The following is a 72,089-nucleotide window of genomic DNA, read 5'->3' as shown; positions in this document are numbered from 1 at the left end:
TTCCCCATCTGTGCTATGATATGGGTCTAACCTTATTAACCAGCTAGGCTGAAAGTTTCAGTAATTTGCAAGTGACACAGGCAAAAGCCCAGCATGCCAAGCCAGCTCTTATTAACAGTTGGCCATTGGATATTCAATGATATATCAAAGAAAACTTGGTAAGCAATGGATAATGTTTTTGCATTTTACAGAAGAACACACTTTTTGTTCCTGCTGGTTTATTCAGATTGAAGTTTAGCTTCTGGGGAGGGCACAACGTCTGTGATGTGTTTCAGAAGAGACACTTGAATTTCTTCTGCAATTCCTCATATTGAATAAGGTATGCTGAACACCTTCTTTGAAATCCACTTATTGTCTCCTTCAGTAAAGAGCTGGTAATAAGAGATGCCACACTTCCCTTTCATACTACATCTGAAAGTGTTACTACTAGCGCTGCACAAAGAGAAATGAATAAATATTGATGGAAGGCTTTTTTCTCTCTTTAATGAGACTTACAACCTTTTGTCCCTTGCTTTATGAAAACAAATTCAGTATGCCGACTACAGGGCAAAATGAGAGAATCCTCTCATTGGGAAAGGTGAAAAGCAACATCTTTTCTGGTGTGATGATAATGGGCAGCACAAAACAAATGTGTTTCCTTCAGCTTTAACTGTTCAGTTACTCAATTAATCATGTTAACAGCTTCAGTGGATGAGTTTTGAGCAAAATGCAACTTTATTACATTCAGAAAATATCTGATCAAATTCCAATTCTGTTTTATATTGCTCTGCAAAATAAATCTGAATTTATTAAGCTTGCATGATTCTGGAACTTAAATACAGGGACAGGAATACACCCAGCTTGGCTGATAGATTTTCCTATACCCAGATGCTATCACCTAAGCAGTGCGGAGACACTACAGATTTTGTGTGTATTCTTCTGAAGAACAATGGGCCTGAACAGGTTCGATAGAACTTGATGTACTGAAGACTATCAAGGGAGCCCATTCACTGTGAGCAAAGCAGAGCAGAAGACAGATGCTACTTTTTCCTTTGTGAGATTCACAGAAAATACTGCAAAGCATACAGCAAAACCGGGCAAAGTATAAAGTGCTAGTTCAGGACTAGCTACTTGTTCTATTACAAGGTCATTTCCCCTCTGTCTTCTCCTTTTAAAATGAGTTAAAAAAAATCATTTGGGAAAGAACACAGACATTTTTGTGACTTCAGGTGCTCTAGAAATGCAAACATAGCAACTTTGAAAAGTCATTGCTGTATTTAAACTGTGACAAAGTGATGAGGTTAGTCCTACAGGGGATAGAGTCACATGAACATGAAGCTGAAGAGCTTCACAAAATTCCAAGAGAGAATGATTAAAAAATATATCTATTTACAACACAAACCCTGTATAAGAAACTTGAGTAAAATAGGAGAATTCAAATGAATATCAGGAATGCAAACATGAAAACAAACTTTATTTCAGAATATATTTACTTAATATCAAGTAGAAGGCTAAACAGTTGGGTTAAAAAAAATAAAAATGCTGTTTTATAGATTAAGGAGTCAAAGTAGCAGTCTCATAGATAGGAGTAAAAGCAGACAAAATTTTTAAGTGACATGGCATAATGTCATAACAAAGGTGAATGTCATCCTGAAGTCCAGAGCAAGGCATTGTATCAAGAGGTACAGAAAAAGTACAAAGTAGGAACAGCAAATTGTAAATTGAGGCAATTCAAGTATACTAATGGCAGGAGGGGCAAAAAGCAAGAAAATAACATAAAAAAAAATCTGCAATAAACAAGACAAATGAATATGAACAAAACAGAATGTAGGCTGCACAGAGAAAACCAAGGTGGGGGAAGGGTGCAGGGAGGGAGTGTGTGTGGAAGGAATAAAAATAAACTAAAACAACAACAACAACAAAAAATCAACAAAACACAAGATAAGGTGATCATGACAATTAGGTAAAAAAATGACAGGATGATGTTTCTACTGTCAATGAAATAAGCACTTTATGCTCATCACTATTATTTTTAAAATAATCTACCACCTTCCTCCACTTCCTTCTTTCCAACTTTTGTAGTACTAAGTTACACCTGAATAATTTTTATTTTTGAGATAGTAAAATTTTGTCCCTCTGACACTGGTCTAAGATTTTAAATGCAAAATATATTGCCCATATTCTCTTCTGTTTAGTCCTCTCTTGAGAAACAGTCTGCAAAGGCACCATGTGGTAGACCTAGATTGAGTAAACTGCTGCAGAATTATGGAGTCAGAAGCTTTGCTCAATGACTTATTCTCTTGCTCTCTGTTCTAAAATATTTCACTGCCCACAGATGCTTCCTTCTAACAGATGTATCTGAGGGGAATGAAACTGCAAGTGGAAAAAAATAGTTTAAAATGTACTTTGCATCTGTGATTATAATTAGATTTGCACATGTAGAGATCTAAATATGATGCATATGTCTTTGCATCTCTACTCCCACGTAGGTGCCCATGATAGTAGTCAACCTTCACAGAATGTGTGTGTGATGAGCATGTGTAGCATTTGTCAAATGCTCTGGAGTTTAGCTAAATGAGACTTCCTAAGAACAGGCCCAAGAAGAAAGAATCTCTAAAATGTTTTAAGGATGCTTGCCCGATGTACCAAGTTCTTCTCGTCTAACATGGTTTGTTTTTCAGTTGTCTGTTGACTGAACAGAAGAAAAAATATTCATGAAGGATTGGCCATTCTTCAGTGCAAAACAAAGCAGCTAAGAGCTTAAAGTCCTAGTAGTGAAAGTTCAGATATGAAAATGACAAGTTCATTGCTTTAATCCCTTTAATTTCTCTGCTAGAGAGGGTGACAAAAAGGTTATAGTCAGGCCTTTCCAGCTTCCATCATCCATCTGTTTTGCTGTCTTTTTTTTTTCCCCTCCCATTTCAACTTATAAATTACGTAACAAGCATATATTTTTAAGCCAGAGACCCACAAAAAGTGGCACTACAAAGATGGATTAAAAAAAAAAAAAACAACCCAACTTTCATCTAAGTACAATATCATGAATTTATCTCCAAAGTGGGCTGTTCTTAAAGTCAACAATAATATTTCCATATGAACATCCCCCATTGAAGACACCTGGATGATGTTCTTATGTCCAGAATCAGTTTTATGTGCATAGATGTGGTTCCTATATATTTCTAGCCAAACTGAAGCCAGGATCAAATACTTGAGGAAGTTTTTTCCTCCTCCCTTGTTACATTTTTTTTCCTAAGGCTTAGTCACACTGCTATAGGTAAGAACTCATATTGAAGAGTTCATCTGAGTGTGTGTGCTCATGTGAAAGCAGACAACAGCACAACTGGATCTCAACACAAATGCTAAACCTTCTAAATCCAGCTGATTCTAAAATGGCACCACTTGGGCATCCCACTGTTCTCATCACAGGAATTCCAATATGTACCTAAAAACCTGTGCATAACTATTTCTTGCATCTGATCCAAACAGTAATGCTGTGACATTCAGCAGACAGGAAGTGAAATAAATTAATAATGCTTCAGACACTTATATATAGTGCACAAATAGTGGTATTTACACAATTTTGGTGTTAAGCTTTCTCTCTCTTTTTTTTCTTTTTTTTTTTCATTTTTTTTCATTTTTTTTCCTTTTTCTTTTTCTTTTTTTTTTTTAATGTACATTTCATAACCTAACTGTGCAAATTCACACAACCTAGAAATGTACCCTTGCAAATACAGTTAAGTACTGGCATTCATACTGTACTTTCATGGGAGCAAGTACTACACCAACTAGACAGTGGTCTGCATAATAAAATCCCATCACATTTAGTTGAGCCACAGTAGACATGAAAAAGATTTTGCTGAAGGTTATGTACTAGCATAAAGGTCTGAAAATTTTGATAACATTTCTCACTTGAATAGGATAATATAGGTCTTAAGGGAATGCAAAATTCAATTACATTCACATTGGAATACATTTCTGATGGGAAGGGTTGGAGAACCAAATAAATGTAGCCTCTCCATCCCCTACTTGTTACTTTATCAGTCATCATAGTCAAAATGCATCATTTTTCTCTTTCATTGAACTGCATTCATTGACTGATCCAATATTAATATACACAGAAGAAAACCTTCCCTCCTCTTCCTCATGTCTACGTCAACAAAAATATCAAAAAGTTCATTAACCACTTAATAAAATGGCAAAAATATTGTCTGAAAGTGACTAATAAGGACTTTGTACAGACATCTTTCTGTGAAGCTCAAGTGTCACAGTGATTTCAATACATCTAAAATACTCTACAGATGTCTTACTGGTTGTGTAGGCAGACAAGTATATAAAGTAATATTCTTTCCAGTCTTTCTGTCCAGCAACTTTTTTGAGTTTAAAACCAAGTATATTTCCCAACTAAAAAGACTTCAAAACTGCAAGGGCACCCAGTAAATAACAATAGGATAACATGGACTAAAATTTACTAGATAAGACAGATTTTTTTTCTTTATTGCTTATTGGCAAAAATTCAAATACTGTTAAATCCAGATTCTATACTGCTACATTGCAGAGAGGTTTTGTATGGATACGATACACAGGCTGTCCTTTATTGCTCCCCTTTTTATTTTTGACTGTAGCAAATGGCCTTATTTTTGTTCTTTGGTCTTACTTCAGAGAACTGAATATTATATCGAAGGCTTTTTTTTTTTCTGATTAATGAACATTAGCTACTATCCTGAATAGGGAAGAGGGAGTGAGAAGGATGAGTCACAAGATAACAAGAATGCTGTAACCCAAAGATGAACACTAGATAAATAAGAATATTCAGCTAACTGGAGTGGAAAAATTAGGAGTTTCCACTAGCATCAGAAATGCTCTAGGATGCTAAATAGCAGATTACTGAAATCCAAACAGAATATAGGGACACATACAAGTCCTTCTTTCATGGTTTAAGAGTTTATTTGAGCATCTAATTGTACTTCGGGTAAAAAGGATTTGTTGTTTAAAGAAAAAAGGGTGGGAGGGAAGACACATAGACCAGTCATTTCATCAGACCAGAACACAGAACTCTCAAAAGACTTCTTGCCTAATGCATAAAGAAATATTTTAGTCAGAGGCTAACCGTGTCTATCACCGGGACTTGATTTAATGCAAACACGTTTTAAATTTTGAGGAATTTCCTTTTTGTTTCTTACTATCTCAGAGTTATTAAAGTAGATGAGGACAGCCTAGTATCTCAGTTAATGGGAAGCAGGGAAAAAGCTGAAATGGCATACAGAACCCATCCTACCTCACAAGCCAGTCTTGTCCAATAAAAGGTTATTTTAACATCACCCATACTATTTATGGGTGAATGAAAGCTTTATCTACGGACCAAGACATTGCTATGCAATGCACTGGACAACACACAATGATTAAGTTCCTGTTACAAAGTGCTTTACATCTTTATATAACAGATGAAAAGGTAAGCACTAGAATATGGACCTTTCTTTTGTCCTGTAAGGTATAACAATTATTCCTAAAAGTTAATCAGATTATCCTCCTCAAATCACAAAATCCTTTGTCTGCTCTGCCAACTCCACCTTCCCAACAACAACCAACAATAAAAACAAACAAATAAAAAAAACACCACACACACTTCACCTCTACACACTCTCTTGGAAGTAAACAGAGTTCTACCTCGTCTGCTAGAGTTCAAAAAAGTAAAAAATGCAGAAATTGTACCGTGGATGGTTTTTAATCAGAACAAAGGAACAATTCAGCATGAAGATCTCATGGAGAGGGAGATAATAGGTCTACCTAATCAGAATTGCGAAAGTAACCAAATAGCAACAAATCAATAAATGTTAGCAGGGAGGGGTAAGAAGCAGTTAATCCAATTGTTTGGGGGCAAATTATTTCCTTTCTACTTCAAGTATAAAATATTCTTTTGACCCAAAGAGCTGTGGAAGACTTGCACTTTGGTCAGCAAGAGTACAGGTCTCAAATCCACCTTGCACAAGTACCTCCTCAAATTCAAAACTATGCTGAAATAGCTGGCAAAGCATTTTCATGTTGTGTGCAGATAGTGGCACATGTGCACTATAACTTTCTCGAAATTTCAGCAAAGAAACATGCACTTCATCTTAGACCATGTCAGTTATATTACCAGGAGCCCTCAGTCCCATTGATAATAACAAAAAAAGCATTACAATCATATACCAGACTAAAGTGGTTCTCTCCTATACTTAATCTTAATAAAAATTAAATTTTCTTGTTTCATTATTATGAATACAAAATGTTTTAGACAATTAACTTGCTTGGAGTGCCCAGTGAGCAGTCTCAGTAACACCACTGAGCTGCTGGATGAAGTCAGAGCAGCAAGGGCATTCTTCTGTTTTCATATCTTGTAGAGATAGGACACTGGGAGCAATTACATCAAAAGTTGTGACACCTGCAATTGATTTCTTTGTCAGTATACCACCATTCTTAGTGTTGCTCAGACTTGTATCATAAAGTCATGATCATTCTTCTGGGCAGTTAAAACTAACACTGAAATACTTTTCAGAAAAATTACAATATTTATAAAGCAGGAAAGCTGTATAAAGGCTGTTTTTCTCTATTGCTATATGAAATAAACAGTAGAATATCAGTGGTATGTGTCTGTATTGCTGAGTTCAGAGGTTAGGTTTCTACAGCTTGTGCTTAATACTATACTCAACAAAATAAAAAAAAAATCAGCAATTAGATAAAGAAGATTATCACATCTCTCTAGTTGTGTGATAACGTTTACGAGCAAAGGCAAACTAAGATCTTTAGGTTCTTTTAACATCAGTCAGAAGAAGCCCATATGATCCACAGTTTCCACTGGCACAGGGACCAGTGCAGGAAACAAAGAGGGAAATTGTTGAATGTGTTAATTGTGGCACTGCTTGCCCAAATCTTTTAGAAGTTCTGTTAAATAAGTATCTGTTTTGACAGAGGGTTATACTATCACTTCTCTTGGAGCTGAAAGAGTTGTATCTAAATTCTTAAATGGAGGTAACGAAACAGGCAGGTATTGCGGAGACAGCCTCTGAGCAGCTTATGCCTCTAAAGTGCTACAAATTCAAAGGAAAATGAAAAAAAAAACAGACAATCTGGTTTGGAATCAAACTCTCAACATGAGAGCAAAAAAAAAATCAAGCCACAATTCAGCATAATAAGCCTTATGCTAAATAGGAATATTAAATTAGGAATAAAGGAATTGTCACCAGCTATCACACCAATTCCCTCATACTTCTACCACATCTTAGTTGGTTTGGCCTTATATCTAAGAAAGACACAAAATACTACCTTCTACTTTTACTTTCATTTCTCTAGTTATTCTTTCCTCATTCCCTAGTACCCCCTGTACTGTCACAGGCCTTAAACAAAGATATTAAAGCTAACTCTTATATAAAACTTCTCCCACTTCAAAAACATCTCCCAATTCATAGCAAGTGGAGGCAAAAACATTCCTTCTGCTGTTGCTCCATTAAGTCTTACTAATTCCCTTAGCTAGTATTAGAAGTATGAAGGATGCTTATATTTTCAGGAGTTCCTTTCCTGAGAGAATCATTTTATTCAACTGCGAAATGATGTGGAGCATCCTTATTCCTCAGAAAAAAATGAATCCAGGACCTCACTGATCCTAAAGATGTGCTTAAAGCAGCAGTGTTCATCTTGTTGTAAAAAGACAAAGCATTACATATTGGAGACTCTTTAGTGTCTAGGGTTAGAGCTTCAACTGTGGTCAGAGAAAGAAAAATATAGATAGTCTAGCCCACATACTCAAAAAAAACCCACACACCATCATGCTTCCCAAAAATATAATCTCACCTTCTTTTAAAGTCCTTGTTGATATCTTTCTATGAAAAAAAAAAAAAATAAATGGGGTAGTAGTGTTTGAGACCACAGCTTCTGTCTGAGTGTAATTATGTCATTTTACTCTTAGGGAGCTGTATTTGCTGGCAATTTTTTCCTGATAGTGTAGATGACAAGAAAGTCTAAAGAGCTTTTCCATAAGATTTTGTGATCTTGCAAAGTGAATTCATGTCAAGACTAGTCTTCCATACTGTAACTTATATGCAATATCTAAGTTATCCATAAAATACCTACCATCAAAAAAATAAAATATATGCAGATAATTGATGACAGCACATCATGATGACTACATTATGCATATTTACTTTATTGGTGCTGTGGGTTGTACTCAGGCTATGATAAAGATTGTCTTATATCTTTCTCACCCAAGCAAACATTTAAGTTCTCTCTAATGGTTTACTTGGCTCCAGAGCTCATAGAAATAATTCATTACAATATAGTATATGAAATGCATTTTGGCAAAACTCTTTAAAATATATCAATTATAAGAGCACTGTTAGATAAGGAAGGGAAGAAAAAAATCCTTTCAGTAATCTCTAACGTTTTACAGTTCTGCTCAGAAGCAGGTAAAGAATTTCTAGAGGACATAATGCAGCTGTTTTTCCCTGTAAATCTTTAGGATCACCCACCATATTAAGGAATTACTTCTCAGAAATCAGCACTACTGTTTTAATGTTACGATAGCCTTTGAGCTTTCTACTACCAGGCAAAGCATTTTAAATTGTTGTCTTGCCTTTCTAAAGCCAGATACCTTAGTTTCTAAGACCTGTTTTAAAAGTGACTTTTTTTTTTTTTTTTTTTCCCTGTGAGTAACTTTCTAGCAAAAGCTTTGTGCTGTCTTAAGAGCTTCAAAGACTACATCAAAAAGCCATTTTTCAGTCAAAAATTGTCAGCAAAGAGCTTTATATCTAACAATAATAGTTTCTTAGGTCTACTTATTTGTTGTTTTGAATTATGTCTATAAGTATTCCATAAGTCAAAAAATGCAGAATGCTCTAGTCACTACTGCCATGTAGCAAAAGACATCCCCAACTATCCCAGCATGTAGTTGAACTTACTTTGCCTTGAGTTCCAAAACAAACTAAAGATCTAGAAAGTTAACCCAAAATAGCCATAAGTTTGCAAAAGAAAAACAGGTGTTTTTTCAGATTTGTACCATTAAGAAAAAAAGTCTACTCATGTAAGGGCAGGAGAAAGCTGAGAAACTAAAATGTATCTCACTTGACCTTGCTATTTCAGAATGAGAAGTTGTTTACATTTAACTGTAAATGCATCACACAAATATTTCCCACTTGTAGTACAGTCCCCATTCACTCATTTTAAAATACAAAACCAGGCGGGCAGGCAGACAAGAGACAAAAAAGTCATTTTGGATTTTTTTTTCATGTTTAAACTACAATTCGCTCAAGTAGTAAGACTAAGTTTTCTGAGACCCCCTCTCCTGATAAAAACTTAGTTTTAGGTAAGAGGACTTTGTGCAGCTACAATAAATTCATATATGCAGATAAACTAGGTCCCTGTCAAATTAATTGAGATAGAAATTTTATGAGAATAACCTCTTAGGTAATACAACCCAAGATTACCATCTCATTTGCTCTACTTTTTCTTAGAAATATATGTGAGGAAAAATTATTTCTGTAGTCTATTACTATTTATTATGGTAGTGAAGTACAATACAGCTGTAATAAAACAGGGAAAGACTGATAAACTTGAGAAGAGTTTTTGTTTGTTTGGAGGGTTTTGTTGTATAGAGTCTAATAACTGGGCCATGACCTCTAAGTAATAAATATTACTTCAGGAAAAAATGACTTTTAGTAAATGACTTTTAGTAAACAGCATTGGTACATTACAAATATTTGGGACTTGCATTCCTCCAAATATCGTTCTTAAAGTTGCTTTTGAGGCCACATTCTAGGACTTGAGCCTGGATTCTCTAGTCCATCACAGGTAAGGTTCACCCCGCATCACTAAAGCACAAACTGAAAGCAGCTCAGCATTACCCAATGACAACCTATTGCATACTCCTCTTACCCTTTATTACCAAGTTTAAAGAATACTTGTTGGATATTGGGGAAGAAGGCAGGAGGGGCTTGAGCACATCCAAAGAGAGGTAAGAAATCAAAAAACTAATGGTGGTATTACACCGAACTATGCTTAATCGTCTGCTGGGAAAGGTCAGGCTCAGGTCATAAACTTAAAACTACAAGAAGTCTGGTTTTAAGCTGCAAGAGCTAACCTAAAAGATCATGATTTAAAGTACCATAATTCCCCCTCCTCCCTATTTTTTTTCCTTTATTAAAATATTTTGAAAAATTAGTTTTGATAGTTTGGAGATGTCCACAAAGAATTTTGTACCAATGTTTGGGAATAAGCAGGCCTGGTCTATACACTTTGGGAAAAAAAAAAATAAATCATTAAACTGCACTTTATTTTTTCTGTAACTTAACACAAAAATCATAAAAGCAGAGAAAAATCTGATAGAATAGCATATCTCTTGAAGGAGATAATTTTATCTGCTCATGGAAAATGAAATTCCTCCATCAGTACTCACATAAATTTTCAGTTACAATAAATACAAGATAAAAGTAGCTCATCAATTTTCAAAATAAAATAAAAATCTATCAATTGCAGTAGATCAATTTAACATTTATTCTTCCACCATCTGCTGTAAATATAGCATTTTTGTTTCTGAAGTTATAAGACTGAGGAAGTATTAAATTGCAAAACAAAAAGTTTCAGTCGCTGATCCATTTTCTAATTCTGCTAAGTACATACATTAAGGAATCAAAGAGAAAGCACAAAAAAAATCAAAAGGTTTGACCACTAAGATGTATTACAAGCAAAACTGTATCAACTTGGTGAATTTTAATATTATTTAATTTGCTTCCAATACATACATGCTTCTGATCACAAACCCTGATATTGATGAAATAAGACAGTATCTGCAATCAAACACTGAAGCAGATACCTTTTCTCCTCTTGCCCAGGATCAACTTCTACCACAAAACCCCTCTGCTCACCTCATCTCCTCTGCAGCCCCTCCAGCCACCCCCAGCAAGAGTGGCATCACAAGCACAGTAAGTAAATTGGGTCATTTCCTTCCCTTTTTGTTGTCTATCAAAGAAAAGTAGTTTTAACTGTTGTCTTTCAAATATAACAACAGAACCTCTCTTCTTTCAGCCACAATTACATCTATATTTATCATTTTCTTGTGCTAAAAAAGTGAGCCAAATGAAGGGTTGGGGGAAGGAATGTGTACACAGAAACTTTTTTGAGTGTAGCCACAATATAAAAGTTTTACAACTGAAAAAAAGAAACAGCTTGGTACTTTGCTAGTTTATCCTGTAGCTGCTAACAGTTGCAATGCCTCAAGTCTTACTAGTTTGGACCCAAATCTAACTTATTGTTATGTCATATACAGCAAAAACAGTCTTTATGATACACAGCACATATTGTGACAATCTTTAGAAGCCATTATCTATATCTATTTCACCAGACTTACTAGTAAAATAACTTCTTTTTCTGGCATATTTGAAACAGTTCTTGTGATTCCAGTACTCAAAGGAAAGCTATATTTTCAGTGAGTTAATAGAATATATAGAAATATGCATGTATTCCAAGGGATTTATGGCAGTTTGGTGAAATTTTAGCTATGCAGGTAGATTAAATAAAAAAGTTAAAAATAAAAATCAGTGTTGCACATACTTTAGAGCAATAACATATGAGAAATGAACTGGTATTATCAGAAATACTCAAGGTTATAAACCTATTTCAATAAACCAGGTTGTCTGTTTGGGTAACTCCAAGCTGCTCAAAGAGGAGCCCAAATCCTGTTTCTCAATAACAAATAAAGAATGAACAGAATAATATACTCAGCGTGGTGTCTGAAAACCAAGGTTTCTGATCTACTTTTATTAAGACCTACAGTTTTATTGAGCACACCATGATTTAAATTAAAAGACAATCTGTAAAGAGGATTATTATCCCACTGTTCCTGTCATAGATTTTTAATGGTCGTTTCTTTCCAGACTCCCAAATTCAGTCAAGATAAAAGAACAACTTGATAAATAGTATGTTCAGTTCAGCTGCAGTCCCTCTCTTACATCTCCAGCTTTTTTAATGTGACAGTAGAGAAATAATTTTGACCTCATCGTGTTATAGTACTGGTACCCTAAACCCATGCTTCCCACAGTTGTCCCTTGCTGTGTGCAAAAGGCTGTGAATAACAACAAAAAGACCAGTAAGGGCAATCACAGCTCTATATGAAAACATGCTACCTTTGGAACAAGGAAAAGGTCAGACATAACCAACCCTAGGACCCAAATTCTGACTTTACAGTATAAAAGTAACAGGAGTACTACTGCAGATGCTGCCATCACCAGAAACAAAAGGATTTGAGTCCTTTGCCTGCTTACATGGGAGGAAAGATTGGTAATGAGATCAGCACCGAGGCTTTTCTTTCAGAGCTGCCAGATTCTTGCTGTCTGAAAAGCACAGGGTCAGAACAAACCAGCTCAAAATGTCTCAGAGACACTGATGCCAGGGGCAAGACAGCATGGGTTATTGTCTGGGGACAGGAGTGAGGCAGATAACCTGTAGTGGAGTACATCAATATCTTTATCTATTAACAAAATAACAAGTCCCATGTATCCATATGATTAGAAGAGTCATTAAAAGGGAATCATTAAGATCTAAGGTGTACAGTTGGTTTCCAATTCTTAAATCAAATTCAAGATGACTTGGATATTTGAATATCATGGTTATTTACAGTTTCTGGAATTTAAACATACTTATTGAAAAATATATTTATTACCTTCTGATGTTTGTGTGGGGTTTTTTGTTGTTTTAGGTTTGGTTTTTGTTGTTCTTTTTTGTTTGTTTGTTAGTTTTTGTTTGGTTTACTTACAGGTCTACTTGTAGAGAAATATCTTGTTGGAGCAAGTGTTAGATTTTGATAAGTAAAAGAAGGGCTTATATTTTGTGTTCCAGCAAACTTCTGAGAACAGGAGAGGAACAAGCCCACTAGTCAGCAACAGCATCTCCTTTTGATACTATTGCTAGCAAGAAATATAGATTTCGAGTATGGCTTAATCAGGTAGGAAAAAAACACTATTTTCCCTTATGAAATATTCATTCTTAAATGGTGGTCAAAGCAAAAAAAGAAAGGCTTCTTGTGAAGTTAGACCAACCTTAAAGTTTTTAGACTTGGTAGATCATAAAAAGAAAGTAGGAAAGCTTACATTCAGAGGGTTATTAATGATCTAAGAAAGCCTGCTCACCAAACTTCTATAGCACTATTAATACAAATGCTTCTGTAGGTAAGATGGAGGAAAAAAAAGATTAAAAGGGAGAATGGACAGGGGAATGATTTTATACTGTATCTAATGTAAAAACTGAAACTGCATACTAAGATCTTAAAGGACATTTTGTTATTAGCAGTGATGACACTAAATCTGATTTTCTAAGTGTCACAAAGTGATTGCTAGTTTATATTTCATTTTGTTCATAAATGTTGGCTTTGCTTTACAGTCAGATGTACAGTTAATAAAATACAAAAATGCTTTCCCCCGGTTTCCCATTTTGTTTAACAGGTCTGGATAAATTTGGGTTGCTAATGTTTTAAGCATACGCAAAGTAAATCCTGAGCTGTAATTTTCAAATTAATTTAAATGTCAAGACTCTCTGCTTGTTAGTCAATGAGTGGAGAATTTTCAGTGTTTTAGGTCCAATCTAAACTCTTCAGATGAGTACCTAACACTTTTTAATATTAAAAGGGTGAGTGATCAGATCCCTATTTTAGTTCTTTAGGTTCTGCCTACGTCTTTGTCATCCCCCTTTGCTTGAAAGGAATCAAGAGTCATTCCATGTTCTTTGATCAGATAATTCTTGCTTCTCTGCTCATTTTCTTGATCTCCTACCTAGGAGCGTTGGTGGGGTTTTTTTATTAAATATGAAGGCTAATCACCTTCAGCTTACAAAAACACACTTCCATTATGAGCTTATTGTACATCACCACAAAGTAACTGGAGAGAGAACAGACACGAATGTGTTCTATCTCTGCAGAGGCCTTTTTTTTTTCCCCCTGCCCTACTTGTTTATCACTTGCAAGAAGTCTTCTGCAACAAAGAGATTAAGGGACATAAATAAGCCAGTGTCGAGTAAAATGTAGAAAATATGACTCAGTGACAAGTTTTCCCAAACCAATAAACGCAGCAAAAAAGTAGCTATGGAGTCAAACACCAGGACCGAAAGTTATGCACATTTAACCACAAGCTGCAATTTACTGCAGACATCCCACATTTTCCTGCAAGCACACACAGAGGCATCCAATTCACCTAAAATTGTCCTTTTACTGCAGAAAATGACAGTTTGATTAACTCTGGCTGAGTGGGTAAGTGCCTCACTTACTGGCCTACGGCCCATTGTATGTCCTGGCTCATTCTCTCTGCTTTCAGTAGCTCCATTTTGTGAAAGTGAGCTTGAAGAGACACAAGCCTGAGCATGCCAGCTCCTCACTTGAGCGCTCTACCTGCTGCATGACAGAAGCATGCCACCATCTTTGAGACAGAAAATACATCCACTGGGAGAAGAGGAAGAAATACACCCCATACCCAGTGCTGCCACGGGGTCCATGGTATGTCTGATTCGGGGCAGGTACGTGAAACCTGCACTTCAGTGGTTATCACACATCAAGGGAGAACCGTTATCACTGGGAATACAGACAGGCAGGACGCAGGTCGCTTTCTTCCTCTTGCAAAACAGCCATTGAGAGCTCAGTACCAGGCCTATTCCTAATATTTCAGGACTCCTATTTGGGGCTGTAACTTCCCATTCTGTTGCAGTGATTTAATGAAAAATAGCATGTACAAATGTATGCTCTTGCCTTTTTGAGTCTGGCTATTCAGCTTCTTTTCAAATAGGGATCAGAAAGCCACCTCCCAGGACAGAGCATGGGCTGGTCCACTCCAGAGAGGCACCCGGAGCCCAGCGCCCTCCCTTCCCAAACAGCCACATCCTGCTGCCCCAGTGAGACTGGGGACAGCGACTGGGCTCAGCCACAGCCTAGACACCCTCAAGTGCTACTACAGGCCCCAGTCCAGCCCAGAAGGCAGCCCTCGGTCTGAGATGGGGTCAGGTCCAGCTCAGTAGAACCCAGGGCCAGTCAGGGGCTGAATGGCAGCCCCAGGCAGGGAGAGAGGTCTCAGCTGCCTGAGCCCTCATCAGAGTGCTCATAAGGGAAGGAGCTGACCTTGGGGTCCCCCCAGAAGAAGGCAACATGCTTGGGGTCCTGATGCCAACAAAATAAGTCGCTCTCTTCTCCCAAGTAACAAGTGATAGGACAAGAGGAGATGGCCTTAAGTTGTACCAGAGGGAGGTTTAGGTTGGATATTAGGAAAAAAAAAATTGAATATTAGGAAAAAATTCTTCACAGAAAGGGTTGTCAGGAATTGGAACAGGCTGTCCAGGGAAGTGGTGGAGTCACCATCCCTAGAGAGGTTTGAGAGGCATTTAAATTATGTTCCTAGGGACATGGTTTAGTGCTAGACTTATGTTATGGTTGGACTCGATGATCCTGAGGGTCTCTTCCAACTGAAATTATTCTATGATTCTATTATATGAAAACACTTATTGTTCCCATCAGAGGACAACTGTCAATAGTACTGTCATACATGCTTGTCTGACTACCCCAATTTTATAAATACAAAAAGGTAGGTTGCCCTTAATGAAACACCTGTACTCCCAGTATGAATTACAGAGCTTTTTTTTTTTCCATTAAAGAAAACAGATATTTTTATATAACTACTAATCAGGGAGAAGAAAGAAGAGGCATCTGTGATACAGAAATCTTGCTTTTCCTCTAGAGTCACAAAATGTTCACAAAATGGAGGCTGCTCACTGCAAAGACCAATATCTCTAAACCCAGTGTGAGATATTTTACACTGAAACACGCCACTGATTTGTCAAAAAATAAGGAAAAAAGCCTCTCTCCTTACATAAGGCAAGCAGTATAAATAATATTTATGTGCAGGAGACATCATTAGATCTACAAAGATGACAGTTGTATCTTGCAAGAAGTGCACTCATGCATGTTAAAAAAATTAAGCATGACTGAGCCAGCCCAAGGGTAAGGAGGAAGAGGAAGAATGAGTTTTAGAGAGAAATTTTTCCTCCACCAGTCAGATAGATTTAATCTACGTGCAACTGATTATAAAAGGTCCACCAAACTGGGTGGCTCTCTAATAGACAGAGCATGTCACAGGGAAAATACTGTAGGAGGACATCAGGGGTGTCCCATTTGGGTTAAACAGGCTAGATGGAAAGGTGGCATCAACAGAGAGGGAGAGGAAGAAGCAGCATCTAGTGACCTGAGGTGAACAGGTTGCCAAAGCTGGACACAGATTTGGCATTTCTTCTGGGTAGCACACAAGGCTCCACAGATTCTCAGTCAAGTGTCTCATGGTTTTACAGTCAGTTACACAGATTCACTATTTAAAGAAACTCTAATTAAAAAAAAAAAAATCCAACTTGCAAATGGAAAAATAAAACTAGTTCCAAACAGCAAATTTACTTGTAGAGCTACTCAAAGGATATCATTGTGAGAACTAGCAATGTACCGTGACATTAGTCATACATATTTATCCTAATTTTGGAAGCTGTTTTCAGCCTCCAACATACTAAAATTCTGATTTTTCTAAGTATGTGTTATTGAGTTCATGCCTGTCTAGGCTCTTGGTGAATGACTTAAGTAAATCTTAATTTCCCCCTTACTACCTGCAGCAAGTTGAATGAGATGTAAGAGAATGCAGGACAGAATGTGACCATCTTGTAGAAGAGTATCTTCTTTATGGCAACAGAGCTAAAAAAAATCCCAGCCCCATTTTTTTTCCTCTTGGAAAGAGGGTAAAGAACCAAGATTCATCAGAGCAGATAAAAATAGGGAAAAATAAATACAAATTATTTTAATCAGGTGGGTTGTTAATACTTATTCTAAAATAACAAAATTAAGCTAGGAACTCTGCAAAGTAACTGTTAGGGTATTGCAAGAAATTATCGTGTCATTCAGTTTCAGAGAACTTTAGGTTAATAAAATTTTAATACGATCTCTTCCGGGATTCTTTCCACTGACTAAACACTCACATAAATAAAATTCTATAGGATTAAGTTTTAGAAGTAGAATCTTTATTCCACTAAAATTCTTAGACAGCAGAGCATTTTATACCACAAAGCAAAGAATAATTTTTTTAAGCTTAAATACAGTCAACTAGGAATTACAAATGTGTGAGCCTAAGAAGAACTAAGGGTGCTTTATCCAAATGATCTTGCTTCCTTGCAAAATCCTATTACATCCATCATGGAACTTCGTAGTGTCATATCTAGTGTTAGTAGAAAGTGAATATCAAACTAGATCTGAGTTTTATAAAATGCAAGTACAGGAGCAGCTCTTATGAGACTTTATAAGTCAGTAGTATAGCAGTTCTGGCAATGGAGGGCCTTTTGAAGTAGAAGCATTATAATCATCATGGGATAATAAAGCAACAGAAGCCTTCAGGAAGGATGATTTCCACATACTCATCAATGACCTCATTAATGTTTATAAATATGTAAAGTGTGAGTGTCACAAGGATGGAGACAGGCTCTTCTTGGTGACAACCAATGGCAACACAAGGGGTAATGGGTACAAACTGGAACACAGGATGTTCCACTTAAATTTGAGAAGAAACTTCTTCTCAGTGAGGGTAACAGAACACTGGAACAGGCTGCCCGGGGAGGTTGTGAAGTCTTCTCTGGAGACATTCAAAACCCACCTGGACACATTCCTGTGTAGCCTCATCTAGGTGTTCCTGCTCCAGCAGGGGGATTGGACTGGATGATCTTTTGAGGTCCCTTCCAATCCCTGACATTCTGTGATTCTGTGATACTGTATTTGTGGTTTGTATGCAAGGGAAGAAAGTGGGAGTAAGCTGCAAATGGACTTATACATACTGGTTTCTCAAATAAAAAAATAATCAGACTAAATATAGTAAAAACAGAAACAAGATTCCATTTTAAGAGCAGCTAAACTGAAAATGCAGGGTAGACAAAAACTTCTCTTGCACTAATAGCCTGTGGAGAGTAAAGAGGAGCAAGACCCTCTTCCTCTTGTGGCACTTCCCTTGATTCTTCTGCAGATTCCCCTCCAAACTTCATGATATAACTCACAAACTTGGAGCAAATTCTCAGCTGTTACCAAAACCACTTATATTCAATGCCAACAAAACTGAAGTTCCTACAATAGCAATTATAGCCAATTAATTTGAAGAAGCAGCTGGTAGTGAAGGGGTGAGGAGGGAACAGTGAGGACAGGAAATTTAGCCAGAGCCTGTTGGCCATTGAGGTTTTACTGGCAGATTCTTACATGCCTGCTCTCAAAAACCTCATCACACTGACAACTCCAATTTGTATTACCTATTCAATGAGAGAAGTAACACATCCACATTTACATGTTCAATTCAGGAAGTTCTTATGCAACCACCAGTAAGGGCATACAGCCCTGGTGGCTGTTAGACTCCCACGCTTCAGCCTCATCCACAGGGTTATCATCTCAGACCAACAAATAGTTACCCTACAGTAGCTGCTGCTGCCACACTGAACACAATGGAAGGAAAATGTGGAATTCATTACCTCTCACAGTCACATAGGCAGTTCTGATATGCTTTAGCAGAATTGGTTAATTTTTTTTTTTAATTATAAATATCAGGCAGTATTTCTAAATGGCACTTCAATTTCTTTTCAAGAAGTAGTACAGCCATGCAAATTCAAATTAAACAGAAGTAGTATTTTACTTCTATGTTTTAAGATATATGGATAACCCACTTCAAATGAAGCATTCCCAAACTCCATAATCTGAAATGGCTTACACACTTGTCCTCTATTTTATATTTAATTGTTTGCTCCTCTGTTATTCTGCAGAGTTATCCTGAAAGAACTAAAAAAAGATTCTTTAATGAGCCTAAATTTTTGAAAATTAATCTTCAAAATGTACCACCTCATGATTCTACAACAAGCTTAACAGGTTTATTCTCAAACCACCCCCTTAGTTTAGCTCTAAACAGAAGTTTCATATATTTCAAATAGATAAGTTATTATAGCTTCCTTTGCTGTTCTTTCTTGCCCTCTGCTTCAAGCAAGTTAATAAGCCTGAGTCACTTTTTTTTGTTTGTTTGTTTGTTTTCCTAAACCACAAGTCTGTCATTAAATGCTAAAGAAGTGTTTGATGTATTTAGTCTGGTGTTTCCCTCCACTACCCCTGCCCACATACTGATGACACTTGTCATATTCTTAGGCAACTAAGGCCACATAATGAAAGCGATTTTAATAAGCTACAACCAAGAAAACACAGTGAAAGAACAAAAAATAGAATCTCTGGTACGGAAAACAGAACCACCCCCAAGAAAGGAGTAAAAAAGTTCTTCTTCCAGAAACTGTGAATGCTTTAGATTATATAAAATCATGAGCACAAATTTTGGGGGTTTTGTCTATAAAAATCATTGACAATTATACATCTCTTTTTTCATTGATCCAATTTTTTGAAAGATGTCCTGCAAAAATAGGTTGCATGGGGGTTTGTTGCTGTCATCTAGACTCTTCAATGAAATTCTTTTTCTATTGTATGCTGTAAAGACTGGTATTACAGGACATGTCTGGGTAGGTGTGTGCTACATTTCAGAGACCAGAAGTAACAGCAAAAAGTTAATAAATGCATGCAATACAAAAGGAAGATGGGACATCCATTTAAAAAGTTATTTCTACTATGCTGAACTGCAAAAATACAAATCATCATTTGGTTATTTTGGAATAGAAAATGTAGTTTATGACTAAGACTAACTGCAAATATCAAAATACCACAGATGAAAACATTTCGGTAGACCAATGAACATATTTTGGAAACTTATATTATAGTTAATTTTAGCAATTCTGCCTCAGTCAGAAGAAGCACTTTGTTTACAAAAATTTAGTAGGTCAAGTATGCAGCATACTTTGGAAAATTCTGTGTAGAACATTTTAATAATAAACTAAACATTTGTCTTACTCTTATTCTAAATAAACACACAAAGACGACATAATCCTTCAGAATTAACCTTTGATTAAATACAAGTAGTTACAGCAGAAAAGGACTAGTTTTTCCTCAGCTCATTTTCCTTGCCTAAGGATATTTCTTTGTAGTTTTTCATTTAATTCATTTAATTTAGTTGTTTAGACTCCAAGATGCCTCCAATTTCAAGCTTGAGGCACACTTGTATAAAAGTGTGCCAAGGAGTAGCCCCCATGCTTCAGTATAAAAACAGTACAGCAAGCAGAGAATTATACCCTGAAAGCCTTAAGTTTCAAAAGTGGTTCCTAATATACTCCCCTCTTGGGCTACCACAGATGTCTCTGTAGGCATCACAGTGAACATTTCTGAATGGATTTCATCACATTTAAAAATAAACATCTACCCTAGAACAGTCACACAGAGGCCACTGAAATTAGGCAAAAAAGTGGCATAGATTAGGTGCTTTTTTTCAAACCAGGCCAGAAACAAACCCCTTTAACTAAGTGCAGAACAGTAGTAAATCCCCAAATAGCAGTAGAGCCAAGTTGTTCTAAGATGATTACAAATATCACTTTTTTGAAAAACGTCGATAGAATAAATTCAGACAAACCTGCAAAGTTCTCCTTTCTCCACTTCCCCTCACTTTATTTTCTAGTACACTTATATTAATACAGCTATGGACATGCACCTTTCCCATAAATGAACTATAGGAGCTTAACAATAATCTCATATTTCCTTGAATTGCTGCTGAAGCTAGGGTACGTATGCACCTCACCTTATTACACAAGCAGATGTGAAAGCTTATTCTAGTTCTTAGAAGTCTGATTACATACGTGGCACACAGTGAAAGTTAATCAAATCCTTTCCACTAGGTGTAACCTGTGTCATGGTTGACAATAGACTGAAATCAGCAGTACACAGATGGCCTTCCAGAGGCTTATTCTACTAATGATAAGAATCTGTGGTTTATAAGGCAGAAGTGTACTAAAAATATCAAGGAAATTAACTTCAAGAGAGAAAACATTAACTATGAACTCCCTTGGATTTTCTTAGTAAGTGTCAAAACCTCAAAGCTATTGAAACATTGTTTTTTGCATTTAATATTTACAATGCTGTGATAGTAGAAATGAGATAATTATGGCGCTTCTGCTACTAAGGCCATGACTCACATAAGCCAAACATCAAGTCATTATCCCATCATCCCATTAGAAGGGGTGTGAGGAGGAGAAAGAAAGGTAAAAGGGAAGGAGAGAAAAATGTAAGCTTTTTACTTTGAGATGCTGCCCACAAAAACAAAATATCTGTTTCTAATACAAAGCGGTGTGTATCTTATGCAACTGAATTACTGTGGAGAGATTTTACTCCCCTTGCCCCATTTCTTTTTTCCTCCTTTCATCTTTTGAATGACCAACTCAAGAGACCAATACAACACGCAAGACGAGGACATAGGAGGGGCACAGTCAAGATGTCAATTTGTGAAGTACCCATCCATGTCTTTCAAAGATATGATAGTTCAGCCTAACCTGCAAACCCCTTGAATAAAGACATTTCTAGGACTGTTATGTGGTATCTATTAAAATGTATGGGTTTTGCTCAAGATGGATCGAACAACATATTGGAAGCATCATAAATGAAACAGGTACTTTCTGTTGATCACTGTTTTCCAAACACAATTTAGTCTATGTACAAATTTAAAAACAATCTGAAAGAGTCTATGTTTCAGAAAGTGCTCTGACAAATTAATCAGAAATAAAATCTTCCCTGTTATGTTGTCTGAATGATGTTCCAGAAAATAAATGAGAAAGTTTACTACTTGTAAATCCAAGGTGATCAAGTCTCCTTTTTCCATTGCTGTGCTAGAAAATATAAAGTGCAGTAGTAGGCTGCAAAATGCATGAAGAAATTCCTCAGTGGCATTAGGTACTGGTAAAGCTTCAAAGCAAGCACTGTTCAATTTTTTGGGCAACACAATTCAAGAGAAGTATGGAGCAGTCAGGATTGTGTGTGAAGGAAATTTTAAGAAGAGTAACAAGCATGATCAAGGTTGAAAGGAAATTATATTTTTTGGTCTAACAAAGACTGAAGGAAGATGTGATAACAGCTTTTCTATCTTCTATGCATTAAAGTATTAAGTAGTAGAGAATAAATGCTGCTTCATACCCAGTGAAGATAAGGGAAGCAGTAGAGGGTTTAATAGCAACAAGGGACTTTCAGGTGAAGCATATAGCACTACAGATGGCTAAGTACTGGAAGAGATTGCCTGTGGAGGCAGCAGAATTTCCTTTATTATATTTAGAACAAGCTAGTTAAATATGCATCAGGAATAACACAGGAAGAACTGATTCTGCCTTGGGGCTGAAAGTGAAATGTGACTTTTTTAAGATTTCTTTCAAGTCTGTTTTACAGGATTTCTGTAAGGATTCTTTGCTAGCCAGTCTTCTCAGACCCCAGAAAGCTCCTTTCCTGGATGCACGACAGGTTTTCACTCTTACCCAGATGAGAAACTAAAAATTGACTCAGGCCATGCTGTGCTGAGATGCAAGCAGTTTGCTGGCAAGTCAGCCTTATTAGTGGAAAATCCTTGGAGAGTTCTGCAGTAGGGTAAGATTTAAAAACTTGAATTTATGGACAGAATTGTCCAATTGTGAATGTGGAGTTGCTGTGTGGTTATCATTAAGTGTTTTTCCTCAAATCACTTGAGGCTCATTTCAGACCACTAATCCTCATTTATAAATCATTTTTATATTAGTAACATATGTGCCACATGCTCAACTGGATAAGATTGTGTTAGTATTGTTGAGTTTTTTATAGTCATATGGATTCAAGTAATTTTGTCACACCAAAAAAAAGATAGCATTGTGCCACATTGGATCACAAATATAATGCACCCAAGACTCACATAATGACTCCTTAGAGAGATATTTACTCCTTGTATTATATTCTCACAGGCGTTCTACACATAATAGCTATAATTATTTCAAAATCTGTCTTTACCTTCACAGATTTTCGTTGCTTGGAAGCAAGATACCTGGACTAGGAGAAAATTTTCTCGGGAACAAATATGAAAAAGCAAGATAAACCTTCCTGAAGAAACCAGAACATAACAAATCCCACTGTCCTTCAAGTGCAAACTTCATGTTTGAAAGAACATCTGTCTGAAACTTAAAGTGCTAGCAGGGAGATTGGATAAGAAGCATCTTCCAATTTAATTGGGTGCTGTTAATTAGAAGCCAAGACCAAAGTTATCAAACTGGAACAAGTTAAAAGGAGGTCTACTCAAAAGGCATGCAGAATATCTATAGATAGACCACCAAGGATATCTGAAGATCATATATGAACTGTGACAACTTACAAAGGTAGTTAATTACCTAAAGGAAATCACTTCTCTGTGGGGTAATTTAGTTTAGATAGAACATCGCACTGTTGTGGCAACAGTGCTTCCAGCACCCCAAACCACCTCCCAGCAATCTAGTTTGGGCATTTCTACATGGTACTATTTTGTGCTGTATAAATGTATCTTATATGAGCAAGATTCATGTAGCCTAGCAACAGGAAACACGAGAGAAGATACTGCTGTTTAGAGCAGAAGTTGTAGGAGTAGTAATAAAAGAAAAAAAAAAAAAAATCAAGACCCAACAGGACCAACTCACAGAAGATGAAAGGACAGGAAGAAAAAAACTGAGAGCACACTGCTTGTGAAAAAGTCCCACAAGTTTAACTGCTGTTTAGAAGATAGGTCTTAACCATCAGAAGTGGAAAAGCCTTTCAGTAAGAATGAAGGGGATCAGAAAAAAAATGTTAGTAATTTTAGAAGACTGCTCCAAGTGAATTGGTCTAACAGCTTGAATAGAAATGGAAGTTTTAGCACACTGACTGCACATCAGCTGAAGCCTTACTTATAGAGGCCAAGCAGTGATGGGCTAGCCATGAGATAAGAATGGATAAAGTATAAATGCAAAAGCAGTTGCTATTGAAGGAGATAAAATATGAAGACAGGAAGGAACAGAAACACATTACCCACAAATTGCTTGAAAAGTGAACCAAAAAATCACACTTCACTGAATAAATTTAGCAACTCGTGTGAGAGGAGGTATATACCTTTTGGAGAAATGGAGAAATGGTGTCTTTCCAACTACCTTTTTTTTCCTGGCACACAATACCATCTCCTTGCTCCCATATACTCAACTTTTGGGCATAATATGGTAAATCCAAAAAAGAGTTTGGTTTGTTTTTAAAAAATTGCTGAGATAGGTAATGTTAGGGATAAATAGAAAACTTAAAATGCATTGAAACTGGACATTTATTATGTCATACTAGTACTAGTGGTTCTGGATGTTCAGGATTAGATCAATATTTACCATATTCATAAAAGTCACCACATTACTATATCTTATTTTAGGTTACATCATGGTGTCTTTGCTGAACTGAGTCATCAAACTAAGCTGATTTTTCTTCAAGAAAAAAAAAAAAGAGAGAGCCCTCATAAAACACGCTTTCCATTTATATAACTTTTTTTTTAATATTCAGTCTTCAGAAGAGCTAAACATTCTGATTTTATTACCCATGGGATTGGACAAATTAAAATCTTTTGCTAAGCATTTTGTTAAAATAACTAGGAGGTATGTCAATAGCAAAGTCATGGTGTTATAAACGGTAATCAGAGCTTAAAAACACCCAATACTAAGTTAAATTATGTTGCTCACCACATATTTTCCTTTCTCAGCCTCTTGTCTAGCTCACTGTCTCTTCCAGCTCTCTGTCATTTCCTGATGTCATTACCTTTCCTCAAAGACTATATCACAAATTTGGAACATTGTTTTTCTTGTATTGACATCAATGACAAGGCTCTTGTAAGCTTTTGAAGGATCTGAAAACTGGCTGAACAACCGTGCCCAGACTGTGATGATCAGTGGAAAAAGCATCTACTTTGAGGCCAGTAAATTGTATTTCAGTGTCAATATTGGAAGCAACCCTGCTCAACATCCTTGTTAATGATCTGAATGATGGTACAGAGTGTACACCTTCAGCAAGTTTGCTGATGACACAAAACTAAGAGGAGTGCCTGATACACTAGAGGGTTGTGCTGCCATTCAAAGGGACCTTGACAAGCTGCAGAAGTGGACTGATGGGAAGCTCATGAAACTCAGAAAAGGAAAGTATCATGCCTTGCACATGGGGAGGAACAACCCCCTGCACCAGTATATGCTGGGGGCCGCCTCGCTGGAAACCAGCCTGGCACAAAAGGATCTGGGGGTCCTGATGAATGAGTTCAACACAAGCCAACAACTCATCACTGCCCCAAAGGCAGTCAGTGGTATCCTGGGCTACATTAGGAAGAATGTTTCCAGCAAGTCAACGGTGGTGATCCTTCTTATCTGCTCAGCATTGGCAAGACCACAGCTGGAGTGCTGGGTACAGTTCTGACCTCTTCAGTACAAGAGAGATATGAACATAGTAGAGAGAGAAGCCTCAGGGGTGAAATTCTTATCAATGTATATAAATACCTGAAGGAAAGTTATAGAGAAGATGGAGCCAGGCTCTTGCCAGTGGTGCCTAGTGACAGGGCAAGAGGCGATGTGCACAAACTAAAATACAGGAAATGCTGTCTGAACATCAGGAAACACTTTTACTGTAAAAATGACTATGCACTGGCATGGGACAGACAGATACACTACTACTGGCTGTTTATTTATCTAGTTGATGAGAAGGAAATTGTTAGGCCTCTATTCACAGCTGAACTTGAGCCCTGACTCACAGACCATTTAGATTGCTTATATTCCCTGACAACTCTTTGAAGCATTAGAAGCCATTTTGAGTCACCTCCACCCACCTCATATGCAATACAGATTTTAAGTCCTGCAAGTCCACTGAAGTTTCAGAAGTGACAGGAACTGACCACTCTATAAATGATGTGACTGTATATTTTTTCCACTATTCAAGCATAAGAAAGAGAAATCAAATTAACTTAAGCAAATTTCTTTTTCATTTTATTCTTGCTTCTGCCTCCCATCACTTTTGAGAACCAGTGGTGTAACTTTTCCATCACAGAAAGGAACTCGGGCGATAAAGGTAAGAAGGCTCTGACAAATGCCACTATTCCAGATTGAGAAAACACATACCTCATTAAACCAAGAAGAATAATAAGAATATGTCTTCAATAAACATGCTCAGCTTCAGAAATGCTGGTTTAGAGCAAGGAATGTGAAAGGATTCTAACTAAAAAGCATGATGTTACCAATGGCTGATATCTATACTATTTTCCCTAACCTACTGGAAGATTTTTGGTTGAGTTCATGAGGAACACCTCTGAAAAATGCTTATTTTGTCAATAGCATAGCATATGTTAACCTATTTTTTTTTTTAAAGCTTACCTTTTTCCAGATGCATATAGTACATACAATTACTATAAACACAGAATGATTTCATAGTTTTGTGTAACCAAGACAAAACAGCCCCAAACAAACTGACAAAACACACACAAAACAGTATAAACAATTCAATACATCACACATTAATACATATTGAACTTTATACTTGCAAAGAACTTAATCTGCCATGACAGCAAGTGCATTTTCAGGGAATTCAGTAATTTTAATGCGAGTTCAGGATACTTATTACACTGCAGAATAGAACCAAACTAAATGTGACTACTGAGTTTTCACTACATTAACTAGTAAATGTTTATGACAATTTTCACTGGAACAAAGTCCATCAATAATTTAAGAAGGAAAAAGGGTTACTTGTAAAATGAAGGAATTCCTTCTTCCCCAGAAAAGTTTCCCTCCATCTCCCCATCCTAAAGCTAGCATATCACAAAGTGACAGATGAATTTTATGAGGATTGATTCATGCTAGTCTCTGCAGAGTAATTAAATTCAATAAAGGCCTGTCAATATCATTTGGTATCAGTTGTCACTTTATATCATGTCTAAATGGTACAGGTGCACATGGAGAGGAACACAAAATACAAGGACAGAAGGTGCTGTTCAACTGAGAGAGGGAACTGGTAAGTCACCACCTCACCTTAGAAACAGTTGTGAACACCCAAATCACCCCTAAAAGCCTTTTCTCAGATGGTTGTCAAAAGCACAAGTACTTCCAAAATGAGAAGTTATAACTCATTATTCTCTTTTCAAAGGACATGCCTCTCACACTCACTTGCCTGCATATCCAAACCTTATAGCTCTTAAGACATTGGAAGATGATAAGAGAGAGAGAGAAGACACATAAAAGGAGTAACTGCCATCTTTTCCCTGGACTCAGGCTTAATGTAGGCATCTACATGATGGAAGCTATAGGCCTGAAGTCACACTACAGACTTTAGGCCCACTCTCCAATCTCCTGGATGAAGTGTTTAAAATAAGAAGCCTATAGGTGACAAGAACCCAAAATAACAATCTTTTCAAAACTGTCTTTCAAAAGCAACAACAGCATTACCTTTGCATCATATTCTCTTAGGGATTTTATAAACACTTATATCAAGAGTAATCAATGCTGCAGGCCTCTAGTAGCAGAAATCAATTTGCTTTGACCCCAGCAAGAACACTAAGCAAAAGGAGAAACTAAACCCCATCTCTAGCCTTTGCTTTGTAGCACTTCTGCATTAACTAATTTCAGATAGCTGGAATGAGAGACTTTTCTGGGGGAAAGCTGCCTATGAAAGTGCTTCGCCCCTCCCCTGAAATATAATATGCACCCTGCCTGATTAATACAGCTGGACCAGAAATTGATGAGGTGCTTCTCCATTAAAACTGCATGGCCTAGTGGGGAGCATCTGCCCTTTAAGCAGCTGAGAAGCATTCATTTAAATGAGCAGAAGAAACTACAGCTGCAGGCAGGAAGGCTTATGCATGGATGTTATGAGAATAGAGAGTGGACTAACTTAAAAAAAAAAAAGTCTTTGCATGTGAAAAGTTAATAGTAGGTGCCCAAGAATGGTGTTGGGGTTTTTGTTACATTTGAACTTTCAGAGCAGGAAGGGTGGGTGCTGGTAAAGGACAGCTGATAACTCAGAGGCTTTGGTAAGCAGAAGACAGATCAAAAGAAAAGGTGAGACTAAGCTTCAGTTTATAGAGACAGGAGTGGTGGCTCTGTTAAATTTGGTGGAAGTTGAGGAGCTGAGTTTTTTTTTCATGAGCTATTAGATAGCTCACTCTTACTAATTGTCATGACAGACAGAAGCTAAATACTCTTAAAATTCTGCTGCTAAGTGCCTAACTCTTATGTCCTTTTTTCCTTTCCCACTTCAGAACAGATCTTCTGACCAAACTGTGATTGGGCCCAGATGCGCAATTGGAATTGGAATTACTTTATTATGCACAATATTCATCTCAAAATGAACCATTACTCACCATTTTATATTCTCATATTCCTATCAATGATCTAGAAAAGAAAGGTTTATCTACATCATGTCCATTTCATTTAGGATGTAGCTCTCAAGCTTTAATCTGCAGATCACTGGAGGCACAGAGAGAATTTCTTTGTTTTTTTAAGGAAATCATTGGTCTGTATATAGTGAAGTTTTTTTTTTTTTTTAGGAGTCATGACTCAGTAATGACTTTTAGAAGTTTTTAGGTGATTTCATGACCAATTAAACTGAAATCCCCATACAGTTTCTTTTTTCCTGTGCTTGGAATATGAGCTCCACATCTGTTGCTGGTAACTTTAGAGTGATTATTCAGCTGTGACTGCAATTTACAGACAGTAGCAAATAAAATAGCAGAGACTAAAGTCAAATGAAAAAGAGAGGTTTGAACTGTGAGATTTCCAGCCAATGGAGGGATTTATTGTTAGTAAATGTAAAGCCAGGAAAATGAAAAAACATATACAGAAAGAGGCAAGAAACAAAGCAGTGTCATACTTGCTGTAAATTGAAAATTTGCAAGGGAATATTTACCTTTTTTCCCTTGTTCCTTACCTTGTTTCCTTTGTTTGTCAGAAAGTTTTCAAAATCCAACACAGCTTTAAAAAAATAAGTAAATATTCTTCGGCTTTTTATAAAACCTACAGGGGGCAAAATCTACATAAAGTCTTGATGCCTTCATTATGATATTATCTATTCTAAGAACCTTCTCAATTATCATTATGATCATCATTAGCATGTTTTATAGCATGTTCATTTGTTTTTCCTCCTTCTGGAATGTTAATCAAAGATTAAATTTACTGTAAATCAATCAAAAAACATTTTCTTCATTTTATGTTTAATCACACAGTGTTGTAGTTTATAATAAATTAAATACAAAGATACTGAGTCACTGTTGACTGTTCTTTCAAGAATAATGTGAAAAACTTTGAAGTTTATAGAGCTATTACTTTAAGCATAACCTACAGTTATTTTTAAAATTTATTAACTAGTGCATTTCAAAAAATCTATAATTTCTGCCTCCCCAACTTAATTATACATTTGCAAATTTAAGAAGCAGTGCACTAGAAAGTTTGTTCTTGTAACCACACAAATATACTTAAAGACCTCCAAATTGAAATGTGGAAGCTAGTTCTTGAACAGTTCCATTTACTAGGGTAAAGGAAAAAAAAGCATTAAAAATCACTTTATTACCAATGTCATTTCAGTTACTCTTCTGGCTGTGTTGTTAGAAATATTTCATATATTTTTCTTTAATTCATGATCCTACACTTGAAAAATTTCCCGAAACCAAAATATTGTAAATGCTTCTTAAATTGGATGGAAATTCTGGGCTCTCATGTATGCAGACATTTAGCTGGAATGTGCATAGAAACGTCTTTCATCCACCTTAAATAGTACTGCCATTCTTGTCAACTGTTGTCAGCTCATACTGCTTCAATACTGCTGCACTTTCCTCTTCATACTGTTGCCATTCTAAAGTATGAGGTCCCTCCCACAGGATACATTCCTTCATGAACTTCTCCACGAGTCCTTTCCATGGGCCGCAGTTCTTCAAGGACTATTCTGATGTGGTTCCCCTCCAAAGGGTACAGTCTTTTAGGAATAGACTGCTCTAACGTGGTTCCTCCATGAGCTGCAGTTCCTGTCAGAAAACCTGCTTCTGTGTGGGCCCCTTTCCTGCTAGGAGCCTGCATGGGCTGCAGTTTCCTCCAGGGCTGGGTATCTGCTCTACAGTGGTCCTCTTCAGTGGCTGCAGAAAATAACTGCTCTGGCATGGGGTCCTCCAGGGCTGCAGGGGAAACCCTACTCAGATGCTTCCAGCACCTCACCTCCCTCCTCCTTTCACCTCAGGGTTTGAAGGGCTGTTTGTCACAGTTTTCCCCTTGCTTCTCAGTGATGGACAATGCTTTGCCCTTTCTTACCCAGGCTTTCCCTGGGGCACAGTCATCATGGCTGAGGGGCTCAGCTGTGCCCTGTGGTGGCTCCATTGGAGCCAGCTGGAACCAGCTGTGTCTGAGATTACAAGTACTTCCTCTTTGCTACAGTTTAACTCCAAATTGCAATGCAGCTTTAGCTAAGAAATTGGAAATCAATTCCTAAAACCTTATATTGATGACAAATAAATGATAGGCAAGTCATAACAGAACTACCTGAAACACTTTTGGACAGAAAATCCATGGAAGTGTTCACGTACATACCAATGGAAAGTCAGCTATATTCTAGGCTTCCTGAATCATATGGAAATTCTTGTTCCAGAGACCAGAATAATTTGTGCAGAGAATATTTATGGTATTCCTAATATGTGGATCAAATTGTATAAATATGTGTGATAACCTCGAATCAGATACCTAGCTCTTTTCTGTAGTAAAAAAAAAAAAAATCAGGAAACATAGACCTGAGAAAATCATGTGTAAATATTTGTTATCTTTTATAATTTGCATATGATAATATGTTGATAGACAACCCTACGGACTGTGTTAGAAGACAATAAGCAAACAAAAGAGATGATCATTGAACACGCTGATAGTATGACAACCCGATCAGATGTTAATACTAAAAAGCATTGTACCTAGGATATGCACATAGTTCCTAAAAGGCAGAGGTGGAAGGAAAATAGTTTTAATGTTTTGTCCACCTAATCACTTTCTATTCCATTCCATCCCATTTCTATTTTCATAGAATCAGAAAGATGATGGAAAATATTTCCATCATTGATCTGCTGAAAATACCAAAGTAAATGCTACCCCCGGGTTTTGCTCATTCCCAGATATCCAAGCTGCAAATCAGAAGTTAATCTACACAAGAATATAGAAGTTTGGACCTTGAGAAGTGAGAGCTTTATGTAAATTCAGAACCATAGCTGGAGTTGAGTGTTTGGTAAATTTAAATCTAAAATGAGAATTATGTAGGGAAAGGGAAAAAAAAAAAACAAAAAAGGAAAATTGTGATTGTTATAATCCTTTTTTCTTGTTTTAGAAAGAGGTTTAGAAATATAAGAATAAAAGAATGAGATAGAAGGAAAGGTCAATGTTTCCTTTTGAAAAAAGGTATTAGAGACAAAATCTTAGCCATGGAGTATAAATACTATATTTGACCAGATCTATACAAACCCTTTTGTTCACCAGTAATGGAACAACATGTAGAAGGAAAGGTTTCCACAGCCAGCTGGCTAATTTGAGTGATCTGAAGACTTCATATAATGCAGCTTGCATTTCTTCATACTTCAGCATCTTATCATTTGTCAGTGAATGCACTAAGAAGAGTGCAAAAGACAAGACAGAAGCAGACATGACAATGTGCTCTGGCAAAGGAACAAAGGGGTACAATTAGGTAGGATTCAGAGGCTGTTAGTAGAGGCAGCAAGGCAAATTAGTAGCGTGAAAAGATGATCTATTATTCCTTAGTGAACAGTGCTGCAATTATTTTCTCTCTCTTTATGGCAGGTCTTGCCCCCACCCCCCTCTTTTTAATTTTGCCATAGTATTAACTGAGTGAAAGCTCTGTCAAGGGTAGACCTAATTGGGCTAGTACACTTCTATCTTATATTTTGCAGACAGAAATACGCTTACATTCACTGTGCATTACGTGTGTGGTGACTCTGAGCTGTCCAGAATCTGTAGGTCTCATTAGTAGAGTAATAGTGTATGCTGCCCAGCCTGGACACTGCAGTCAGATTGATTCTATAGCTCACATAAAGGCATGCTGGAGCACAGGAAGATCACATGTATTTCTCTTTTTCTATTTAGACAAAACTTTCAGGCAGAAAAAATATGATTAACCTTATTATTTCATTAACCTTAAATTTAAAAGATAAGATGGAAATGTGAGGAAAGCACATTGATAGGTGATCTTTTTTTCTTTTTCTATGAAGTTCAATACCTTGTGACATTTCATGTGACAACCCGAATTGCTAGGAAAATCCTTGTGTATGTTACTAGCTGCATGTTTCAGTATAAACAGTAATAAGTATTAGGGTGTAACAGAGGAAAGAAAAAAAAAAAAAAAAGAAAAAGGTGGGAAGTAAATTTTTAAGTATCTTTGGATGAAAAACACAAGTAACTACAAGATGGTAAAACTAATGGGTTCAGTTTAACTTGAGATAGCTGAGTGAGCCTGCTGCCTGATAGCCATCAGCGAGTCTAGGCTGACAATTACTAGTTTGAGAAAACCATCTAGTAAGCACCATAGAAGCAAAACTGAATGGCTTGAAGCATTTGGAACACATAGGCAATAGCAAGTAAGAGGCAAAACTACAGTTTGGGAAATAGATAACATTTCAAACCTAATGATTTAGACTGAGTGATTCATTTCTCTACATGCTTCAGCCTTGTAGAAATGCCATCACAGCCTTTCCTCAAGAAATTCTGAAAAAGAGTAAAGAAGGCTAGATCCTGTATCCTGTAATCATACTGAGAAATACTGTACTCAGGGAATAACTCATGGAATAAGACACTCAGTGGGAATCAGAACAGTAAATCCAACCTAAAGGCAACATTGAAACTGAACACATCTCTTAACTCTATCAGAAGGAAAGCCAAAGTAACATGTATGTTTCTCAATTATTTTTAATGAGAGAGAGAAGTATCTTACTTTGTGAGAAGCACTATAGTCTTCAATGAGTAATTCTTTATGAGTAAGATAATAGAATAAGGTTTATATGAATTATTTTTTATTGATAAATTAAAGGGATGGTATAAGATCCCTCTATCAAACTGTACATACATATCTCTATTATCTATTTTCAATATATTTGTATTTCTTAAGATATTATCACATGTAATAACTCACAGTTTCAAGGATTCAAAACATAAATCCCCTGCAAATTGCAAAAAAAATTACAAATTCTTATTGTTAGATTGTTTGGGTTTGTTTGTTTGTTTGTTTGTTTGTGGTGTTGTTGTTTTTTTTTGTTTTGTTTGGGGGTTTTTGTGTGATTTGTTTTGTTTTGTTTTCATGATGAGAGCTTTCCAAGGAGCAGAGGCAATGCTTTCAAAATGATGGTAGCACCCAGGCTAAAGCTGGCAAAGAAAAATCTTTCTGAAATGGTTTAGAAATAGAAAAAAGCTGCTCTCTCTATATAAAGGTTTTGAGTTTATCAATATATAAATTTACCTAACTAAAATTAAATTATAAAATGTTTTAAGGATTCTCTCATTAGTGATATCATACATGTTTGTTGTTAAATAAAATATATTATATGGTTTGTTGGTAGGGTTTTTTTGTTGTTTTTTTTTGGTTGTTTTTTCGTTTTTGTTTTGTTTGTGGGGTTTGTTGTTGTTGTTTTTGTTTTGTTTTTTATGTGTGGATGAACTCCCTTTCATAACTTCCATATACAGCAACAAGAGTTCTGCTCAAAATCTTTTCCTGGGTAAAAAGGAAGACATTATATACAAGAAAATGACAATTTACAGTTATTTCAAACAATATTTTAACAACTTAATTGTCCAACTAATTAACTAATACAGAAAAAGCCTCATTGGTAAGTCTAGTAAAATTGTCATGTAAACCTTTCTCATATTTACCCCTTTCTTCTGGTGCTAGATTCACCTTTCCCATATGCCTCAGGGTCCTAAGTTTCAGTCTTTCTCAAAGAGACTGGGAAAGGGAGGGACTTAAAGCAGTTTGTCATCAGCATCCTGAGGTCCTTTCTGGAAGGAATGCAATCTCCATAGCAGCAGTTTCTTCAATATTTGGTCTACTTGGACTTGTTTTAAAGTGTTTTCTGAGTGCTTCAGTACAAAGCCTACAGCCTTTTACTACTAACAGGAAAAATGTATCTATTGGGCTATACAAGCACTGTAGTTATGATATTCTGAAGAAGACTGAATTAATATAAAACAAAAGATAGTTTAATGTAAGTGCCATCTATAGCAGATGTTGGAGAAAAGAAGATGCTTTATAGTCCAAGATCTCCCACAGCTTTTCCCATTACTCCTCATGGGGATTAAGTTGTCCCTGGGGTTGCCCTATCAGGCCAGAGCACGTCCTCATCTGTGCTTCACAGTAGGGCATCAATGCCATTTTCCAGATTTGTCTGATGTTAAGGAGAGGAAAGAGATGAAGAAAGAAAAATGGCTTGCTTGCTTGCTTGCTTGCTTGCTTTGTCACTTTCTTTCTCACATTCTTTCTTGCTTTCTCTCTTTCTCACTTTCTCTCTCGCTTTCCCTCCCACTTGCTTTCTCTCTCTTTCTCTCTCTTTTCTCTCTCTCTTTCCCTTCCTTCCTTCCTTCCTTCCTTCCTTCCTTCCTTCCTTCCTTCCTTCCTTCCTTCCTTCCTTCCTTCCTTCCTTCCTTCCTTCCTTCCTTCCTTCCTTCCTTCCTTCCTTCCTTCCTTCCTTCCTTCCTTCCTTCCTTCCTTCCTTCCTTCCTTCCTTCCTTCCTTCCTTCCTTCCCTCCTCTTCTTCCTTTGGAGACTACAGTTCAGCCATGGTACATTTATTGGATTCTGGTTTGGGTGTCTCAGTAACATGATGGCCCATTCATAAAACTGGATCAAAAGGCAGACTTTCTTGTTTATTCAGCCCATCCTGATTAAAATTTACTTTCCAGCTGCCTATGATTTGCAAATTCATCTGCACTATTTGGTCTGTCTTCCAAATCAGGGCAGAATGCATTGAACAAAATGAATTTAATGCATACGTTTTGAGTATCCATCTACACTTCACCCCACATTAAAGTTCACTTTATTAACTGTCTTTCATCTGGTTTTTCCTTCAGGTAATAGCAATCATATTCAACTGAATGTGGTTCCTTTTTGTAAGTTTTTCAAAAGCATGATCATACTTGACTAAAATGTAAATGTGTCTACTGCATATGCTTCATTCACTAATTTTGTAAGTAAGACTATCAAAAAAACAATCAAGTTTGAGTGGGATGATGTATTTTGTTTCTTTCCTTTTTGTTTATACTCATGCTGATTTTAAAAAATTAATGGATTTCATTACAGCACCAAGATAATTCAAAATTTAAATGTAAATACAAAATGTAAGAATTGGAACTTCATCTAAAAGTTGTGGGTAGCATTCAAATATTTCATTATACTAGACACACATTTGTTTAGGAAAACAAACTAAATAATGTCATACATAAAGAAATTACTTAATAACAAAGTTGTCCTGAGCTGATGGATACATTTTATTCTCATGGTGTTGTTCTTCTGTTCTCCCATTCTAAGCCTGTGGGTTATAACTCTTTTGAACAGACACTATTCTGACACTGCCATATGACAAATAAAAGAGTTGTCCAGGCAAAATGGATGTGATCTATGCATTTTCTAAAATCTTCTGATATTTATTCGGTTACTTTTAGGTGTTTGGCACCACAAAGATTTTAAAATCGGGAGTAACCCGTAATTCAGTCTTGCAATGAATAAGGCATTTGTTAAAAATCATAGATTCGTAGAATCATAATCAAAGAATGTCCTGAGCTGGAAGGGACCCACAGGGATCATCGAGTCCAACTCCTGTCCCTGCATATGGCAACCCCACAGTTCACACCCTGTGTCTGAGGGCGTTGTCCAGTCTCTTCTTGAACACTGTCAGGCTTGAGGCTGTGACACCTCCCTGGGGAGCCTGTTCCAGTGCTCCACCACTCCCTGGGGGAAGAATCTTTTCCTAATGTCCAACCTAAACCTCCCCGGCACATCTTCCTGCCATTCCCTTGGGTTCTATCATTGGCCACTAAGGAGAAGAGTTTGGTGCCTGCCCCTCCTTCTCCCGTTGTGAGGAAGCTGTAGACTGTGATGAGGTCTCCTCTTAGTCTCCTCTTCTCCAAGCTGAGCAAACCAAGTAACTTTATCCACTCTTCATATAGCTATATATTCTGTATAAAGCAAGCCACAGTATTTTTTCAACAGTTTCTGCAGAGAAATATTTGTTGTTCTCTCTATATAACTGGGAGTTAACAAAATTCAATAACTTGCAAGTGAACTAGGGTATGTATTTTCAACACATACACGATCTTAATTGTAAAACAACAGATTAATTACTCCTTTGGTAATCTGCTTCTCTGGAATATAACCTTAATTTTGTAAACCTGAAAATTATTACCAATATAATTGTTTTCAAACTTCAATTTTCAGCTGTGGGTCTTGGTTTTTCACTCTGTCAATTTATATAACCTCCAGAGATTAATATCTTATTCCATGATGGATGTTTAGAATCCATGATCAACTCCTCCCTTAACCTTCTCTGCACTAAGCAAGACCTACTGAAATCTTTTGGTACGAGGTAAATTTCCCAAACCTTAATGTTCTTTTGAACATTTTCCTCTCTTTGACAGTGCTTTTTAACTCAAGGACTACTTCACCAATTTTCATATATTTTCCTGGTAGGTACTCAAGCCTGGTCTGGTTGTTTGAAACAACTACTGGAATAGCTGGTGTTATTACATGAAGCTTTGACTGTATGAATTGCTTCAGAGGGCTGCTACTTATTGTCACATACACTGCAGCATCCGAAACACAAATGTGAATGTTCTTGGAGCATTTTTTCTCCTCATATGAGATGGTGAGCTGAAAAGTGATCTTTGGATTTATCTTTTGTTTGATTGAAGAAGAAGAGACTGGTTGGAAGGCAGAATTGTGTAGGAGATAAAATGGAAAAAAAAGTATTAGTAATTTGCGGCTGTCATCCATAGCAACAAGATGAGCTGACACTGCCAGGGCTGCAACTGATCTCTCTTTTCATTGATGAGGGGTAACAGCACTGCTTAAATGTCATGCATAATGATCACCCAACAATGCCTTAACGCTGCCTTAGTATCTACTGCCTCAATTTTGCAATTTCAGGTAGGTATCTCTGTACTGGTTAAACATCATGATTCTCTACAGAAAGGAAAACATGGAGATAACTGTTTCATACTAGGAGTTTCTGTAGTAATTTAGCATATGGAAAATTTTATAATGGCATTTGAGTGTGCTTTTCTATCTTTGGATTAAAATTTGGGATCTGTTCTCATAATAGACCTTAGTGGATTAGGCTTTGAAGGAAGTATAGAAAGAACCATTGTTGCTCCCAGCTTACAAAGGACATCCTATGAAAGACTGAATACTGCAGTTTAATTTCTATTTATTTATTTATTTTCTTTACAAGGAAAGCCACTTATCTGAATTCTGGAATAGTGCATGTAATATTTATTAAGACTGCACCAGAAAAAAAGGAAAACAGACTGTAAGAACAGAAAAGCTTAGCTGCAAAATCCAATGTAAGTACATTAACCACCTCAGCAGTCTTGAGTAAATACTTTTTATTTGAAAATATCTAAATGAGGCTTCCATGTATACATCTTGGTTTAGATTTTTTTCTTCAACAGATTGTAGAATAGTTTCAAATAGTTTCAGATAGAGATAAAGCACTCCTTTTTTTGATTTTGAATAGAAACTCTGTTCCACCATGGATGGAAGACAACTGTAGAATTGCTCCAACTAACAACAATTAACTCAAGCCTTAATCTGAGAGTTTTTTTGAGAAAAAAATTGGAGACTGGACTTCTGTAATGCAGGAGGTTGGACTACATGACCTTGAGATCCCTTCTAGCCTAAATTATTGTATGATTCTATAAAAAATCATAAGGCAGCATTTTTCACTAGCTAGACTAGGCAAGTGTACTCATGGACATAGGCACTGAATATTATACAGTTACTTGCTTTACATTTTGAAATACTCATGATTCAAATTCAAACATAGAGGCTGATTTTTATTTTAAAATAAATTCTGCCTTTAGGACCCCATATTTGCATATATAGAAAACAGGATGTACTCAAATAATTATATGTATAGGGTTTCATTTTCTTTTCCTGTATGAAAGTAAACACCAAAAGCTCTGTAAGGTTGAATTACACCACTGTGGAAAAGATCTTCAAAGCAACAGTGATGGTGTTTACATTTACTTAGCCCATATGTTCCTCACATGAGATTCAGGGCCTTATTTCTTCCTTTAAACCAAAGCAAAGTAGAATGGGAATGGAAGTCTCAAAATCTCATCGATTTTTAAGACCACAGTAAAGGAGACGGTAGGGAACTACCTTGTAATTTTTACAGGTCACATAATCGAACAATCAAACTACAGTGTTCCTTTGTTTAAATGTGTTCATTAGCCAAGTGCCTTGGATAAGTAAAGTATATATGTAACAGCCCTGCTGGCCCCACTCCAGTAGGAGGGATGTCAGTGTTTTTCCAATGCCATGAGTTCCAAAAAATATAAAATATTGGAAACATTCCTTAAGTGTTGGGTTTTATTAATTAACAGCAGGTGACTGTGGAAGTTTGGACTAGCAGATCTTCCTTTGTAAAAGAAAACTTGAATGAAGATATAATACAGTTCACTAAACAGCAACGGTTGTTTCTATATATCAATATAATAATTGCAAGAACAACCACTACTGTTTACTGGGCCATCAGAGAGTATCAGAGGCCACATGCAGCTGTGGGCACCTGCAGCACTCACCATCCCTGCTGGACCCCAAACCCCGCCTGGCTACTGTTTCTTTTTTCTGGTCACCTGCATTTGCCATGCCCAGCAGACCAAAAGCCAGTAAGGGCTAAAGGTTCTTTTGCAGTTGACTTGAACTTGGTTGGTTTGGGGCATGTCTCAGAAGTTACTGGGAACCTATCACTCCCCAGAGTACTACTGTACTACATAACAGAAAACTGTATTACGGCTCTGTGCACATACCTCTAGGAGCATGCTGTATGTAACTTCAGAGCTGAGCCACAAGTTTACAGGTGACCCTCTGCTTGGCTTTGCTGTTGCAGCTCTGCCACAGCAGCTGGATTGCATAGACATGTTTAAGGTAGAATCCATGCTTTTCTACCAAATTTCTCACTTGCAATGCTGCTGAGCTCACCTACCCTCACTGTCAGGATTCTGCTCAGTTTGGATGGGAGGAGAGTCTTCTGTCAAACACAGACCCGGAATTAACAGTATAGACCTATCCGTGGGGTTTAGGGTCTGCACCAAAAGGAAGCAACTTACTTCCAAATGTAGTACAAAATCCCTGCTCTTCGGAACAGAAACAAAGGAAAAAGAGAGCAAAAAGGAAATACGTACAGACACACTATTCTTCACAAGCTTGATGGGGGGCTCTTCCAACTCAGGACATTCTATGACTCCATTATGTGATAAGATTTTTTTGTGGTAAGGTAGCATCTTGGTCTGAGTCTATTTATTCTAATGTTTTCAAATGTTTGTCATCAAGGAATTTGAGATGTATTGTATTTTTTTTAATATTGTTCACTTATATTTTTTAAGAACATTAAGTAAAATCATATTGCAGGTAAATACCAAGTACAAAACATATAAAAGAATACTGAAATATTGACTCACTTTCTTAGCTTTTTGCATCCCTCCTTTTAAATAAAATCTGGAATTTGGTTTGGATTTGTACTATAGTTTGGTTCTTAAGACTAGATGATAAATAGTCCTTACAATCTATAAATAGAGTATTTCCTGAATACACAATACCAACAAAAGAGAAAGACAGGTGAAGCAATTGAGAACAACACATACGGAGATGCAGACAGAGATGCACAAACACAGAATTATTGTTAGCAGTGAGACCAGAGCCAGGCAGAGCTGAGCCAAGCTGAGCCTTCTTTAATTAGCCTTTCTCAATTTATGGCTTTACAGATAAAGGCCTGGACCAAGAGGTTAAACAGGATTTTTTTTTTTTTTTTAAATGTTATTCCAAACACACAGGTCCAAGCCCAACATTCAGACATCATACATACTGGGGCAGTGTTCTAAGCCAAGATATCATTCTCACTGGCCTGGGCTATCAATCCTTACACTCATGAAAAACATACTTCTGTACAACTCGTCCAAGGCCCTTTATGTTTTGACTAATTGCTATGATTTATTCATGTTAGTTTTATTTCTTCTTTGACTGTCCAGATGGTCATGTTAGTATTGATCTTCCTTTATCATCCAAGTGGCTGGAACCACATGTCCTGCTGTTCCCACAGACAGGATTTGAATTTGTGTGGGAGTCTTTGTGGCAAGTGGCAAGTTCCCTACAACCACAGACAGTTAAAATAAAAAAAATAAAAATAACCCTACATTATTCTAAACTATAAAGCAATACGAAAAGCATGAAACTCGATCTCATATTGACTTGAAGAGTTTTAAATATGTTCAAAATTTAACTCTCAGCTGGATCTTAATTAACAATTCTGTTTTTTCCTGTTCATGGAAAACAGAATTTCCATACACTCCATCTTCGAATAAATGAACACCCAGTACTATATACTTCTCATTTAAATATCAAATAAATGGTTTTATTTTCAAAGTACTGAGACACTACATCTTGAGACCTTTGAAATTCCTTGCTATACCGAAGGCTGCTTAGCACAGAGCTCTTGAAAAATCCATTTGTAATTTTGGGTGCTGAACCTTTGAAAAATCAATCATTGTGCAATTCTGGAAATAAAGGTCATGATAGACAATAAGTCTCAAAAGACTCCCCTCTATATGTTAAATATACAATCATTAGTGAGTTAAAATGGAAAAGAAATAGCTTCTCCTTTCTTATCTTAAAACTGGGAAATCTTATATTGCAAGTAAAAAAAAGGTGGTAATATATAATAGACTGAAATAAATGCTGCAGCTATTCTAGTCACTAATTAACCTTGTCTCACTTGATAACAAGCTCAAGAACGTTTCCTTCTTTCCTGTACACATACACATCAAAATTACACAGTAGAGAGGTTGAATGAGTTTGGTTTAATTTTACAAGTTCATTATATCCCAGATTGAAAGGTCTTTTCTTGAAAAATAAAAGGAAATAATGTCAAATTAGTGGTTATATTTCCTTCATCATGTGTTTTTTTTAACATGGCATTTTTAGAATTACTCATTAGTGTTTCTTAAAGATGCATCCTAAGTAACCAGAATGTCATGTGCGTTACCTAGTCCGAGATGTACCTCACGAAATGCATGCCACTGACTTGAACCTTTCATTTCAGTGTACATTTCTGCTCACATGTATGAAAAGCAAGTATGCAAAGTAAAAGCCCCTTTTCCAAGGCCGCTATTAGACTGAAATTTTGCTTTGCTCCAAATACATCAGGAAGAGATGATTATAAGACTTGTCTTAGTACTTCTGCCCATCTCCCCTAACTTTGAATGTGTAAGTACAGAATATAAATGTGTTGAACTAAAAATTAACTTGCTACAATCAAAATTTAGCTGCCATATATACTCTGAAGAAATCGAAGGGTGTGAGGCATTGAAAAAAAGCTGTACAAAACCTCATTTCAAATTCTATTCTTAAACTTTTCAGGATCAAGTTATAATTTGCCAGAATTATTTTAATTAAAGAAATTCACAAATTAATTCCTGTAATTATTACTAGTTCTGTAAATTGTTTAGAAGCTTTAATTATGAACATTCAATATTCAAAATTCAAGCTGAATTGTGATTAAATATGGTTCTATTTCTGATCCTCTGACGGATGAAAATAACACTTGGAATTAAGGATTTCAAAGTATTAAGAATACACATGCATGATAGGTAAAAATTCTCAAGTTGCCTAATTTTTACATAAAATTCACAGTTTCTCTTTGTTTAACACCCTGTTACAGCCAGTGAATGCTGATGACAGAGGGCAAAACCTGAAGAAATTTGGAAAAAAAGAGTTGGATGAGAAATTAAAGTGAAGGCAAGAGATTTTAAGACTGAAAACTAAATATATGTTTCATGTGCATGTGCAAGTTTGTCCTTTTTATGTATTAGTGTTTCGGTAGATATACACAAAGAAAGGCAGAGTTGTTGACATAAATTTGACCAGATGTTAACTATTTATTTATTTATTTATTTATCTATTTATTATTTATGTATTGTTACATAAGTGCTTTCTGGCTATAAATTTTTTCATCATTTCCTTTACATTTCAGAGATTTCTCCCAGGTTTGTGACATATGGCAATGGGCTGAGGTGGTGAAACTTTATACAGAACACAGAAAGAAAAGGTCTAGATGCTACATTTTCTAGCACTGCAGTGACATTGATGCAGTGTCAAGCTCGATGTGGTAACACAGATTACCTGCTTCCCTCTGATTAGTTGCTGTGATGGAGTTTGTGGAGTGAGAAAGTACCCTCCTGGTAAAGCTTATGGAGCAGCAGCCAGAAAAGTCTATGATTTACACAGACACACTCCTACCAAACAACTTTAGAAAAGTTTAACTAGAAAGCAATTGCACCGTTCTCATTAAAAAAAAAATAAAAAATGAAAGACCAATTGAAGCTTGTAATATTCTATAGGGAAATGAAATCCATTTACTTCCCTACTGTGTGTATGAATCAAGACAATGCAGTTTGCTAAGGAATGTCCAATTACACAGGCACCTTTGCCCTTTTTGAGTCTATATTCTAGAAAAAGATAGGGAGACAGGCAGAAAAAGGAAAACTTAATACCATCTCATTCATGGTAGTTTTCTGTATTTCGTTTCCCAACTAATTAACCTTTTACTGCAGAAAAAGTTCTACACTAAGAAGCACAGTGTAACAATCAAACAACTCACCATTACTGAAAGCCTGTTTACAATTTAAAGTATTTTCATTCTTTAGAAAAAACATTCCTGAGTTCCACAAACAATATTTCTGTATACCATGTTCCCTCATCACCTAAAAAATTCATACATGTATACAGAATTTAAAGTTAAAATTATTTTTATTTCAGTTTCTAGTTTTCAATGTAAAAAATCTTTGTGTTATATCAAAATATAATATTTTTTCATATTAAAATTTGTGAACAATATAGGAAGGGAGTTTATTATGTTCAGACTTGTTATACATATTTAACTATACACACATAATCTAGTAGGTTTCCTTTTAAAGAAATAGTACATAAAATGTATAGCAAGCATATGTACACATATAGGATCTCTCTCTGTATGCACCCACCCACACCATTGCCCACGCCTTGTTCTATACATGCACATATCTGTATATTTATTACAAGCATGTATATCTCCTGTGTAAAATTGTATGTGAGAACATGTATACGTGCAAACAGATATGTAGATATGCATGGTTTTTCGTTCACTGAACAAAGAGAATGAGATAAAGTAGCATATATATCTCAGTCACAGGCTGCCTAAAAGTTTTTGTACATGGTCATCATCTCTGCATTACCAGAACACTTGGACAGTTGACTCCAAATAAAACTTAAACAACATATAAGAAAAGCCACTCTCAGAACTAGTCCTTTCTCAACATACTTCTGAAGTGGCCACTTGCTGAAAGAGAAATATCTCCTTGGTGAGATACTTTACTGCTGCTTTCATTTACCTGACAATCCATTTTGAAGAATTTCACAGGGACAGATATTTAAAAACTTCTCAACCTGAATATACTTCATTTAAAATCAGTCAGCTAAAAACCTATAAAATGCATCATTTTAATAGTTCAAAAATCATAGTCACTATTATACAAGAAGTTGGTATAAGCAGATATGATTATTAAATGGATAACATGTTATGGTTGAAAGATTTCAATAGACTCATTATGCTGAAAACATTTCTGGAAATAGTTCTCTTTTTTTTTTTCCCCCCCAAATTTCTGCATTTTTAGAAATAATACTTCTTTTCCACATTTCGTATGTTACAACTAACAGACAAGCGTATTTATGTGCAAATTTAAAAATGATTGAAATTGCCACTTCACAGTCAAATAACCCTATTAATGGCAAGCGCTTTAACAAATTGTTCCTGAAACCTTTTTTGCTACCCTCCCAAAGCCGAGTTCCTGGGTACATCACAATGCCCATTTCACTGCTGCAAAGGACACAGCCTGCATGCAGCCAGTTTATACACAAAGGAAGACAACGTACACTAGCTGACACTGTTATTATACAATACATATATCATCATCTGTAGCTACGCTTCTCAACTCATACTAGAGTCACAAGAAGGACTTTGCTGACTTTGGGAGCTGAATCAGGTCTACAGTGCCCTTCAGGCTATAAAGACATGGGCTGAGCAGTTTTATATGGAGGGACAGCTTTAAAGACGGGCAGTTCTTTAAAAAATCTCTTTCCTTATGCAAGGGCTCAGGACTACCATTAAACATTATGAGGCAAAAGTTTGGAGGTCAGAACAGGCACACAAAAGATGCAGCAGCATCAAGGCTGTCAGGCACACTGTGAAACTGTATTGACCGTTCTCTATCTGACAGCTATGCTATGACAAAAACAAAAATAGAAATTCTGTAGCCCTTGTGCTTTGCCAATATAGTAGGGTAACCTCATAACAGCCTTAATTGGGGTAAGAAGATATTCTCCATTATGTTATTTGTCCTTCTTCACCACTGACAAGATCACATATCTAGTAGAAACTCCCTGATAATTCATTCAGTTCCTTGTCAATGCCTAGGAATCTCCTCTAAATTCACTTTATGACTCAGTAGTTTTTCACTTTATGGTTTACATTCAGTATACTGGAAGATGTGAACCCCATAGTTGGAAGATGGGATACATATACTCCATCTTGCAAGCAGTGGTGCTCTTTCAGTGTCTAATGAAACCAGTAGAGACCTAAGCACCTTTCAGGATCTAGCTCTGTCATTTCTTATTAAAGAAACTGAGATATAAGGCTACTGTAAGAAAATAATTTATATTATCCCTCTGGAAATCTCTCTAAGGATAGTGAGGGAATACACTGATCATGGAATCTGAGCCTGCTACACTGAAACTTCATAAGTGCAAGAGTTTATACCAGTACAGTCAATTGCCAGGTATCATTGGCAAGCTAGGTTTTTAAATAACTGATACTTAATGAATGTAAATGAGGACAAGATGATTCTTCTTCTACTAGAGGCCTCCGAAGTCTAGTTTGGAAAGACATCAGAGGGGTAAGTTTTCTTTGAAAAAATACAAAAACTGTGAGATTAGCTTTGAAATTATTGTGTTCTAACTTGTTTTAATTGATTCTCTTATTCAGACTTGTTTGAAGTTTGACATCAGAGCCCCAGTGGAAACAACCATGGATTTAAGTACCAGTTTGGCCTGTGTGCTGCTGCACAAAATCTTCACTTGTCTTGAAATACATATATTAGGCCCAAAATTCTGGTAATAAATTAAAAAAAAAAAAAAATCTAGTTGGTGCCATGAACATATTGCATTAATTAATGAACAATTTTCAAATTATAATCTGAAATGCATGAGTGTATATATTAATAGACTAATGTTTCTCTTGAGAAGAAAGATTTGCCTGGATAAATGTGTTCTACGTAGTTGGCTTTCTTGCTGCCCCTAGGAGACAACATGCTCAACAATATCAAAGGATTACAAATTAACTTTCAAAGTACAGTGGACTTGTAAATATTATACTCAGTAGTAATTACAAAGTTAATCTATCTTTTGTTAGAAATTTTTGTTCATTTTTGGCAACACAGTCTGGAACACATCCAAAATGGTGAAACAGCTGTGTACAGATAATTTCTGAACCTTAAGCTTCCAAATTTCTACTTGCCGTCATCAGTAATGGGGGACTCTTCTGGTTTTGAAATGCCCCAAAATCCTTTGTGTCCAAGAGTGATCTGGAGAACTTGGATATCCTATTTCATGTCAGTACATAAGACAGGAAGACAGATTTCTTTTTTTCCAGCTCTTCAGAATATTCTGCCTGACAGAGATATCATGGATTATCTGGTTTTATGATAGACCAGAACAAATATTTTTAATATGTTGGAGTTTCTCATGGAATAGAGATTTGATTAGTTCTACTCGGATGGAGTTGTTATGATTTAAAATTAGATTACTTACGATTATGAACATCTATGCTGACAAAGGGACATCCCAACATCTAGTTTAAAATTGTTGCCTTCACACTAGAATAAAGTGAGAAAATACAGACTCTGGAAAAATAAAATTGTACCACTGAAACAAAAACATTCTGGAAAGAAAAATATTTCTGAAAATATTTAATCTTAACCAGGTATGCTGCAATAGAGTAGGCTTTATGACTAAGATATGTTTAAAAGGATGTTCACATGGTATCTAGGTGTTGATTAATTAATGACTTGGAAATTTATTAATAAAACACATTAGGGAATTCATATACCAGGACCTCTTGGATTGAAAAAACAAACAAACAAACATTTCTGGATAATACATTTATCCTCTATCTTCCCTAAAAGATGGGGCACATCTCTCCTAACAGGGGAAATTTCATATTATAAAAGGCTGTGTGATCTTGTGTTTTAATCACTTCAAGGGAACACAAGATCTGAGTCAGCTTTCTGCTGCATTTAGAGAAGTGAAAGGAATGTAGAAATGTAAAGAAGAAAAAACATCTCCTTCCCCTGTCCTTTCGTACCTGAAACTTACTACATCATTTTGATGTCTGCTGGAAGTTCAGTGACTTAACTATACTCAAGCCTTACCCAGTAAACTCTGATACCAATGAGAAAAATGACCAATTATTTACAAGAACTGGATTGAACATTTAGCTGTTCACTAGAGAAAAGCACTTGTGCAATTCATGAATGATGCTTAAAAGAGCACATTGTCATAAGCCTGACTAGTTCAAGTAGAACCAGCTAGTAAAATCTCTTCGTAATTAAAGCAGAAATGGAGAAAAACAATGAAAACGGAAAAAAGATGAGGAAGAAGATAAGGTGAAAAGGTCAGGAGCTAGTGCTTGGAAGTCAGTTTTCCATAGAATTGCTAGATAATGTTAACACAGAAGGAAAGAGGCTGGTAAATTGAGAGGAAAAAGCAAAAATAACAACCCTTTAACAACTTTAATAAAATATGTCCCTACAGCTTCTGGAATTGTTTGCCACCTTGAAATTCTATAGTACCTTAAACTTCAGCTATGAGCATTAATGTTTAGGAAGATTATAGCTCTCTCTCAAAGGCTTGGTTATATAATTATATGAATTGCAAATATGCAGCATTCCTATGCAATGTTCCTTGTACTGTGTATTTGTGAAATTAAAATTTCAGCCTATGTTCAGTTCAGACTTTCAGTCCAAAGCTCTGGAGAGAAAAATCACCCTGTGCTGCATCTATATTTGAAGACAGATGGTGGAAACCGAGTCAGATTTCACAGTATCTAACAAATGCCTGTATCCATTTCCCCTACTGCCAGCTTTGTGCATTTCCTTGGGAATTCCATACTGGGACAGCAAGAGAGGGCAGTCTGGGGACACAGAGGAAATGATGCAAAGAACAGTCACTGGGAAAGCATGCAAGCCCATAACTCACCTGCAAAAACTACCTATTCTATTACACCCTTGGGGTTTTGATAGATGATTAATAACACTGGAAAAATCCTACGTAAAGCTGACTCTATAAGACTTCATAAAAGTTGCACACTTGAAAAGCATTCACAGTCTGTGGAAGGTCAGACCTTTCTAATTATATCTTGTCTTCAAAGTTTCTCAAATTTTCTGTCAAAATGTTTGGCATTTTTTTCCTTGTTTGTACCTTCTTCTGTTTGGGATAGAGGATCATCCAAAAGCATTTTTCCTATTGAGCATCCTCCCAAAAAATTGCTTTGACCCCTGGAAAGGTCATCTGTAGGATCACAAAAATATAAATAGGTGAGAAAATTACTGGATTTTTTTATTTACACTTATATTGACTTTTAATACATATTTTAAGGTTGAAATAATTTTATGCATAGATGTAAATTAAAATCAAATGTTCTGATAATTATTTTTAAACTGTAACATACATCTTACTAATCATCATTCTAAATTAAGTAATTCTAGATACAGTAATACCTGTCCACAGGTCTATGTGCAAATCCACTCAATATTTTAATACCTCAGTTTTTAAGGTAAATATAGGTCATATTTCATTGGAAAGAGGAATAAAATTGAATTAAATAGTTAGAAATAGTTCTAACTGTCAAGTCTAGATAGAATCTAGTTTGCAACAACTTCATCAAATAATTTAGAACCTGCTCAATAATAAAGGGACTTGGGCAATTATAATGTATTCAGATCTGGCCCAATGTGTGTGATGATCCTGTAGCTGTTCCCTTTTCCAAAGTGATGGAGTATCTTGACATTTCCCTTTAGTAATAGGTAACTAGAATTAAAAGGTCCTGTGCCCAACAGTTCTGATTTAAATCTGTTTTAAAAACAGTTTAGCAAACTTCCACTCCAACAGAGCCATGGAGAGATTTAATTATATGTATATACTGAATTAGACTTGTTCATCCGTTAGGAATAGAAGAACATGTGTGTCAGATGACTGCAAATTTTCTAGCGAAGCCAGCAAATCCTGTAGGACAAAGTCATGTCAGCTTTTTAATGAGAGAAACAGCCCTGTCAAGGCTCTTTCACCTCCAGGGAAACAGAATGCTAACATAGTACCTATTCTTCTTATGAATAGTTATCAAGTTTAAATTTCTTTAACCTCAATGAAATCACATTGAGTTCATTATAATCTCATTTCCTGATCCAGAACCACTTAACTTACATTTATACTAATGCTGATACCATGCATATACTTAGTCATGTCCACGTTTTTCTTTTATGGGAAAACAAAAGGATGATCTGGCATTGTAAGTTGCATATCAAATACAAAGCCAGTATGTTATATTGGGTTTTTTAACTATATTTTTTCAAACCATACAATTTTCATAACTACTTAAGCAAAATTGTTTTGTTGCTGAAACCTTGTGGCTCATACTTTTTCCCATACCTTTTACTCCACATGCATTATGCTGTGTGTATCTGAAAAAAGTTTTTCACATAGTTATGTAGGTTGCACAAAAATCTCAACACCTAAATCCTTGATGAATGCGCCAGTGAACAGATTGTAAAGGAAGTGATATGGTGATGTGGATTGCAAAGTCATATGGAATTTCTTTATAGAAGATTTTTCCTAAATAGTGAACCCTAGTAAAAATATTGCAAGACATTAAGTATTTAGGAATGATTTTTCAAGCATAGGCATTTTAAAAACAGTTTCTTATTTTGTAGCTTTCCCAGGTATGTTTTTTCGTCAGTAACAAACATTCCACCCTCAATCACTGGTGTGCTTTTTTGGGGGTCTCTTTTTCTGTTGAATGTACATCTGAAAAAAAAAAAAAAAAAGGCGGGTGGCGGGGCTGGATTCTGATCTGATTTAAACTAGAGGTTTCTAGAGGAACCCCATTGCAATCAATGGAATTTTTCAACATGTGTCTGGAAGTCAATCTGTTTCTTTCAGACCCTCCCACCTTATTTCTGGTGGTTTGCTTTTCATAGAATCATAGAATCATTTTGGTTGGAAGAGACCCTCAGGATCATCAAGTCCAACCCTGACCTAATTTTAGCAATAAACCATGTCCCTAAGAACTTTGTCTAAATGCCTTTTAAACACCTCCAGGGATGTTGACTCCACCACTTCCCTGGGCAGGCTGTTCCAATGCCCGACAACCCTTTCTGTGAAGATTTTTTTCCTAATATACAATCTAAACTTCCCTGGCACAACTCGAGGCCATTCCTCTCATCCTATCACTTGATACTTGAGAGAAGAGACCAACAATCTCCATGCTACTACCTCCTCTCAGGTAGTTGTAGACAGTGATAAGATCTCCCTCAGCCTCCTTTTCTTCAGGTTAAACAGCCCCAGGTCCCTCAGCTGCTCCTCATCAGACTAGTGCTCCAGACCCCTCACCAGCTTCATTGCCTCCTCTGCACTCTCCCTAGTACCTCGATGTCCTTCTTATGATGAGGGGCCCAAAACTGAACACAGAATTCAAGGTGGGGCCTCACCAATGCTGAATCCAGTGGCACAATCACTTCTCTAGTCCTGCTGGCCACACTATTCCTGATACAAGCCAGGATGCTATTGGCCTTTTTGGCCACTGCTGGCTCACATTCAGACAGCTGTCAATCAACACCCCCAGATCCCTTTCTGCCAGGCAGTTTTCCAGCCACTCTTCCCTTGTAGCCTTGCCTGGGGTTGTTATGACCCAAGTGCAGGACCTGGCACTTAGCCTTGTTAAATCTCATACAATTGGGCTGAGCCAAATGATCCAGCCAGTCCAGATGCCTCTGTATGACCTTTCTACTCTCCAGCAGATCAACACTCGCACCCAACTTGGTGTCATCTGCAGACTTACTAAAGGTGCACTCAATCCCTTCATCCACATCACTGATAAAGAAATTATACAGAACTGGCCCCAATACTGAGCCCTGGGGAACACCACTTGTGACTGGCCACCAACTGGATTGGACTCCGTTCACCCCAACTCTTTGGGCCTGGCACTCCAGCCAGTTCTTTATCCATCGCAGAGTACACCCATGCAGGCCCTGAGCTGTCAGCTTCTCCAGTAGAATGCTGTGGGATACGCTGTCAAAGGCTTTACAGAAGTCTAAGTACACAACATCCACAGCTTTTCCCTCATCTACTAGATGGGTCACCTTGTCATAGAAGAAGATCAGGTTGGTCAAACAGGACCTGGTTTTCATAAACTGATGTTGACTGGCCCTGATCACTTGGTTTTCTTGTATGTGCTGTGTGAGGTCATTCAGGGTGATCTGCTCCATGACCTTCCCTGACACCAAGGCTAGACTGACAGACCTGTAGTTCCCCGGATTTCGTTTTGTTTTTAACAAATAACTTGATTATATCTGTTGTAATAAGAGACATCTGAACTAGCTTTGATAAAATTATTTGAAATACTGCTGCTGATCATTGAGTAGCAATATGTGCCTCTGCCTTAAAATTCATGGTAAAGTACTTCATGTTAAACCTCACACTGCTCTGGTCTAAACTGTTACTTCTACCCACTATACACAGTGTAAAAGTAGCACAGGTAGCTCTTCATTGTATTGCAGTCACTGCGGTGTAGGCACAACCCGTGACAGGTTTCCTGATTTTGATCTTGTCATATATGAAATGGCAGGAGCTGCTTAAATCTTCTCAAGATTTCCAGAAATCTGTGTAGGATATTTCTCATACATACCATCATGTGGGTGTTTACTTAGCATGACATAGCTTCAAACCATCATTGCCTTTTATCCCCTACGCAGTCTGAAGGCGTTTAACAATGCCTTCCTGATTCAAATATGAGAAAAGAGAGACTTATCTAACTGTATTCTCCAAGTCTTTAGCTACAGATCAATCACCCCAGTAAAGTAGCAACTACATTATTCTAATAATTATACTTTATTTTTTTCTCTACAACAAAGGAAAGAAATTTGCAGCTACTCATATTAATCCAAGGAGTAATTCTACAAAGACAGGTAATTTTAAGATCTGAGCCTGATCTCATGCTTATTTTATCCCGTGGTAGTCTGGATGTTTGTTTTAAATGACTTTTCCAAAATTAAATCAAAGACCAGCTAATTTGCTTCTTTTTGTTTTGTTATAAAATAATTACTGTAAATAAAAATCATATTGGGTTACATAAGATTAAAACTCCGTAACTTTCTGTTTTCTCTCTCCCTTACTTGGGATTGGTGGCCAGTTGTGAACCTCATCATGAAGTAACCACCCAGCACCCCTCCTGCTGTGGTGCCTGGGGCTCTGCCCATGGCGGAAGAACAGCCTAAGGCACACATTGCATACTCTTGCTCCTATCCCAAGACCTTAAATTCAGACACAGACTTCCTAAAATCCTTTCCACTAGCTTACAACTTAATATAAGTTGCACATTTTTTATATTTGAATACATGTACATATATGCATACCTAAATGTGTGCTTGTAAAATGTTATACTATGTGCTAGCCCTTAGAACACCTCTCTTACATACAAGTTATATCGTGCTTGAAATCTTCCTTGGAAATGCTTAGATTCATCATATTATGAAAGTGCATGGTTTTATCAGTATGCATAGATTTCTGGCCGCATATTAATTTTGCTGCAAAATGAACTGAGATGATAAGCTTCCAGCAACTCAGTCCAACTCAATTATCTGCATCCTTCCAGGTGAAGACATCAGGACTTCATGCAATTTTTGTCATTTCACAGCTCAAACTTCTACTGGAGCCAGAGTAATCTGAAATTTAAAATGTTTGTTAAACTTTCCATTCATCTGCAACCAATATGGCAGCTGCTTTACTGGATCAAGGGCAATTTGCCTTCTTGGAGATTAATTTTGGGAAAATGAATCAATTCTTGTACACCAAAACTTGTTTTAAGCATGAACAAGAAAGACCTAAGTGTTGATTCATGCACACCTGGCCCAAGTAATGCAATGCCACATCCCTCTCACCTTTAGTTAAAGACTACTCTTCTGAAGAGGGAATTTCATTCTCTGAAAAGTAGCTTTGTGCTTTAGCTGTATTTCCCTAGAGGCTGCCTCCAGGAGGCAAAAATAATCTGAGGAGTAGACTATCCAGTTCTAAATCAAACAGCTGGGGAGTGAGAGGGCATCTGTTGTGAAGACAACTTTCTTCAAGTGTTTTCCTCTGATGTTGGTTCTACTAGAGCTTTCTGCCTTGGGATATGCTGACAGAAGCTGACAGATATAAGAATGGAATACTAAAATAAAATCTAATGGCCCAAATTTCAGCTTACATTCATTACTTATTCATAAAAGTTCTTCATGATTGTAAGTTTTTAACCACTGTGTTAACAATATCAAGTACAATCTAACTTAACCATGCACACAATGACATTTACACATTATTTTACACAGACATCTTCTTTTAGAAAAAAGCAATGTTAACAAAGTGGTACAGGCATCACCTTTTCTAATTTAGAACATCCTTATGATTTCTTAAGAGACAGAGTGCAAACTTTCTAAAGGGAATGTTTAAGGTGATCCACCTCACACTTTACATAGCTTCTGTCAAACTATACCTTTAGACAGCTTACAATGTGACAAATGTAACAGGTGCATTTTCTGCTTTGTGGCTGCTTTAAAAAAAAAAAAAAACTGAGATAGTAATTTCCTTCATCAGTCCTCCATTCTTCCTTTTCTTTGTATATACCATTCTTTTATAGTGAAATATACTTCCAGATCCACACAATATTTCAGTGTCAAACATAACAATTTTCACCATAATTCATTGGATACATAGCTTATCTATACCTTTGAAAAGTACATTCTATAAGAGACATAATGAGAAGAAAAAAAACCAAACAAACAAACAACAAAACCAATTAAAAATACTAGACGCATAAGGACAATTAAAACAATTCTGAAGGATCCATCTATTTTTGCATTCAAAGCCCCAAATTATCTCTACTTTAAAGGATATAAAACATCAAGTTTTATTTCCAAACACACTCTCCATTTTCTCTACTAGATAATGATTTTGTTGTTGGTATGTCTAGTTGGAGATTGAAGACAGAGATTCAGGATTCACAATCAGTCATCCAGTAAATCTGAGGAGATGACATAAGAAAAATTTCCATCACATTTTCACTTATTTTTATTAATATTTTCTTGACTTTACTGCAGCTTCCATGTACCATGGAACTCTATAATTGACAAAACGCATTAGTACTGTTTCTATGAATTGGATACCAGAGGTCACTAGACCAAAAACCAGTTTTTGTCTATGATAATTGCTGGATTTCATTCTAATGTGATTGTAATTTCTGGAATAATATCTAGTTATGTGATTTATTGATCAAAGATATCTTCCTAGAAGGGCAAAATAATCAATACACTTCAGCAGCCAGGTGCTATAGTCACTACAGTACATTACAAATTAATGCTTCTGGGTCCCATTTGTTCCAAACATTAGTAATAAATAAACATTAGGCCAAGCTTACAGTGTCCCTATAATAAGCAAACCTGATTTAGGAGGATAAAGTTGAACCTGACTTTCAGCTGTTCAGCCTGTCAAAATTCATGATCCCAACTAGTATTTGTTATGTCCTAATGCTCTTTTTATTATACTTAATCCTTTGAAAGGTACTGAGATTTCAGTAAAAACAACAGCCCAGTGAGCCTGTCACTGCAGCTGCTCTTGTCGTAAACAGTCACAGCATTTACACATTGGTACCTTTAGGCAAGTATCTGAGTGCACTTATCAGCATTTCCTAATGCACTTATGTTTGTAAGACAAAGTAGGAACTTCAAGAATCATTGTAAAGAGTGCTTCAAACAGTACAGGAAGCTTGATTGTCACTTTAGGAAATTATGAACCCTTTAGAATATACAGTTCATGTGAGAAATTCTTTGAGCTAACAAAAGTCTTTAAAAGCCTGGTTATACTACATAATTCTAATCAATTAATTCTTAACAACCATCGCTAAAACCCAGCTCAACTCCGGCATGTGCAAAGGTGGTAGGAAATTATGAGTTTTACTGAGGGGCCCTCTTAACATACAGGGTCAGGCAGAAAAAAATGAAAAAATTGTGGGAAAGAGAGAAGAGGTGATGTGGGCACCTTAGGTGCGATAGGAAGCAAAGAAAATTATCAGAGATGAGTGTTAGGGAACTAGTATGGACATAAGGGAATGCTATTATAGTAGGGAAAAAAAGTGTTATGGTGAAGGAACTCAATGAGTTAGTAAGGCAGCTTATTTGGCAGCTGATTTTTGGAAGGTTAAAGGTAAAGTGATAATGACTCGAGGGAGAAGGGGAACAATGATGTCTATAATAGTCAGGAAGAAAAATAATAAAAGATTGGAAAGATTTTCTGTGGAGTGGTCAGACATGGACAGGAAGACACAGAGATTGTCTCACACGTTACATCCAGAGTAAGACCAAAAGATGCTGAAAATGGCTTACGAAGAAGTCAAAAAGGAACGAGGCATGTAAAAGTTGAGACTTTTTTTCATTTAAGTTTTGTCTAAACTAAATGAAAAAATCAATAATCGATTTAATAGGATTATTGTTAGTAATCAGGAACATGAAGGGCTGGGAGTCATGCTCTTGGGCACTGTAAATGGCAAAAGATAGTTTCTGCCCTGAGAGAACATATAATCTGCGTAGAGAATGGGTGACAGGAGCAATAATCATCTCAAATTGTAGATAGGGAAACTAAACCCCTATCAGCCATCTATTGGTAAATCACATCAAACATTGAAATAATTTTTGTTTCTATTAAATTCCAGTATGCATTAGTAAGCTCTGCTGAACTGTATGAAAAGAGTAAAAACTTTGATGTGCAACCTTGTCTAACAGAAGCACAGATAGGAAGCTAAGGACTATCTTTCTTTCAGTGCTTGTCATTGTGGTGCAACTCTTCCAAAGATACAGAAAAAAATTAAATTGTAAGACCTTTTCTGCAACAATGACCCTGCAAGAACACTTATTTTTGAAGGCAAGTAGCTGCTAGTAGCTACACTTAATACTTACAACATTGGTAGTTATGGTAGGAAAAAATTTACTCCCATTATAACAGGAAAAATGTCACTCCTACCTTGAAATAGGAATGTCTGCATGGAAGATACCGAATAGCTATTCCATATTGACTGCTTCCGTAATCCTAGGTAGTTCAATAATTGTAGTCTATGCATGTTGTAACTAAGAGAGGGGACAGTCTTCCAGTGTTTGCAGTCAAGGAATTAAAGCAGAAAAGAACAAAACATTTCTTATAATATTGTATGTGGAGGTTACTAAAGTCTAAAACATATAGCTACAAATAAATCTATTTATTCAGATATCAAGCAATTTTAGACCTCAAGTAATCATTCTTTATAATACAATCTCCTTTAAACTGGAGTGCAGCCCTACTTCATCATTTTATGGTGTTAACATCATAACTGACACTCTAGATAGTCTTTGTTGGAAATGTAGGGGATTTGTGAGATATAAACTTGTATTTGAAAGCAGAAGATTTTAAATGAAGTGTTTAATCAAATAATTCTTAGTTAGTGTTAATGATCCTTTCTGTTAACACTTCCTTAATCTGTTGTACCAAATGTAAATATATATAAGAAACTATTTAAAATTGGCATTCTGAAAGACAGAATTTCAATATTCAGTAATGAAACAATATAGCTGCAACAAATATGCATTCTCAACTTTCTGATCATGTACCACTATATAAATATTCTGAGATTATTGTACTACTCCTTTAAATGGGCACTGAAGGACTTTGATCAAATCCATATTCTAGTGTAATGAAACTTTAAGCTACTGCCCAGTATCATTAAGAGATAAAATCACCAATTTATAGTGATTGTGCTCACGTATTTTAGATATATTTTCTATTCTCTGGGAAATCTCATGCTTTCTAGCTAATAGACGCCACTTGAGCAATGAAATATTTAAGACAACAAATCTTTTTCTACTCAGGACAGAAATTGTTGTCATTTACAGAAGCTGTAAGCATTTGAAATCAAAAGCCTTTATTAATAAGAGTGGGTTGGAATTGTGTGATTGTTCATTATTTGTGAACTTGACAATGATGCGTGTGGAGTTTGAAAAATACAGAAGCAGCTGATTTGTTTGGATTGTCTTGTAATCTTAGTCTTTATATAGTCTTAAGGTCTCTAAAACTGATTAAAAAATTATACTGGTAAGACACCAGCTTGGCATTCAGCAGACCTACATTTATTCCCTCAGTTACAATTTTCTTCTGCATCCATGGAAAAGTCATTTAGGGCAAAATCCCAGTTCCACTGAAATCAATGGCAAACCTTCATTCACCTACTGAATTCCGAATTCAATTTACATTTGTCATTTGCTTTTTGTCAGTAAAATAGAAACAGAATCTCATATGCTTTTTCTTTTCTAATTAAGTTTTAAGAACTTCAGTGCATGGACTGTCTTTTGGATATAATACATACTTAAGTATTTTAAATAAAATTTTTTACTTTTTTTTTAAGCTCTTTGATTTGTACATTTTTCAGAACAAAGATGAAGACTATAGATCTGACTATACAGGTACATACAGCATATACAGCATTCATTTCCACACACAGGATTTGATGTATATATTCCCAGATGTTCATAGGTATTAAGAGTATCTGCTCACGTGTATCCAGACCCTCCCTTCAACTCTTAAGGCATACTGAAATATGCAGGTGCAAACAAGCCTGAACTCATTTGCCTACATTCTGACCTGGCCAGAAATGAGGCACCTTCACTGCTCAGAACAGAGTGCTAAATAGGGCTGCAGTGCACACAGACAAATATACTGTGCATTTCATTTACAGCTCTATGTTTCCTGATTCAGCTTTGCCCTTCCTCCAATTGCATCCGCCTACCTCTAAATCCATTCTTGTAGTCATGAGCTTCGGCCGTACTGTAAATTATAATAATCACTTCTGTTCGCATACTTCAATATACCCAGACTTTAGGGATCACATTTTTTATTTAACATTATTAAAAAATAACATCCATTTATTGCATTTTCCTGTGCAATGATAAGGAACCTTTTAGCAACAGTTTAAATTGAGAATTAGATCAAATATTACTGTGTATTTTTTGTGTATATTCACTGTTATTTCATTCTAAATGTATTTACCATGAAATGTTTAATAACATTCATTTTAATTTTTAATATTCTTTTCATGACCAAAATTAGGGATCAGTCTTTTGTTGCCTTACTTCCTTTAAGAAACGAGAAGGTGAGTAAGGACTGCAGGAATGATTTCTTCTACAGCGAAGCATAGAATATTTAATTTAATTATATTTACAGGTTTGAAGAGGTAAAACATAATGACCACAGAAACATGCTGTGGTTTTAATGTATGACATCTATCTAATACCCTGAAGAAAATGATACCATATTCTATATATTTAAATGTGCTTCTTCAATAAGATTGCTGGTTTGTTGTTCTAAATTTTGAAAAATCAGGGGAGATATGTTCACAAAAACCATTAACAAATAAGTTTTGTGCTCACACTTCCTGAACACTGTTTTGAAAAGTGATCCCTAAGGGCCTAATTAGCTATTATGCACTTTTCCTACTGAAAAAGGAAAAGGAACTTTTATGCTTCAAATAACTTAGCAGCCAAAATCTTCCAGAAGATTTAATCTCTCTTATTCAGTATTTCACCTCAGAATTAAGCAAATCCCTTGGGGCTCGATCCCAGCATCCAGTGAAAGTACCACACAGATTCACCCCACCAGATATCAGTGTTTGCCATCTGCATAAAAAGCTGTACATTTAGCATGTCTTAATCCTGCCAGATGCTAGGTCCTTTTAACTTATGTTGAAATTAGCGATGAAAAAGAATAACCTGGACCCTTCAAAAGAATGAAATGAAAGTGTAGATGCTTGTGTAGCACTCTAGAATAAAAGATGACAATGAATATGAGGAGTATGGAGAAAATGTGTGGTATGATTATAATGACTTGGATGTCTCACTTTAAGACCTCCATGATGGCAGGAATTGGCATCTTAATTATTTTCATTTCTCAAGCATGCTACTAATTTGTCCACATCAGTTTCATGTAAAACATAGAAGGACAAGGCATGTCCCTCACTGAAATGTTTCTGACTGTTGGACTTCTAGGAATACTGTTACTCAAAATGCTTGGGACAATATTTTTCTTGATCTTCAATATCTGCTTACTCCCACCAGCTCACGCTTTCACATTGTCCTGTCAAACCATGCAGTGACATCCACAAAGTGCTTTGCACAAACATTAAAATTCTTACCCTTCATAAGTAACATCTATACCCTTGCAGGTGGAATTTTCAAATTAAAAGTTCTTGTTAATCAGTTATCTTCATAAAAGTGAATTTTACCAAGAGACACTGCCTAGGAAATCAATTATCTGTTTGACAAATGTTGGGCTTCAGGATGTTTACTCCCTGCTCAGAACAAACAAACAAACAAAAAAGGTATTAAAAAACAAGAATGAGATTAATACAGTGCTTAATTCTAATATTATACTTTTCAGAAAACAAAGAAACAGTAAATTTTCATTGTGATTCAGACTCCTCGAAGGTTACTAGAGTATTTTTAAATTACTGTAGAATTAAAATAATTAACAAATTGTTCTTGTTGACAAAAATATAACTTAATATGTTCCATTCTGGAAAAGATTAAATTAAATGTTTTTGCATAATGATGCTTTTTTAAAAAAAATAATCTAAAAACAAAATCTGCCAAAATTCATAGCATTTTTAGAAATGTTTCTTTTCAAGAAATCATCCTTTTGTATTAAAAAAAAAAAAAATCTTTTGAGAATATTTCAGTTTTTAAACCACATCTAGTGTGATACTAAGAAGATCTCCTAGCTATATCTGAAGGTGAAAAGGTATTCCCTGTTGGAGGATGGATTCAAGAAATGTTATATTACAGTTTAAAAAACTGTATAAAACAAGCAGACTTCTTTTTTGAAGACTGAACTTGTGTGATGACCAAAAAGTTGACCATCAGAATTTTAGAGAAAGAGAAACATTAAAGTAACTGTGCTGAGTAGTTTAACTAGAAAATCAGCAGCAGTTGAAGTAGTAGATGGATTCTGGGGTTTATAGTGTGGCACTGTGGTTAAACAAAAGGTTTGTCAAATACACAGTCTTAATGACAACTAAAGAGATTAAATCATTAATTACTGTTAATAGTAATGTAAATGTTCAAAGAATGAATGGCAGTGTTTTGTTTGGTTTTTTTTCATAATCACACACAAAATAATACCTAAGATTAGCACTGAAGTAGCATAACCGTGTCACTACAGAATGCAAAAGAGTTACACGTGATCACACGAGTATGAGTTTCTCACTTTAACCATTTCACCACAATTTTCTTTTTTGATTAAATCACATTAAAAAGAACAGCCATTCTGAGTCCAAGTATTTTTGAATTATGTTAAAAGTCTACAGCCAAACAGCATTGAAGCATAATTCATTACCAATTCATTTACATGATTGACTCATCCATAATAGATATAAATCTGGTATTTTGAAATACTGATTTCAAAAGGGACTCTGTGTTCATTTGTAAAACACTTAGGGAAAAAAAAAAAAAAATCTGTGCTAAAGACATATTTTCTCTTGGTTTCCTGATAATTAATGTTTCTTCTACATGTCACCCAAGCTAAATTTGTCACTTGGTATTTCCACTGATTTCAACACAGTTCAGACATTATGAACTTCAGCACTTTTTCAATAATTTTATTTTAATGCCAATGCTCTATGATATTATTACTGTGGAAAGTACCAAGCAAAGCAGACTGAGAGATAACACAACCATAGTGTGGAAGCATGTGCTATAAACATTGAAGACGTAAAGGGCATTCTGGTTTTCCTGGTAGAAATCTATTTCACATAAAATACACAGAATAACATTTTACTAGATCTTACATATTTTTCAATTTAATTTCAGATTCCAACTTCACATTTTATATTCTCCTAGATAGTAAGGGTTTTAAATAACTTGCAATTATTTTGTATTTTGCAATTATAATAAGGTTGAGCAATTATACAGAGAGATTATTTGCCATTTATTTCTAATTTGATACTTTCCCAAAAGCATGAAACCCAAATAAAATCTTTGCAATTCTAAAAGAAGGGGAAAGGGTGCAAAAAGCTATTTATAAATAGGTAAAAATGGTCAGTCTATTATCAACCTTCTATCAGTTTAAGAAAGTGAGCATGGATCATGGAAATCTATACTGACACAAAACAGTGAGAAGCTGAGTAAATGTCAGCAGTATATAATAATAAAAATAAATAAGAAAAAATTCTAAAGATAAGTTAAGAATGGATCTCACATGATATCTTGGAACTGTTGCTATTTTGAGGGATGAGAAGCAAAGATTTTAATTGTGGGCTGTTTCCAGGGTGTTCCAACCTCTGGAGTAACAGAAACTGGCCCCAGATTTAGGGTCCCTTAGGCATACAGAAAGTCAGCCTTTCACTTTCTACTCACGTCATTCAGGATGAGCAGGTCTTTTCACATCTTCCTGCCACCAAGTGCTGCCCATGTAAATCTCACACTCCCTCTGCATTTGTGCAAAATTAGCTGCCAAATTAATGTAACTACAACTTTGCCTAAGTCCAGCTCAGACGAGGACTGCCAGTGGCAGAGAAAGGTGTCAGTGGCTTCAAGTGGCTGCAGGACTGGCAACTGCTGCTTGAACTTTGCTGTTCCCTACTCCTTCCCTCATTTCTAAAGCAAAGAGGATAACTGTTTGACATAACTTATTAATAGAAGAGAGAAGTCATTTATATCTGTGATGGGACAGACAGTATATGGGCAGTTACCAAAGGACAGGCATAGTTAGTTAGACTTCACCATAGAGTTCTCAGAGTTTGAAGCTATGGGCAGGAAAGAAGAAAAAGATCAATCCCATTTCATTCAATGGTTGTAAATCCACCACTGTAAAGAGCTTTACTTTTAATCAAGTATAAGTATATTGGGTGTCAGTGTCAAGGTTTTGTTGGCAGGAGTGCTGCAGAGGTGGCCTGTGTGAGAAGATGCCAGGGGCTGCCCTGTGCTGAACACAGCCGGTTCCACAATAGACTGGACACAGGTGACCATATTAGCCAAGCTGGTGACGCATCTGACAAAACATACTTAAGAAAGGGCAAAATGCTGCCTAGTCTGTAAGGAGTGAGGAAAAGTGCAAGAAACAACCCTTTGAGCAGCGAAATGAGAGAAGGAGGGAAAGGAGATGGTCCAGATGTTGGAGCAGATGTCCTCCCACTGGAGCGAGAAGATGTTCTCTGAAGGAACTGTGGCCCATGGAGAGCTCTCACTGGAGAAGAAATAGGAAGGACCCATGCTGGAGCAGAAGAAAAGTGTGGACAAGAAGAAGCAGCAGAGAAGAGCTCTTATGGACTGAACACAGCCCCTGTTCCCCATTCAACCCACTGCAGGGGAGTTGGCAGAGGGGTTCGGAAGGCAGAAGTGAAGTTGAACCTAGGAAAAAGGTGTGGAGGGAAAGAAATCATAGGTTTGTTTTTTTTTTTTTTCTTTGTTTCTCACCATCTAGATCTATATTGTGGGGTTTTTTTTACACACGCATACAACCATTTGTAGAAAAATTGTAGCTTAAAATATCTTTTGGACAGTATTTGCAATAGCACAAGTAACTTGAGATAAAAGTGGAGCAGTTATCTTTAAGAGCTTAACAGTTTTGTCTACCATGAATAAACAGAATTTCCTTAGATTTACAGTATTTCAAAAATACCATATTACTACCTAAAACTTTGGATAGTTGCCCCATCTTATTGCTGTAGCAATCTGGATAAATGAACAATGAACCTGCCCCTTATTGATTAAATAAAATGTGTTTAGGAATGAAAATGAAGTACTAAGGTAGTTTAAAAAAAAAACAAAAAAACACATCCGTTTCCAACAGATCTCATCTTCTAGCTGTGAAATATAACCAATAGGCTGCAACTTAGGTAAGAAAACTGCAGTCCATTTTCTTTTCTAATTTTTCCCACCTTTCAATTTGCCTTTTGAAAATTCTAATGGATAGAACATAAAGCCTAAAAGGCATACTGAATTATTTGGACTGACAGGATATAGGAAACAGATTTGCTGCTCTCTAATGAAGTAATGAACTTTGCATTCAGGTGAAACCCACCTCTAAACAAAGTAGGGCCACTATGGTGAAACAGTCAGCAAGTAAAATTTTACTAGAGAGCCATCTGTTATTATGGGCCATTGGTCTGGGGTAATGAAGGTTTTTTTGGGTGGGTTGTGGTTTTTGTCATACATTTAGCTGGGAATGTCATATGTTTAGCGTAGATTGCACATTGTGCAAAGAACTAGGGTACTGTAAACAAAGGTAAATTTGGTATCATATTTTATGAATATATATTTGCTTACTCCATGTATCATAGTTATGAGGACTCATTATTACAAATTATATGACATCCAGACCTAAATTATAGAGGAAAGTATGCATTTGAACAAATTAGTTTTACTTCTAGAAAAATTTAATCTGTATTCAAATTATGCACTTATACAGTATACATAATCTCCAAGGCCTCAGAAACTGATTCAGGTACTTGTTAAACAATAAGCATAATTGGTAGATTTCACTGTTTCCTTTAGCATTTTGAAATAAACTACTTGACTGACAAACCAACAAAAAAAAAAAAAAAAAAATGCAGGGTTGTTAACACCTTGACCTGCTCAGCAATTGTTTGTGCTCCCTAAAATCAGGATGCAATATGAGCTATCAGAAGACCATACCATACTCCTGTTATCCCTTTACTGTTGCAAGAAACTGTGCCAAATGCTTCATTCCAGAGTTGTCATCCAAAGTGAGACAAGGTCTTTGATATATGACATCTGGCTTCCTGCCTCTTTCCCTATGCTTTCTGAATAGTAGATGGACCTCTATGCAGAGGTATGTGTAAGGCATTAGATCAAGCAACACCTGCTTAGAAATTATGCATTGCTTAGCACATGTCCTCCAAAACTGATGCTGAAGAAGCCTCCTGTGGAGCAGAGGGGAATGTTATTTGTAGTTCTAGACCTGAGCATTAATCACAACAAGGACAGACACACAAGCAAACCCTATACATTTAAATGATTCAAAGCTATCAAACTGGGCTTGTAACACTATGTTTCTACTATGGCTATTCATGCTTTCCCTCATATAGTTTGTCACACTTGCAGGCTTGTTTTGTCTTTGAATACAAGTCCTTACTAACAGTAATGGGTTTTCCCCATGTGATTGTACAGCACCTCCCACCAGGAATTTCTAATACTGACTGTGCAGGTGGGTCGCCACATGTAAATTTGGTTTGTATAGCACAATAGGATGTAGGAAATTAGAATAAAAGCAGCGAATGTCATCAATAAAAGTAATCTGAAAGCTCATAAAATACTTCCAAGTAAAATTTTTGTTATAAAAATTCACATTTTGATAGAACTTTTTTCTCACTAAACATTCCTGAAATTCAGATGAAAACAAATTAGTTTTTTTCCTAGAATGCCTGTTAAAATAAAAATCACTGAGTGAAAGCAAGAACAAATTGAATTGTTTGAGTAGCTGCAGACAGCCCTCCTTGCTTTTTAATACGTGTGAACAAAGTACATACCTCATGCACTTGAAAATGATACAGAAAAGAAGTATCAAGCACTTAAAGTGGTTTGGTAACTTGGAAATATAGAATCTCACAAATGTAACCATCTATTAATAATGTACATTTTTCTTGAATACTGTGCATAATAAATCCACTAATGTGCCACCAGATTTAGTTCTCAATCCCTGGGAAAACAGTCAGTTTGGATGCTGAAGGACTGAATGATTGAGGGGATAAGTTACCACAAAAACAACCAAAACCAGTCAATTTGACTATCCTGAACAGATAAGGTGAATAAATGGTCTTAGCACAGTTCTCAGGGTGCAAGACCCCATGCCATAAACTGTTTGCATTAATTGATACTGTTTTTGGTAGTGTTAACAGAAAGTTCATGCACTGGGAATACTAGCAGATCAGAAGCACATCACAGAAGCCTCAGGTTTATACAGATCCTGCTTTTGTTGTGTCCTGTTTGAGCGACAGATTTTATTCTCAAAGGCTGTTGATTTGGAACTCTGTGAGGACTAAAACGTCTTCTACCTATAAATCTAAAAATAGAAACTTGGAAGGAAAAAAAAGTCATTAAAATTTATTGTTGGCTTCTACCATTAAAGGAAAGTATAACCAACAGAGAGTGGGAGGAGGATGAGTAATCCTGGCTCCTCTTCTATATTTCAACTCCCCATGTCCCTTCTTGTTTGCCTGGCTGTCACATAAATTTAGTAGTTTACTGTTTTCACAGGTATACACCAACAGTATATGTACAGCACAGTATATCCCAACTATTGAATTGTGTGAGCAACATAAACAAAAGGTCAGGTTCTTCACTGATGCCCTTGAATGCAACCTGTCATGCCCTTGGAAATCTGAATCCCACTCACCACCAGATTTCAAGTCACAGAAACATTGTCCATTTACTACATTAATTTAGGACAAGATTATTTTGTTATTCTAAGTATTTCCCCCAAAAAGGGCAGCCTGGGAGTGATGCCTGTTGGAACTGGATATAGATTTCAGGATCCCTCCTGCTGCAGCCTGCGCACACGTGAACGTTCATGTACCCTCTGTGTGGGCAGCCGCTCACAGCCATGGAGCAGCCTCCCTTCATAAAACAACCAACTCTGCCCCTTCATCTTTCCTCCCCAGAGCTGCCACCCTGGCGACGGCAAGCCCACCAGACCCCAGCAAGAGAACAGGCGCAGTTTGATCTGGGCATAGGGAAGGAAAGGAAATGCCAGGATAAAGGATGATGTTCTGTTTGGGAAGGAAGGTAAGAGACTGCATTCACTGCTCAGCCCAGCCCAGCCCTCCCACCGGCAGTGGCAGCAGCAGCAGGAAGAAGCATGACTTGTGCCTGTGCAGCCTGGAATTTGTAATGTAAAGATTGCAAAGCTTTATCAAGCCTCCTGTTCAATATGTCATACGTTCTCCCTCTGGGCCTACTGAACATCACATCAAATCTATGCATTCACAGGAAGTCATGACCTCTAGGAGGAGGAAACTATTGCATTTGGTCCTTTCCACTCCTGAAAAATATATGTGGCCTGCTGAGAAGGCTCCTCTGCCCTGTTCCCGAGGCAAGGACAGTACCTGAAACTGGTAACTCCAGAAATGTTTATGCGAGACACAGTTTAGATCTGAGGAGCATTCAAGAAAACGGTTCTGAGAGCAGAAAGCAAACTAGATAGTAATTCTGGACAACCCATTGCTTAGATTCTCCTATATAAAGTAAGTATTGAACTAAAATGTGATAACACCATTGTGACGTGGGTATTACAAGATACTTTATTGCAAAAAAGGAGCAGGTGGTAACCTATATGACATGAGGTTGTTTATTAGCTTTGAATGGCCACATGAATTGTTCATAAATGACCTTCAGATGCTGTCATTAAAAAATTCAGAGGACAGTGGCTGGAAAAGTGAGTACTTTTAAAAAGATAATTAATGTATTTTATACATTATCTGCTGATCATTATTTTCCAAACTTCAGAGGCATTAAAATGTTAATTAATCTTAGAATGGTTTTAAATGTAAATGAGCATTTTTCAGTCCATTATTCTGTTCTCTTAAAAAAAATATATATATAGTAGAAGCTGACAAATTGAAACCAGCACTTCCACCAAACAAGCAGTTCCTTCTACCTCTGCCCATAGCTAATTTATTGACAACTTTCATTTTACTTTTCTATTTTATTTTATGCTAGATTAGTTCCAGTGCATGACACAGCCGTCAAATGTCTGTACTCCTGCACACAAATGGAGAAGTGACACGTACTGCTCTTTAAATGTCAGTGATGCGTTGACACCACATGGCATTCAAGCATTACAATCAAATACTAACTTGATTAAAGAGACCATTATCCATGTGCCATATCTCCAGTGAGGCTAATTGACAATATCTTCCCCCCTCAAAAAAAAAAAAAAAAAAAAGCTCTAAGAACAAGTGAGAAAGGACAGAGCCAGAATATAAACTTTTTAGTATGGGAAGAATCAATAAGCAACAGCATGATAGAAGCATTGCTTGAGCTTAAATATGCCCAGCTTCCTTAATCCATATCATGAAGATTTCTTCCTGTAGCCTTCAACAGCCAGAATCATGGAGTAATTTATCCTGCTTTTGTAGTCAGCACTAAGCCTGTGCTGTCAGGCTTTATCCAATGAAAAATAAGTTCTTCACTTAGGGGTTTTTTTATTGGTATGGTTTTTTGTTTTGGTGGGGGGTTTTGTTTGTTTGTTTATTTTTGTTTTGTTTTGTTTTGTTTTCCTCTTTCCTTATTTTAATTTGGAATCATATAATTGCTTCCTAATATTTTAAGAGTCTGCAGTTTAATGCACATCAGCATCAGTTTTCACAGGGGATATGTGTATGTCTGCATGTGAAATTGTGTCCTATAGATCAATTACAGCTTCAGAGTGCTCTGTTTTAGGGTAATAATCATAACTGCTATAACTACAAGGACAAGAAATTTTCTCTTAAAATAAACGTACTCTACTATAAATGCCAGTGTCACACCAGCAAGGTCTGCATAAAATACAAAACTGCTGACAAGAAGGGTTAAGCAACCAAAGTATATCAGTGCTAACTCTCAACGTAATTGTCTAAATATCAGCTGAACCTTAGAGGACTACCTTTCCAAATCTTAAAACTAAACATGATTAATAGAAAAAAGTTAAATATCAATCTCTAGACACAGCATAATATTTTAAAAGGCTGGGTTTAAAGATAATTAACTAAGGATCCATTTGAGAAAGGTTATAAGGCTCAAGTAGCACAGTCAACATTTTGAATGTTATTAATCCTAATATTTTAAGCTATTTAAACATTTAGATCATATTTAATACCTTCTTTTCTATGTGATTTGCCATATTAACAAAGTCATTTGACAACAATTTTACACAATTGATATAAATTATGTGTCAATGACCGATGAAACTCCACTTTCAACTATGTGATTAAAGCCAGAAATTAACAGAAAACCTCCCCAAATACCTTAGAATCATGCTTATGATTCTCTCTTTAACTGTATGATCACAAACATTAAAAGCTAACAAGTCCCTCACCTTCTCAATCAATGCACAGCTTGAATGGAAATAATTTATATATATATATTTTTTTTTAATTTCTCTTTATTTTCTGTGTGTAGTTCCAGGTGCTATTAGTGGTATGCTTTTTAAACACTGTTCTAAAAACAGAAATGTTATTCACACATTTCTACCATGTGGTGGCTTACCAAATACCTCTTTATTTTCCCAACCTTTCAACTCTCTAAAATGACTGGGATGTATTTGTTATATACCTTTTAAGGAGGGGTTGCTGGATCACAGGGCATTTAAGGTCAGAAATATCAAGTGATTTTGCATGTCAAGGTTGAGAGGTAGCTAGTATCTTAGTTTTCATCATCCCTAGCATTAGATAGCACTTTTCATGTTTAAAGCACAGCTTTATTGAGTACAATTTTAGCTCTGATTTATAAACAGTTCTGCACAGAAGACACCAGAGAAATGAAAAACCTTGTAAACAAGCAAGAAAAGTTGGGTTGAAGTGATTTGACAGCATGAAATAACATTCTGTGTCATAGATAGGAATAAACTCTGGTTTCCCAAGGCAAGATCCATCTGCGTTCATAGTGAGACCTTCCTTTACTTTCCTGCAATCTCTTGCTTCATTCAAAACTCCCTAGCAATGATGCATCATAAGTCCCAGGATGAGTAATGGCCTTCTTGCTCTGATTAACCCAGTTCCACCCTCAGCATTGACAGGGATGGGATCCTGAGAAAAAATCTGGATGTGATCACTGACTTTTGTTTGGATCAACATACCTAGGCACAAGAAATAAGTCAAGAATCTGTTCCACCAAAACAACTTAGCTGGCTTGCAGCCTTGCTACCTCAGACATACACAAATGTATCGCTCTTCTCATAAACCCTGCAGTCCTTCCACTTAACCATTGTTACCAGTAGAAGATGCAACCTAGACCAGAAAAGACTAGCAAGTGTTGAGTAATTCAGATCACCTAATTGTGTAAAATAAAGTGGTTTTAAAGAGATTGCACATTGTACATGTTACAATCAAACCAAAGTGCCAAAAACTTATGTAGAAAAGATACCACACAGTTGCACTTCTCCAAAAGTCACTAAGACAGACGTTATCAATATGTCATAGTAAATATACAGGAAATGTGAGATCTGAATTAAAACTCTTGACATGGTGCATGATGCAGAGCAAATGTTGATGAATCGTGGTTAAATAAAAATAAAATGAAATTGCAAATGTAAGCTAGTAGGCATGTACTTTATAGGAAAAAATAAAAAGAAAAAAGAAAAAACAACAAAACAAACAAAACAAACAAAACAAACAAACAAACAAAAACCAAAACCAAAACAAACAAAACAAAAACAAACAAACAAAAAAACCAAAAAACAAACAAACAAAAAAAAACCAAACCTTCCATGATCTCTTTTTGCAATTTATAGGAAAACAAGTGCAGAGTAGTTGAACCATTAAACTTTCCCTTGATTTATCAACAGGAGAAAGATCTTTCTTACTTAAATACACCCTGTATTCCTACAATCTGCTTAGTTAGATCTTCTAATCAGACAATGAGCTTAATTTGAACAAACTGTAGAGTCCTCTTTTCTTTTTTTTTTTTTTTTTTAATTGAATTTCAGGTAGCTAGGGGAAGAAATTCTCTAGGTGAGAATCACGTGGTTCTTGGGTTTAAGTTCAGTTACATTTCAGAAATATGGGTCAAATCTCTCCATTACTTTTTATTCCTTTGCCTGTCTGCCATGCAAGCATAAAGTATCAAGGTAAGACAGAAAGGTTACTGTTCACCTGAATACAAAGCCTAGGTGCCTTTCAAGTAAATAATCAAAACAGGATGTCTAATCCCTGTTCTGGTCACCTGCAAAAGGGTGAACCTAAAGCATTTCATAACACTAAATGCACTATAATGCACTAGTTCATCTAATAGACAAAAATGCAGGCTTCTGTCAATTCTCTCTATAATGCAGGAGGCAGGAAAACTAAGATTTGAAAATGGGGATGAAGAGGAATGATGTATTCAAACACCAGTGCAGTATTTTTTAAGTGCCTTAGAAGCTGAATCTGTGCAAAGCACGAGTCTTCATGGAATATGTCCCAGTATTGAGCTCAGTATTGCTTTAATCAAGTTTGCTGATGATGCCAAGCTGAGAGGAGTGGCTGATACGCCAGAAGGCTGTGCTGCCATCCAGTGAGACCTGGACAGGCTGAAGAGTTGGGCGGGGAAAAATTTAACAGAATAGAACAAGGGCAAGTGTAGAGTCTTGCATCTGGGTAGAAACAACCCCAAGTTCCAGTATAGGTTGGGGAATGACCTATTAGAGAGCAGTGTAGGGGAAAGGGACCTGGGGGTCCTGGTGGACAGCAGGATGACCATGAGCCAGCACTGTGCCCTTGTGGCCAAGAAGGCCAATGGCATCCTGGGGTGTATTAGAAGAGGTTCTCCTTCCCCTCTACTACTGCCCTGGTGAGACCACACCTGGAATATTGTGTCCAGTTCTGGGCCCCTCAGTTCAAGAAGGACAGGGAACTACTGGAGAGAGTCCGGCACAGGGCAACAAAGATGATGAAGGGAGTGGAGCATCTCCCTTATGAGGAAAGGCTGAGGGAGATGGGGCTCTTTAGTTTGGAGAGGAGGAGGCTGAGGGGTGACCTTATTCATGTTTATAAATATATAAAGGGTGAATGTCATGAGGATGGAGACAGGCTCTTCTCGGTGACAACCAATGGTAGGACAAGGGGTAATGGGTTCAAACTGGAACACAAGAGGTTCCACTTAAATTTGAGAAGAAACTTCTCAGTGAGGGTAACAGAGCACTGGAACAGGCTGCCCAGGGGAGTTATGGAGTCTCCTTCTCTGGAGACATTCAAAGTCCACCTGGACACATTCCTGTGTAGCCTCATCTAGGTGTTCCTGCTCCAGCAGGGGGATTGGACTGGATGATTTTTTGAGGTCCCTTCCAATCCCTAACATTCTGTGATTCTTTATTTATTAGCAGGGGTGGATCTCCTCCAGAGCATAGTCTCAGAATAACAGGTGAAAAGAAATTGCTTAAAGAGTCTTCACCACTTATAACTACAACTGAACATCTAATTCATTTAGATTATATTAGAAATTACACTGGGGCTTTTGCCTACAAAACTTTACAAATTTCACTGGTTTTGACTTCAGGAAGCCTTGAATGAACAGTGTGATACATCCTGAAGGAGCAGTCATGATGAAACGAGGTTTTTGCAGTTTCAAGTAACTGGATTCTCTTGTTTTTTAATGTGTACAAGGGTATTTCCAAAAGTCACATCATGCTCATTTATGCCTAAATACAAAAATTCCCAAGTAGTTGTCTGAGAGAATATGCAGATTCGAAAACTATACCCAGTATCACTGAACCAGAGGTTTTCAAGACATTCAGTTTATCTTCATTCCTTGGCTCAGCAAAGTAAAAATGGGCCTTATGTGTAGCCACTTAGGGATCTCCATTTGTCTTCCAAATCTTATGTCCCTCTCTCTCCTGAGAGGCAGAATGATCCTGAAATGCCAGAGGACCAGTAGGTATCTTTGACCTTTTTTCTTCTTCCTCAAATCTGAGTAACTCTTTTCTTCTAGTGATACAGCCTTAGTTTTCTTGAACATATAGGTGAAAGAATTAAGAGGGAGGGAGATATCTGTAAATACTATTTAAAGCTGAAAAAAAAGAGTGAGAAATTCTCATTCTCACCTTTCTACCTCAGGTTCACTATTTCTGGGCACTTTGCCAACATGCAGGATTACACTTACATGTGATGTAGTCTTGTGTTTTAAACAGAATCAAAGCATCTGGTGTTGGCTATCCAGAACCACTCTTCATAATTATTTTAATTAGTTTAATATTTTGTACCAGTACATATTTGATGTGTCTTAGCCTACTAATCCACCACTATGTTCTGTGATGTTACTTAGCTGTATTTGTCATTCATCGGTTTGCTATAAATGAAGGACCTCGGTTTAATAAAATAACAAAAAAAAAGTGTCAACAGCCTTTGCCTGATATAGATGAAGGAATGTAGACTGACCACATGACATAATAAAACCTTAGGGATTAATGATGATGTATATCATTTTCATGCTTCTGAGAGCACTGACACTGCAGTGTTACTCATTGATAATGATCCATCTTTCCAGCATCTGCACCTCACTATCATGGAATATTTCTCTACATCAGCTAACTGGAACAACTATTTTTTTTTTTTTTTTCCCAGTTTTCTCTATTTATTTTCAAAGTTGCAAACATTTACATTTTGGAGACTGCTGAACACATCTTTCTTTGGCCAGCAGTTTCAGCATATTGACCAATATCCCTTTGGCTTCATGTCTGAATGTATCACAGCTTTCATTTTACACTTGATGTGCTACGAGTCTCCCTCTGCATATGTGACCATGTGGGGTTTGATGATAGCACTTTACCAATTACTGCTCACAGCTGC

This window comes from Streptopelia decaocto (genome assembly GCF_964273445.1).
Source record: "Streptopelia decaocto genome assembly, chromosome: 1".
NCBI lineage: Eukaryota > Metazoa > Chordata > Aves > Columbiformes > Columbidae > Streptopelia > Streptopelia decaocto.
The sequence above is the reverse complement of the archived record's forward strand: the minus strand, read 5'-3'. Positions refer to the sequence as shown.